General features: G+C 45.1%; 1 protein-coding gene and 1 pseudogene across 1 annotated transcript; one reads left to right on the top strand and one right to left on the bottom strand.

The window, feature by feature from the left end:
• Window positions 1–38,738: 38,738 nt before the first annotated feature.
• LOC109940487 (uncharacterized) lies at window positions 38,739–42,490 on the bottom strand (annotated as a pseudogene).
• Window positions 42,491–69,089: 26,599 nt separating this feature from the next.
• LOC100273723 (uncharacterized) lies at window positions 69,090–70,778 on the top strand. The gene is made up of 3 exons (NM_001148133.1): window positions 69,090–69,176; window positions 69,290–70,182; window positions 70,411–70,778. Exons 2-3 carry the CDS (start codon window positions 69,350–69,352, stop codon window positions 70,667–70,669), a joined length of 1,092 nt encoding a protein of 363 aa, NP_001141605.1. The 5' UTR covers window positions 69,090–69,176; window positions 69,290–69,349; the 3' UTR covers window positions 70,670–70,778.
• The last annotated feature ends 1,311 nt before the right edge of the window (window positions 70,779–72,089 follow it).

The following is a 72,089-nucleotide window of genomic DNA, read 5'->3' as shown; positions in this document are numbered from 1 at the left end:
TATATAAAGTAACATTTTAAGTTATAAAAGAACTTAAACTCTTATTACTTTAAAACTAAGTGATTCGTATATAATGTGGATTAATTTCTATGGAATCATTAATCATGCCATAAATCTAATTAAGAACAAATTGACTATAGGTTTAATTAATACATTATGATAAAGGATAATTAACCTATTAATTATCTTTAATTCTATTGTAGGAACAAATGATCTAATTCATTAGAAAGAAAATTATGTATAAACTATCATTTTAGTTATGACGGTGTGAGCACTTAATTAAGCCATTAGAAAACTCTATTTTTTTAGTGTGAATAAACCGTTTTTATGCATAAAACATATAACACTAATCTGAATCACACTTTATGAGAAAAGGTAACCATGTAATTATTTATCTAATATTTTTGGTTATGAAAAGATGGTCTACAATTCTTTTTAACTTCATGTTTTGAAATCCATATATAAATTGATTATAACAGTATAAATCAAACTAATTTACTAAATCATGTGAACCATTTAAAAACACTATTTTAAGTTGTTACCACATAATTATGAAACTAACAAAATTATTCTTATTTCATTTTGATTACAATTATTCAGTTAAATAAAAATACAAACATCGCAGGAATCTAAGCGATATTAACTATAGACATAGAGGGGTAGCTTACAAAAATAGGCTAGTCTTCTGTCATCACCATGTGGACAGAAAACCGATCGACGTGGTGTCTACGTGAGGAAGGAACACAGGGATCCGAATCGACCGCACGTCGTCGTGATGGCGAACTCCGACACGGAACGAGTTGGGCACAAAGGCTCTGGCAATGTCGTGATGCTGAACTCCGTTGAGGTGAAAGGCAGCTCGACGTCGACGATGAAGCGCGGACGACGGGCACAACAGGCGACGACAAACAGCAAGCGATGTCGCGGGAGCGGAGCAGTGCCGGTGCAGCGTAGTTGGCGAATGCGAGCAGAGAAGCAATCCCGCGGAGGCGCAGCAGCACGACGTGGGAGCGAGTGTGAGAACGAGTGAGCAAGGGCGACGGAAGGGCTCAGCATGGGCTGTGGCTGTGAATTTATAGGCGTGGCGAGGAGAGCCGGGGCGACGCCGGGAAGGGGAAGCAGACGCCATTAATGGAGACAAGGTGGAGAAAACGTCCGGGTAAGTGGAGAGGGGAGAGGAACAGTCGAGCGGTTAGTGGGGGAGGAAAGGAGGAGGATTAGTGCCGAATTAATCACGAATTGAATTACTAATTGAAACGTCGTGTGATGAAAAATAGTAACGGACATCAGAATCTCCATTAATGAACATGAAAGAAAACTGTCGAGCGGCGATGGCGCGACTGTTGGCGCGTGTGGCGGCTATGGTGTGGTGCAGGCCTGAGGAGGCGAGGCGGCAAGAGGCATGGAAGCCAGAACGAAGGGGACAGCGGCATGGCCAAGCAGATCGGCGGAGCGTCAATCTGCGAACAAGCAGCGAACAGAAGGATCCGCTAGAAGAAGATGAACCAGGCTTGGTGGGGCCCACCGTGAAGTGAACGAAAATGGAAAGAGCAGATGACGTGTGGGCCAACAACAAAGCGAGGAGGAGATTACGCCGACCGCCACTGCGCTAGTGTGAACGTGCTTCACGCGGCTAGACTACGAGCGTGACTACTTGAGGAAATTTTTTTAAATTATTTTCCCATGCGAATGTACACATAAATATATATATACTAAAAATATACTAAACCCAATACTATTATTAACTCAAATAAATACGTGATTTTCAGAAGAAAAAAAGTTAATTAGCATCTAATTATATTTTTATAAAATGTTTCCACACCAAGAAATTATTTCAAATAATGCGTGATCGTAAATATATTTCTCAAACCAGAATAAATTCAAAAACTTGTTTTTTCGAACAAAATATTATTATTGTATGGAATTAGGTTTTCACACTCACATAAAATCCAAAGATTGGATTCGAAAATCAAATCAAACAAAACACATGTTTTGACATGAATGCATTCAATCACTTGGTAAAATTCTACTTGTTCAAGAAATTATTCAATTTGTATATATCAAGGTTTCCTTATTTGAACATAATTATTATTTTTCCTTTCTACTGAAATTTAATAATTCAAATAGGGTTGTTTGCATTTGCAAGATTTAGGGTGTTACAAAACCTACCCCTCTTAACAGAATCTCGTCCTCGAGATTTAGGAAGGCTAGCACGAAAGCAAAAGGAGATACATGGTTATTTGTAGGTTCTTAGTTCACATTGAACTCTTCCAAACTTAAGGAACTTATCTTCTTATTTGCTCCGCAATGAATACTAATCAGGTGACCTTCATCATCATACTTATAAAATGGTTGGTCTTCTGAATTATTGCCTAGGTCATGCTTGGCAACTTTCTTCTCTAGTCGGTTTAGACGCTTCTTGGGGCATTCGTGAATAATATGTCCTTCATTTTTGCAGTAGTAGCAAGCACCTCTTGCTTTGAGTTCTTTGCGAGTCAACTTTGCTCGACCAACAGGGGGTGAGGGTTGACTGGGTGTTTGTATCTCATATAGCTGAGCCTGACTTGATTCTTCTGTTTGGGTATCCATGTGTTTCGTGGCTTTTGCTTGTGGTTGAGGTGGACTAATCATGTATCCAAACATTTTTCTACTCCTTTTGTTGTTCTTCATTCCATTCATCGAATATCTCCGTGACTCATTTTTCTCGTTCATAGTTGTTAAAGTAGGAATATTGTCATTGGCATTATTTACTTCCTTTCCATTGGGGTTCATCATCTAGTCGAATGGTAAAAGAGTTAGTGAGACAGACTACATAAGAGGCTTGTACGATATGAAGATAAAGGGCGAACACAACTTTTTGATTTCCAAGATTAGTCAAGGAACAAGGGTGGTTTCATATTTCTCCTAGCTTCATCATACTACAAGAGCGTACAAGTGTTATATTCCTTAACAAAGATCCTTTTGAACCTTATAGATTTCAGAGCTTGATATCCAAATCATCTTTCTGATCCAACAATATTTCTTTGAGCACAAATTGAGAGAAAGACTTGAGCGGGACTTTAGGGCAACTAGAATAGAGCACCATATTGTTTGCATATAGCAGATGACACCATACTTTATTCTCTTTGTAAAGGGCAAAACACAATAGGTGCGAGATATTCTCCAAATTTATTCATATATCACTTGGAACGATTACAAATCTTGAAAGGGGCAACAACTTGACATTTTTTTCGTGAGACACACTCCTTCTAGCTAAATGGTATATTGTTCTTCCTTGTCAGATGTACCAATATGAGCTGGAGGTCGATTGTCTTCAACTACTATTGTTTCTCCAGACGGGATTTCCAAACACATGGTTCTCTCAGTATGTTGGATTACTGCTTTAGTTCTTTGTAACCAATTCTTTCCAAGAATCACATCCTTTCCCATTAATTCTATCACTAGGAGATCAGCTGGAAAATCTATCCCGTTGATTTTAACACTTACTTTTGGACATATGTAGTTCACTAACATTTCCCTTTCGGGTGTACTGATGGTCTTTCTTGATCTTAAGGGACACTTAAAGATACCATACTTTGTTACAAACTGGGCACTGATAAAAGAATGTGTTGTACGAGGATTATACAATACGGTGGCGATGGTTGTGTGAATGACTAGTGTTCCAAAAATCACTGCATTATCATATGGAATGGTTCCTGTCAATGCATAACTTATCTTTCCTGTGGTCTCTTTCTGTTGTTTATTCTTTGTTGATGCATGAGTTTGAGGGTGTTGTCTTTTCTTTTGGACCTTATTGATCTCCACAACTTTCTTAGGACAACCATTAACAAGATGGCCGGTATCACCACAGCCAAAGCAAGCACGACTTGATAAGTTACATGGTGGAGTTGTCTTTACTGTGTTGGTACAAGTTTCTCTGCATTTTTGTTCATATTCCATGTCTGAAGACTGAGATAGCTTCATCTCGGAGGTGATCTGTAGTGAACTCTTCTCTGGACAATTACGGAAGTAATGACCTTCACGTCCACATTGATAGCAAGCTTTCCTTGAATTTATCTCTTGACTTTTTCCATGTTTCCCTTTTCGTTTCTTGGACCTGATGCGACCACGAGGTTGAAATTGTGTGCAAGTAATAGTCCATCCATCAATGTAACACTCATGTGTTTCTTCTTGGGGCTGGGCATCCTTGTGATGTTTCCTTTTTGGAATACTTTGCAATTCATCAACTGTCAGTGCATTAGGTATGAGAGAATCTGTTATTAGTTGTTCTTGGGGAGACATCTGTCTTTTTATGCCAGAAAATAAAATCTGGTTCTTCTGTTTTGTAGTTTCACTTTCGTTTGCATTGACTTGGCAACAAGGAATTCCATAGTACTCACAACAACAACATGTTCCAAGGTTACTTGTCTGGTGGTTTGGTTGTGCATCATTTTGGGTCTTGATTGTCTGTTCATCAGCTGTTTTATTTATAGTGTTGTTTTGACTTGCCAACACACTGCATTCTTTGCATTTAGTGACATCACTTGCAGTTGACATTCCATGGTTTGACATCTGTATGGGTATGGAAGAATGGAAGGGACGAAAGTGTTGAGCAAAGACAGATTATAGAGAGCAGAGAAAACCCATCTATCTAAGGTTTTTCCTAGCTAAGTGATGCCATTGTGGACAAAAGTCACACAATACACCAACAATCATATCAAAGAAGCAAATCAAACAAGGGCACAAAAGATAATGAACTCAAGCATACCAGCACAACACAATCCAATTCTACTCATTCAACCAAAACAAAAGGTGAGACAAGGTTTGGAATAAGAAAGATATTATAACATCAAGGAGTTGGGTAAGAATTATCAAGGAGTTAGACAAGACATATTTGTCGGTGGCCAAAAGCAAAATAAGATAACCATTAACTATTAAAGTGAGGATAAATGATACAACCAAGGCTATGAAGTGAGTTAGGGAGAAAGCTTTATCAAGGAGAAAAAATAATAGAGAGGCATTATCAAGTAGGAGTAGGGACACAAAGAATTCAGTATATCAAGGTAGATATTGCGCAAGAATGGCAATACAATGGCAAGAAAACAAAATTATAAGAAGTCAAGGGTTATATAGCAATATTAGGAAATAGAAAACCACTTATAATATAATATCGCCATTACCGATCTAGTCGAAAATCTTAATACTAAAGAACTATCCTATCAACCTAGCCAAGAAGTCAAATAATAGATCTAGGGGATCCATAACAAAACTTCTTGAGGAGTGGGGATAAGACAGAGAATAGGGTGTTGTCGATAGCTTCGAAAGGGTTTCTTCTGGCAAACTTCGCTTCAAGTTCCATAATCCTAGCTTGATCATCTTGCAATGCTTCTCATTAGAACCTTCTGATAGATGAAGAATCAGACAAGAAGGGTTGAAGATAAAAGAGACGAGTTTTGATATAAAGTAAGTTTTTATAAAGACATTTAAGTCAAGTTTTGAACGACTGACTGGGCTTTCCATTTCTAACTAATCTAACGACCTACGGTCACATTACTTTGATACCACTTCTGTCACACCCGTCTCCAAGGGGCAGAGCCGGGTGCATAGCATATGTGTGCCAGGATCTATTTCCACACATATGTTGACGTCACAAGTGTAATATATCAAAAGAACAATGCATAAGAGCGTAAATAACGATTATATTAACATATTACACTTCGAACAGACATAATGTCTTAACCTTTATTCATCAAAGTACAGCGAACATGGACATCCATCCACAGGAAGATGACCGGGGGTATCACTAGACTAGCATCCATGGAGTTCAGCATCATATCTTCATCTGTAACTTCTGATCAAAATTAAGCAAGGGTGAGCTCACTTATGGTCGGGGCTCAGCAAGTGGGGGAAAAACTAATGCAAGTCTAACAAGGTGAGGCTGAGGTTGAGCAGTAAGCATTTTAGTTGGTCAACATTTTATTAACAACACATGTCTTACTAATAAGTGTGATTCCCAAGTATTCCCATTAAACAAAGGTACAAGAGTATATATAAAAAACACTTAAGTGAAACCACTTAAGCAAAACCATTGGCAGATCATCAGATCTCGATTTATTTCCATCTTCAAGTTCAATTATCATGTGAGGAGTCCAGGCTGCTCATAACCGTGAGCACGGCTGATATATCAGTTTTACACTCTGCAGAGGCGGCGCATCTTTACCCATGAGTCGCGATTCCCTTCTAGCCCGGGTTAGCTAGACTCGTATTCACTTCCGAGGTGAATGGCCAGGGTCTCACTACGAGGCTTCTCCCTAGAGTCCTCATTACGCAGATGCTGGAAATGGTCAACTGCATAAGGTACACCTACCGTAACCAACTTATAGCCCAGACTACAGGGTAAAGCTTTGGGAACTATGCCCGTATCCAATCTGCCTGAGCCGGAACTATAAGAGCTTGCCAGATGCTCCCGTTCCTTTCGACCACGGCCAGCACCCAACATAAGACTTCCCTAGTTATTTAGCCAAGACCAGAGCCATGATAGTTCTCATGGTAGCACTATTTTCCCGGGTGGTCACTCCATGTTCCAATTAATATGTAATAATCTTGTTTAACCATCGGGTTAACAACAATAAAGTAAACTTAACATTTGGAACATTAATATTATAACAGGAGTGACTGCATAAAGTTAAGTTGTAGCAATAGCATAGCTACTTGATTAAATCATAATCCCAGGTTAAACAAGGAGTAAGGTTGGAAAGGTTATCTAAATAGGTAACCCGTCAAGTTATGCATATATATCCAAAAGAGTAAACTTTATTAAATGTATTGTTTGGGATCAAACAGAGTATGCACAGGGAGAAGTCCACTTGCCTTGCTTATTGAAAACTTGAGACTCTTCCACGGATAGGAATAGATCTTGATTCTTAACTACTAGATCAACCACTGAATATCACACAAACAAACAAGAACAAACACCACTCAATAACATACAACATTCTTCATACGTGAAGCTAAAAGAAAGCCTAACGAAAAGAGCGTTCGCTTTTCAAAAACGTCGCAAGTAATGGTTATAATAAGAGGGTATTCTTTTCAAAAATGTGTGATCTATACTTTATAAAATAAGACATGAGCTTAAAATATATTAATTAAAATATACAAATATTTGGTTCACCAAATTAATCTTTTATAAAGCGTCATACGTGAAATGTCTAAGATTAAGATGATAAAACACGTTATAACAATATTAAACCTTTTTAACTTTTTAGAAAAGATATAAGTTATAAATCTAATGTTAATGTGTTATGAAATACCTTATTAATTTTAGAAACCATTATGGAACACCTTATAAATCATTGTTAAATATATCACTTATGATAAATTAAGATACAAGTCTAAAAATGTTTTATGTGAAAATGTCATTATTATTATTAAACACCTATTTATGGAAAGCTATGGTATACGCCTTAAATGAGATTTTATGTAAACGACAATGAACACACAACTATCTTTTAATTTCATTTAAAAACACATAGCCTATATTATTATATTCGAAGTCAATATATAAAGTAACATTTTAAGTTATAAAAGAACTTAAACTCTTATTACTTTAAAACTAAGTGATTCGTATATAATGTGGATTAATTTCTATGGAATCATTAATCATGCCATAAATCTAATTAAGAACAAATTGACTATAGGTTTAATTAATACATTATGATAAAGGATAATTAACCTATTAATAAGACTATAGGTTTAATTAATACATTATGATAAAGGATAATTAACCTATTAATTATCTTTAATTCTATTGTAGGAACAAATGATCCAATTCATTAGAAAGGAAATTATGTATAAACTATCATTTTAGTTATGACGGTGTGAGCACTTAATTAAGCCATTAGAAAACTCTATTTTTTTAGTGTGAATAAACCGTTTTTATGCATAAAACATATAACACTAATCTGAATCACACTTTATGAGAAAAGGTAACCATGTAATTATTTATCTAATATTTTTGGTTATGAAAAGATGGTCTACAATTCTTTTTAACTTCATGTTTTGAAATCCATATATAAATTGATTATAACAGTATAAATCAAACTAATTTACTAAATCATGTGAACCATTTAAAAACACTATTTTAAGTTGTTACCACATAATTATGAAACTAACAAAATTATTCTTATTTCATTTTGATTACAATTATTCAGTTAAATAAAAATACAAACATCGCAGGAATCTAAGCGATATTAACTATAGACATAGAGGGGTAGCTTACAAAAATAGGCTAGTCTTCTGTCATCACCATGTGGACAGAAAACCGATCGACGTGGTGTCTACGTGAGGAAGGAACACAGGGATCCGAATCGACCGCACGTCGTCGTGATGGCGAACTCCGACACGGAACGAGTTGGGCACAAAGGCTCTGGCAATGTCGTGATGCTGAACTCCGTTGAGGTGAAAGGCAGCTCGACGTCGACGATGAAGCGCGGACGACGGGCACAACAGGCGACGACAAACAGCAAGCGATGTCGCGGGAGCGGAGCAGTGCCGGTGCAGCGTAGTTGGCGAATGCGAGCAGAGAAGCAATCCCGCGGAGGCGCAGCAGCACGACGTGGGAGCGAGTGTGAGAACGAGTGAGCAAGGGCGACGGAAGGGCTCAGCATGGGCTGTGGCTGTGAATTTATAGGCGTGGCGAGGAGAGCCGGGGCGACGCCGGGAAGGGGAAGCAGACGCCATTAATGGAGACAAGGTGGAGAAAACGTCCGGGTAAGTGGAGAGGGGAGAGGAACAGTCGAGCGGTTAGTGGGGGAGGAAAGGAGGAGGATTAGTGCCGAATTAATCACGAATTGAATTACTAATTGAAACGTCGTGTGATGAAAAATAGTAACGGACATCAGAATCTCCATTAATGAACATGAAAGAAAACTGTCGAGCGGCGATGGCGCGACTGTTGGCGCGTGTGGCGGCTATGGTGTGGTGCAGGCCTGAGGAGGCGAGGCGGCAAGAGGCATGGAAGCCAGAACGAAGGGGACAGCGGCATGGCCAAGCAGATCGGCGGAGCGTCAATCTGCGAACAAGCAGCGAACAGAAGGATCCGCTAGAAGAAGATGAACCAGGCTTGGTGGGGCCCACCGTGAAGTGAACGAAAATGGAAAGAGCAGATGACGTGTGGGCCAACAGCAAAGCGAGGAGGAGATTACGCCGACCGCCACTGCGCTAGTGTGAACGTGCTTCACGCGGCTAGACTACGAGCGTGACTACTTGAGGGAATTTTTTTAAATTATTTTTTCCATGCGAATGTACACATAAATATATATATACTAAAAATATACTAAACCTAATACTATTATTAACTCAAATAAATACGTGATTTTCAGAAGAAAAAAAAGTTAATTAGCATCTAATTATATTTTTATAAAATGTTTCCACACCAAGAAATTATTTCAAATAATGCGTGATCGTAAATATATTTCTCAAACCAGAATAAATTCAAAAACTTGTTTTTTTCGAACAAAATATTATTATTGTATGGAATTAGGTTTTCACACTCACATAAAATCCAAAGATTGAATTCGAAAATCAAATCAAACAAAACACATGTTTTGACATGAATGCATTCAATCACTTGGTAAAATTCTACTTGTTCAAGAAATTATTCAATTTGTATATATCAAGGTTTCCTTATTTGAACATAATTATTATTTTTCCTTTCTACTGAAATTTAATAATTCAAATAGGGTTGTTTGCATTTGCAAGATTTAGGGTGTTACAACCTCCTACGTCAAGAATAAGGATTCCCAAGATTCAATCATATTTGGTGATGGGAACCAAGGCAAGGTGAAAGGCTTAAGCAAGATTGCAATTTCAAATGAGCACTCTATCTCTAATGTATTTTTAGTTGAGTCTCTAGGATATAATTTACTATCTGTTAGTCAATTGTGCAATATGGGATATAACTGTCTATTCACTAATATAGATGTGTCTGTCTTTAGAAGATGTGATGGTTCACTAGCTTTTAAGGGTGTACTAGACGGCATACTTTATTTAGTTGATTTTGCAAAAGAGGAGGCCGGTCTAGATGCATGCTTAATCGCTAAGACTAGCATGAGCTGGCTGTGGCATCGCCGCTTAGCACATGTGGGGATGAAGAACCTTCACAAGCTTCTAAAGGGAGAACACGTGATAGGTTTGACTAACGTGCAATTCGAAAAAGATAGACCTTGTGCAGCTTGTCAAGCAGGTAAACAAGTGGGAGGAGCACATCACAGCAAGAATGTGATGACCACCTCAAGACCTCTGGAGCTGCTGCATATGGACCTCTTCGGACCCGTCGCTTATCTAAGCATAGGGGGAAGTAAGTATGGTTTAGTCATTGTGGATGATTTTTCCCGCTTCACTTGGGTATTCTTTTTACAGGATAAGTCTGAGACCCAAGGAACCCTCAAGCGCTTCCTAAGGAGAGCTCAAAACGAGTTTGAGCTCAAGGTGAAGAAGATAAGGAGCGACAATGGGTCCGAGTTCAAGAACCTTCAAGTGGAGGAGTTCCTTGAGGAGGGGATCAAGCACGAGTTCTCCGCTCCCTACACACCTCAGCAAAATGGTGTGGTAGAGAGGAAGAACAGGACGCTCATAGATATGGCGAGGACTATGCTTGGAGAATTCAAGACCCCCGAGCGTTTCTGGTCGGAAGCTGTGAACACGGCTTGCCACGTCATCAACAGGGTCTACCTTCACCGCCTCCTCAAGAAGACGTCGTATGAGCTTCTAACCGGTAACAAACCCAATGTATCTTACTTTCGTGTATTTGGGAGCAAATGCTACATTCTAGTGAAGAAGGGTAGAAATTCTAAGTTTGCTCCCAAAGCTGTAGAAGGGTTTTTATTAGGTTATGATTCAAATACAAAGGCGTATAGGGTCTTCAACAAATCATCGGGTTTAGTTGAAGTCTCTAGCGACGTTGTATTTGATGAGACTAATGGCTCTCCAAGAGAGCAAGTTGTTGATCTTGATGATGTAGATGAAGAAGATGTTCCGACGGCCGCTATACGAACCATGGCGATTGGTGATGTACGACCACAGGAACAAAAGGAGCAAGATCGGCCTTCTTCCTCAACTATGGTGCATCCCCCAACTCAAGACGATGAACAGGTTCATCAACAGGAGGCGTGTGATCAAGGGGGAGCACAAGATGATCATGTGATGGAGGAAGAAGCACAACCGGCACCTCCAACTCAAGTCCGAGCGATGATTCAAAGGGATCATCCCGTCGACCAGATTTTGGGTGATATTAGCAAGGGAGTAACTACTCGGTCTCGATTAGTTAATTTTTGTGAGCATTACTCCTTTGTCTCTTCTATTGAGCCTTTCAGGGTAGAGGAGGCATTGCTAGATCCGGACTGGGTGTTGGCCATGCAAGAGGAGCTCAACAACTTCAAGAGGAATGAAGTTTGAACGCTGGTGCCTCGTCCTAAGCAAAATGTTGTGGGAACCAAGTGGGTGTTCCGCAACAAACAAGACGAGCACGGAGTGGTGACAAGGAACAAGGCTCGACTTGTGGCAAAAGGTTATGCCCAAGTCGCAGGTTTGGACTTTGAGGAGACTTTTGCTCCTGTGGCTAGGCTAGAGTCCATTCGTATCTTGCTAGCATATGCCGCTCACCATTCTTTCAGGTTGTTCCAAATGGATGTGAAGAGCGCTTTCCTCAACGGGCCAATCAAGGAGGAGGTGTACGTAGAGCAACCCCCTGGCTTCGAGGATGAACGGTACCCCGACCATGTGTGTAAGCTCTCTAAGGCGCTCTATGGACTTAAGCAAGCCCCAAGAGCATGGTATGAATGCCTTAGAGATTTCTTAATTGCTAATTGAAAGGGAATTAGGCTTACACCTAGTTCCTAAATAATTTTGGTGGTTGAATTGCCCAACACAAATCTTTGGACTAACTAGTTTGCCCAAGTGTATAGATTATACAGGTGTAAAAGGTTCACACTCAGCCAATAAAAAGACCAAGTTTTGGATTCAATAAAGGAACAAAGGGGCAACCGAAGGCACCCCTGGTCTGGCGCACCGGACTGTCCGGTGTGCCACCGGACAGTGCACAGTACCTGTCCGGTGCACCAGGGGACTCAGACTCAAACTCTTCACCTTCGGGAATTCCAGGGGCGACTCGGCTAAAATTCACCGGACTGTCCGGTGTACACCGGACAGTGTCCGGTGCGCCAAAGGAGGTCGGCCTCAGGAACTCGCCAGCTTCGGGAAAAGCCAACGGCTCGTCCGCTATAATTCACCGGACTGTCCGGTGTGCACCGGACTGTCCGGTGCAACTCCGGGACAACGGTCGTCTCCGCGCCAACGGCTCTCTGCCGCGCATTCAATGCGCCGTCTGCGCGCGCAGAAGTCAGAATCGCCCATGCTGGCACACCGGACATCAAACAGTACCTGTCCGGTGTGCACCGGACACCCAGGCGGGCCCACATGTCAGGAGCTCCAACGGCTAGAATCCAACGGCAGTGATGACGTGGCAGGGGGCACCGGACTGTCCGGTGTGCACCGGACTGTCCGGTGCGCCATCGCGCAGAAGCCTCCAGCCAACGGTCAAATTTGGTGGTTGGGGCTATAAATACCCCAACCACCCCTCCATTCATTGCATCCAAGTTTTCCACTTCTCAACTACTACAAGAGCTCTAGACATTCAATTCTAGACACATTCAAAGAAATCAAATCCTCTCCAATTCCACACAAAACCCTAGTGACTAGAGAGAGTGATTTGCCGTGTTCATTTGAGCTCTTGCGCTTGGATTGCTTCTTTTCTTTCTCACTTGTTCTTGAGATCACAACTCCATTGTAATCAAGGCAAGAGGCACCAATTGTGTGGTGGCCCTTGCGGGGAAGTTTTGTTCCCGGCTTTGATTAGAGAAGAGAAGCTCACTCGGTCCGAGGGACCGTTTGAGAGAGGGAAGGGTTGAAAGAGACCCGGCCTTTGTGGCCTCCTCAACGGGGAGTAGGTTTGCAAGAACCGAACCTCGGTAAAACAAATCTCCGTGTCTCTCTTGCTTATTCGCTTGGGATTTGTTTTGCGCCCTCTCTCTCGGACTCGTTTATATTTCTAACGCTAACCCGGCTTGTAGTTGTGTTTATATTTGTAAATTTCAGTTTCGCCCTATTCACCCCCCCTCTAGGCGACTATCAATTGGTATCGGAGCCCGGTGCTTCATTAGAGCCTAACCGCTCGAAGTGATGTCGGGAGATCACGCCAAGAAGGAGATGGAGACCGGCGAAAAGCCCACTACAAGTCACGGGAGCACTTCATCGGAAGAGTCCCGCACCAAAAGGAGGGAGAAGAAGAAAAGCTCCTCCAACAAAGGGAAGGAGAAGAAATCTTCTTCTCATCACAAAGAGAAGAAGGAAAAATCTTCTTCCCACAAGCCGCATCGGAAAGGCGACAAGCACAAGAGGATGAGGAAGGTGGTCTACTACGAGACCGACACTTCATCAACTTCTACCTCCGACTCCGATGCGCCCTCCGTCACTTCTAAGCGCCAAGAGCGCAAGAAGTATAGTAAGATTCCCCTACGCTACCCTCGCATTTCCAAACATACACCTCTACTTTCCGTCCCATTAGGCAAACCACCAACTTTTGATGGTGAAGATTACGCTAGGTGGAGCGATTTAATGCGATTTCATCTAATCTCACTCCACAAAAGCATATGGGATGTTGTTGAGTTTGGTGCGCAGGTACCATCTATAGGGGATGAGAACTATGATGAGGATGAGGTGGCCCAAATCGAGCACTTCAACTCACAAGCCACAACAATCCTCCTCGCCTCACTAAGTAAAGAGGAATATAACAAAGTACAAGGGTTGAAGAACGCCAAGGAGGTTTGGGATGTACTCAAAACCGCGCACGAGGGAGATGAGCTCACCAAGATCACCAAGCGGGAAACGATCGAGGGGGAGCTCGGTCGGTTCCGGCTTAACAAAGGGGAGGAGCCACAACACATGTACAACCGGCTCAAGACTTTGGTAAACCAAGTGCGCAACCTCGGGAGCAAGAAGTGGGACGACCACGAAGTGGTAAATGTTATTTTAAGATCTCTCATTTTTCTAAATCCCACTCAAGTTCAATTGATTCGTGGAAATCCTAGATATACTAAAATGACCCCCGAGGAAGTTATCGGGCATTTTGTAAGTTTTGAGTGCATGATAGAAGGCTCGAGGAAAATCAACGAGCTTGGCGAGCCATCCGAAGCTCAACCCGTTGCATTCAAGGCAACGGAAGAAAAGAAGGAGGAGTCTACACCAAGCCGACAACCAATAGACGCCTCCAAGCTTGACAATGAGGAGATGGCGCTCGTCATCAAGAGCTTCCGCCAAATCCTCAAACAAAGGAGGGGGAAAGACTACAAGTCCCGCTCCAAGAAGGTTTGCTACAAGTGTGGTAAGCCCGGTCATTTTATTGCTAAATGTCCTATATCTAGTGACAGTGACCGAGGCGACGACAAGAAGGGAAGAAAAAAGGAGAAGAAAAGATACTACAAGAAGAAGGGCGGCGATGCCCATGTTTGTCGGGAATGGGATTCCGACGAAAGCTCAAGCGACTCCTCCGACGACGAGGACGCCGCCAACATCGCCGTCACCAAGGGACTCCTCTTCCCCAACGTCGGCCACAAGTGCCTCATGGCAAAGGACGGCAAAAAGAAGAAGGTTAAATCCAACTCCTCCACTAAATATGAATCTTCTAGTGATGATAATGCTAGTGATGAGGAGGATAATTTACGTTCCCTTTTTGCCAACCTTAACATAGCTCAAAAAGAAAAATTGAATGAATTGGTTAGTGCTATTCATGAAAAGGATGACCTTTTGGATTCCCAAGAGGATTGTCTAATTAAAGAAAACAAAAAACATGTTAAGGTTAAAAAGGCTTATGCTCTTGAGATAGAGAAATGTGAAAAATTGTCTAGTGAGCTAAGCACTTGCCGTGAGATGATTGACAACCTTAAACATGAAAATGCTAGTTTAAATGCTAAGGTTGATTCACATGTTTGTAATGTTTCAATTCCCAATCCTAGAGATAATAATGATGATTTGCTTGCCAGGATTGAAGAATTAAACATTTCTCTTGCTAGCCTTAGAATAGAGAATGAAAATTTGATTGCTAAGGCTAAAGATTTTGATGTTTGCAAAATTACAATTGCCGATCTTAGAGATAAGAATGATATACTTCGTGCTAAGATTGTTGAACTTAATTCTTGCAAACCATCTACATCTACCATTGAGCATGTCACTATTTGTACTAGATGTAGAAATGTTGATATTGATGCTATTCATGATCATATGGCTTTAATTAAACAACAAAATGATCATATAGCAAAATTAGATGCTAAAATTGCCGAGCATACCTTAGAAAATGAAAAATTTAAATTTGCTAGAAGTATGCTCTATAATGGGAGACGCCCTGGCATCAAGGATGGCATTGGCTTCCAAAGGGGAGACAATATCAAACTTAATGCCCCTCCAAAGAACTTATCTAACTTTGTTAAGGGCAAGGCTCCCATGCCTCAGGATAACGAAGGTTACATATTGTACCCTGCCGGCTATCCTGAGAGCAAAATTAGAAAGATTCATTCTAGGAAGTCTCACTCTGGCCCTAATCATGCTTATATGTATAAGGGTGAGACATCTAGTTCTAGGCAACCAACCCATGCCAAGTTGCCTAAAAAGAAAATTCCTAATGCATCAAATGATCATGCCATTTCATTTAAAACTTTTGATGCATCTTATGTGCTTACTAGCAAATCCGGCAAAGTAGTTGCCAAATATGTTGGGGGCAAGCACAAGGGGTCAAGGACTTGTGTTTGGGTACCCAAAGTTCTTGTGTCTAATGCCAAAGGACCCAAAACCATTTGGGTACCTAAAGTCAAGAACTAAAATTGTTTTGTAGGTTTATGCATCCGGGGGCTCAAGTTGGATACTCGACAGCGGGTGCACAAACCACATGACCGGGGAGAAAAGGATGTTCTCCTCATATGAGAAAAACCAAGATCCCCAACGAGCTATCACATTCGGGGATGGAAATCAAGGTTTGGTCAAAGGATTGGGTAAAATTGCTATATCTCCTGACCATTCTATTTCCAACGTTTTTCTTGTAGATTCTTTAGATTACAATTTGCTTTCTGTTTCTCAAATATGTCAAATGGGCTACAACTGTCTTTTTACTGATGTAGGTGTCACTGTCTTTAGAAGAAGTGATGATTCAATAGCATTTAAGGGTGTGTTAGAGGGTCAGCTGTACTTAGTAGATTTTGATAGAGCTGAGCTCGACACATGCTTAATTGCTAAGACTAACATGGGTTGGCTCTGGCACCGCCGATTAGCCCATGTTGGGATGAAGAATCTTCATAAGCTTCTAAAGGGAGAGCACATTTTAGGACTAACAAATGTTCATTTTGAGAAAGACAGGATTTGTAGCGCATGCCAGGCAGGGAAGCAAGTTGGAGTCCATCATCCACACAAGAACATCATGACGACCGACAGGCCGCTTGAGCTACTCCACATGGATCTATTCGGCCCGATTGCTTACATAAGCATCGGCGGGAGTAAGTATTGTCTTGTAATTGTGGATGATTATTCTCGCTTCACTTGGGTATTCTTTTTACAGGAAAAATCTCAAACCCAAGAGACTTTAAAAGGATTCTTGAGACGGGCTCAAAATGAGTTCGGCTTAAGGATCAAGAAAATAAGAAGCGACAATGGGACGGAGTTCAAGAACTCTCAAATTGAAAGCTTCCTTGAGGAGGAGGGCATCAAGCATGAGTTCTCTTCTCCCTACACGCCACAACAAAACGGTGTAGTGGAGAGGAAGAATCGAACTCTATTGGACATGGCAAGAACCATGCTTGATGAGTACAAGACACCGGACCGGTTTTGGGCCGAAGCGGTCAACACCGCCTGCTACGCCATCAACCGGTTATATCTTCACCAAATCCTCAAGAAGACATCATATGAACTCCTAACCGGTAAAAAGCCCAACATTTCATATTTTAGAGTTTTTGGTAGCAAATGCTTTATTCTTGTTAAAAGAGGAAGAAAATCTAAATTTGCTCCTAAAACTGTAGAAGGTTTTTTACTTGGTTATGACTCAAACACAAGGGCATATAGGGTCTTTAACAAGTCCACTGGACTAGTTGAAGTCTCATGTGACGTTGTGTTTGATGAAACTAACGGCTCTCAAGTAGAGCAAGTTGATCTTGATGAAGTAGGTGAAGAACAGGCTCCATGCATAGCGCTTAGGAACATGTCCATTGGGGATGTGTGTCCTAGGGAATCCGAAGAGCCTTCAAATGCACAAGATCAACCATCCTCCTCCATGCAAGCGTCCCCACCAACTCAAAATGAGGATGAGGCTCAAGTTGATGAAGGACAAAATCAGGAAGATGAGCCACCTCAAGATGATGGCAATGATCAAGGGGGAGATGAAAATAATCAAGAAAAGGAGGATGAGGAAGAACCAAGACCGCCACACCCAAGAGTCCACCAAGCAATCCAACGAGATCACCCCGTCGACACCATCCTCGGCGACATTCATAAGGGGGTAACTACTCGATCTCGGGTTGCTCATTTTTGTGAACATTACTCTTTTGTTTCCTCTATTGAGCCACACAGGGTAGAGGAAGCTCTCCAAGATTCGGATTGGGTGGTGGCGATGCAAGAGGAGCTCAACAATTTCACGAGGAATAAGGTCTGGTATTTAGTTCCACGTCCTAACCAAAATGTTGTAGGAACCAAATGGGTCTTCCGCAACAAGCAAGATGAGCATGGTGTGGTGACAAGGAACAAAGCTCGACTCGTAGCCAAAGGGTATTCACAAGTCGAAGGTTTGGATTTCGGTGAAACCTATGCACCCGTAGCTAGGCTTGAGTCAATTCGCATATTATTGGCCTATGCTACTTACCATGGCTTTAAGCTCTATCAAATGGACGTGAAAAGTGCCTTCCTCAATGGACCGATCAAGGAAGAGGTCTATGTTGAGCAACCTCCCGGCTTTGAAGACAGTGAGTACCCTAACCATGTCTATAGGCTCTCTAAGGCGCTTTATGGGCTCAAGCAAGCCCCAAGAGCATGGTATGAATGCCTAAGAGATTTCCTTATTGCTAATGGCTTCAAAGTTGGCAAGGCCGATCCTACACTCTTTACTAAAACTCTTGAGAATGACTTGTTTGTATGCCAAATTTATGTTGATGATATTATATTTGGGTCTACTAACGAGTCTACATGTGAAGAGTTTAGTAGGATCATGACACAGAAATTCGAGATGTCGATGATGGGGGAGTTGAAGTATTTTCTAGGATTCCAAGTCAAGCAACTCCAAGAGGGCACCTTCATTAGCCAAACGAAGTACACTCAAGACATTCTTGCTAAGTTTGGGATGAAGGATGCCAAACCCATCAAGACACCCATGGGAACTAATGGGCATCTCGACCTCGACACGGGAGGTAAGTCCGTGGATCAAAAGGTATACCGGTCAATGATTGGTTCATTGCTTTACTTATGTGCATCTCGACCGGATATTATGCTTTCCGTTTGCATGTGTGCAAGATTCCAATCCGACCCTAAGGAATCACACCTTACGGCCGTAAAACGAATCTTGAGATATTTGGCTTATACACCTGAGTTTGGGCTTTGGTACCCTCGGGGATCCACATTTGATTTACTTGGTTATTCGGATGCCGATTGGGCGGGGTGCAAAATCAATAGAAAGAGCACATCGGGGACTTGCCAGTTCTTGGGAAGATCCTTGGTGTCTTGGGCTTCAAAGAAGCAAAATTCGGTCGCTCTTTCCACCGCCGAAGCCGAGTACATTGCCGCAGGACATTGTTGCGCGCAATTGCTTTGGATGAGGCAAACCCTGCGGGACTACGGTTACAAATTAACCAAAGTCCCTTTGCTATGTGATAATGAGAGTGCAATTAAGATGGCCGACAATCCCGTCGAGCATAGCCGCACTAAGCACATAGCCATTCGGTATCATTTTCTTCGGGATCACCAACAAAAGGGAGATATCGAGATTTCTTACATTAACACTAAAGATCAATTAGCCGATATCTTTACCAAGCCTCTTGATGAACAATCTTTTACCAGACTTAGGCATGAGCTCAATATTCTTGATTCTAGAAATTTCTTTTGCTAGCTTGCACACATAGCTCTTTTGAATACCTTTGATTATATCTCTTTTATGTACTATGACTAATATGTTTTCAAGTCTATTTCAAACCAAGTCATAGGTATATTGAAAGGGAATTGGAGTCTTCGGCGAAGACAAAGGCTTCCACTCCGTAACTCATGCTTCGCCATCACTCCGAGCAACTCTCTATTCCTTGGGGAGAAATGAGCATCAAAGAAAAGGACTTCATCCTTGGGGGAGAGAGTAAAAGCTCAAAAGCAAAAGGACCGGACTTCGTCTTTGGTATAATCTTAACTCATTCATTTATGACCAAAGAGGAAGAACTTACTTTGAGGGCTCTAATGATTCCGTTTTTGGCGATTCATGCCAAAAAGGGGGAGAAATGAGCCCAAAGCAAAAGGACCGCACCACCACCAATTTCAAAACTTAGTGTTTTCAAAGAAGTATTTATCAATTGGTATCCTATTGTGTTCAAAGGGGGAGCAAGTAGTATTTCAAAATGATATTTTTGAAATATCAAAACCCTCTTGAACACTAAGAGGTGGATCTCTTTTAGGGGGAGTTTTTGTTCAGTCAAAGGAAAAGCATTTGATTCAGGGGGAGAAAATTTCAAATCTTGAAAATGCTTTGCAAACTCTTTTTCATTTACCTTTGACTATTTGCAAAAGATCTTTTGAAATGGATTTACAAAAGAATTTGCAAAAACAAAACATGTGGTGCAAACGTGGTCCAAAATGCTAAATAAGAAAGAAACATTCCATGCATATCTTGTAAGTAGTTTTATTGGCTCAATTCCAAGCAACCTTTACACTTACATTATACAAACTAGTTCAATTATGCACTTCTATATTTGCTTTGGTTTGTGTTGGCATCAATCACCAAAAAGGGGGAGATTGAAAGGGAATTAGGCTTACACCTAGTTCCTAAATAATTTTGGTGGTTGAATTGCCCAACACAAATCTTTGGACTAACTAGTTTGCCCAAGTGTATAGATTATACAGGTGTAAAAGGTTCACACTCAGCCAATAAAAAGACCAAGTTTTGGATTCAATAAAGGAACAAAGGGGCAACCGAAGGCACCCCTGGTCTGGCGCACCGGACTGTCCGGTGTGCCACCGGACAGTGCACAGTACCTGTCCGGTGCACCAGGGGACTCAGACTCAAACTCTTCACCTTCGGGAATTCCAGGGGCGACTCGGCTAAAATTCACCGGACTGTCCGGTGTACACCGGACAGTGTCCGGTGCGCCAAAGGAGGTCGGCCTCAGGAACTCGCCAGCTTCGGGAAAAGCCAACGGCTCGTCCGCTATAATTCACCGGACTGTCCGGTGTGCACCGGACTGTCCGGTGCAACTCCGGGACAACGGTCGTCTCCGCGCCAACGGCTCTCTGCCGCGCATTCAATGCGCCGTCTGCGCGCGCAGAAGTCAGAATCGCCCATGCTGGCACACCGGACATCAAACAGTACCTGTCCGGTGTGCACCGGACACCCAGGCGGGCCCACATGTCAGGAGCTCCAACGGCTAGAATCCAACGGCAGTGATGACGTGGCAGGGGGCACCGGACTGTCCGGTGTGCACCGGACTGTCCGGTGCGCCATCGCGCAGAAGCCTCCAGCCAACGGTCAAATTTGGTGGTTGGGGCTATAAATACCCCAACCACCCCTCCATTCATTGCATCCAAGTTTTCCACTTCTCAACTACTACAAGAGCTCTAGACATTCAATTCTAGACACATTCAAAGAAATCAAATCCTCTCCAATTCCACACAAAACCCTAGTGACTAGAGAGAGTGATTTGCCGTGTTCATTTGAGCTCTTGCGCTTGGATTGCTTCTTTTCTTTCTCACTTGTTCTTGAGATCACAACTCCATTGTAATCAAGGCAAGAGGCACCAATTGTGTGGTGGCCCTTGCGGGGAAGTTTTGTTCCCGGCTTTGATTAGAGAAGAGAAGCTCACTCGGTCCGAGGGACCGTTTGAGAGAGGGAAGGGTTGAAAGAGACCCGGCCTTTGTGGCCTCCTCAACGGGGAGTAGGTTTGCAAGAACCGAACCTCGGTAAAACAAATCTCCGTGTCTCTCTTGCTTATTCGCTTGGGATTTGTTTTGCGCCCTCTCTCTCGGACTCGTTTATATTTCTAACGCTAACCCGGCTTGTAGTTGTGTTTATATTTGTAAATTTCAGTTTCGCCCTATTCACCCCCCCTCTAGGCGACTATCACTAATGCTTTCAAGGTTGGGAAAGCCGATCCAACTCTTTTCACTAAGACTTGTGACGGTGATCTTTTTGTGTGCCAAATTTATGTCGATGACATAATATTTGGTTCTACTAATAAAAAGTCTTGTGAAGAGTTTAGCAGGGTGATGACGCAGAAATTCGAGATGTCGATGATGGGAGAGTTGAACTACTTCCTTGGGTTCCAAGTGAAGCAACTCAAGGACGACACCTTCATCTCTCAAACAAAGTACACGCAAGACTTGCTAAAGCGGTTTGGGATGAAAGACGCCAAGCCCGCAAAGACTCCGATGGGAACCGATGGACACACCGACCTCAACAAAGGAGGTAAGTCCGTTGATCAAAAAGCATACCGGTCAATGATAGGGTCTTTACTTTATTTATGTGCTAGTAGACCGGATATTATGCTTAGCGTATGCATGTGTGCTAGATCTCAATCTGATCCTAAGGAGTGTCACCTAGTGGCGGTGAAGCGAATCCTTAGATATTTAGTTGCTACGCCTTGCTTCGGGCTCTGGTATCCAAAGGGGTCTACCTTTGACTTAATTGGATATTCAGATTCCGACTATGCTGGATGTAAGGTCGATAGGAAGAGTACATCGGGGACGTGCCAATTCTTAGGAAGGTCCCTGGTGTCATGGAATTCTAAGAAACAAACTTCCGTTGCCCTATACACCGCTGAGGCCGAGTATGTTGCCGCAGGAAAGTGTTGCGCACAACTACTTTGGATGAGGCAAACCCTCAGGGACTTTGGCTACAATCTGAGCAAAGTCCAACTCCTATGTGATAATGAGAGTGCTATCCGTATGGCGGAAAATCCTGTTGAGCACAGCCGCACGAAGCACATAGACATCCGGCATCACTTTTTGAGAGACCACCAGCAAAAGGGAGATATCGAAGTGTTTCATGTTAGCACCGAGAACCAGCTAGCCGATATCTTTACCAAGCCTCTAGATGAGAAGACCTTTTGCAGGTTGCGTAGTGAGCTAAATGTCTTAGATTCGCGGAACCTAGATTGATTTATAGCATACATGTGTTTATGCCTTTGATCATGTTCCCTATGCATTTTGTTGCTAAATAATGGTGCTCAAGTTGTACAAACACTCCCTGGACCTCACAAGTCCGTTGCAAAGTGATGCACATGTTTAGGGGGAGATGTGTTACAACTTGACCATTTGAGACTAACCATGTGCTTGAGTTTGATGATTTAGTTTCGAAGAAGGATTGAAAGGAAAAAGGTGGACTTGGACCATGAAAGAATTCCACTGCACTCCGATGAGAGGGTAACTTATTCCAAGTTCATCTCATGTACTCTTATTGCCTTTGTATTCTTATTGAAGATTTTGGTGAGGCAATGGGGTTCAGGGGCCAAGATTAATCCCGTTTTGGTGCTTGATGCCAAAGGGGGAGAAAATAAAGGCCAAAGCGATAAATGGATCAGCTACCACTTGAGAGATTTTGAAAATAGTATAATAGAGCTTTTGGTTTGTCAAAACTCTTTTATTGTCTCTGGTTTGTCAAAACTCTTTTATTGTCTCTGGTTTGTCAAAACTCTTTTATTGTCTCTCTTGTCAGAAGTTGGCTTCTTATGGGGAGAAGTGTTGCTTATGGGAAAAAGGGGAGTTTTTTTTAAATCTTGAATCAATTTCTCTTGGAATGACTCTCTTTATGTCTTAACATGTGTGTTTGACTTAGAGATCGAAATTTGAGTTTGATTTGCAAAAATAAACCAAGTGGTGGCAAAGAGTGATCCATATATGTCAAATTTGAATCAAAACAATTTGAGTTCTTATTTGAATTGATTTTGTATTTGTTCTACTTGCTTTATGTTGTGTTGGCATAAATCACCAAAAAGGGGGAGATTGAAAGGGAAATGTGCCTTTGGGCCATTTCTAAGTATTTTGGTGATTTAGTGTCCAACACAAGTGCTTAAATGTAAAATGGTGGACAAAGTACAAACCAAGGATAAAGGTATGTTTCTCAGACTTAGTACATTGTTTTATGGACTTATGTATTGTGTCTAAGTGCTGGAAACAGGAAAAATCGAATTGGAAATGAGATGGCTTTGTTCAGCCAAAGTCTGCTGAGTCTGGGAGCACCGGACTGTCCGGTGGTGCACCGGACAGTGTCCGGTGCGCCAGGCTGGCTCGAGTGAACTGGCCGCTCTCGGGAATCCACCGGCGACGTACGACTATAATTCACCGGACTGTCCGGTGTGCACCGGACTGTCCGGTGAGCCAACGGTCGACCGGGCCAACGGTCGGCCGCGCGATCTGCGCGGGACACGTGGCCGAGCCAACGGCTAGAAGGGGCACCGGACTGTCCGGTGTGCACCGGGCATGTCCGGTGCGCCAACGGCTCTCTGGCAGCCAACGGTCGGCTGCGCCATTTATGGAAAGAAATCGGGCACCGGACATGTCCGGTGTGCACCGGACTGTCCGGTGCGCCAGTTGACAGAAGGCAAGATCAGCCTTCCTAGAATGCTCTCAACGGCTCCTAGCTGCCTTGGGGCTATAAAAGGGACCCCTAGGCGCATGGAGGAGACAAAAAAGCATCCTTTGAGCACATTTGATCACTCACACATCATTCTTGCGCACTTGTTCGACATTCTAGTGATTTGAGCTCCGTTCTAGTGTGCTAGTCTTTTTGAGCTCAAGTCTGGGTCCTGTGTGTGCGTATTTGCTGTGATCTTTGTGTCTTGTGTGAGTTGCTCATCCCTCCCTTACTCCGTGATTCTTTGTGAACATCAAAAGTGTAAGGGCGAGAGGCTCCAAGTTGTGGAGATTCCTCGCGAACGGGATAAGAAAAGAAAAGCAAAACACCGTGGTATTCAAGTTGATCATTGGATCACTTGAGAGGAGTTGAGTGCAACTCTCATCCGTTGGGACGCCACAACGTGGAGTAGGCAAGTTTTGTACTTGGCCGAACCACGGGATAAACCACTGCGTCATCTCTGTGTTGAACTCTTTGTGGTTATCGTATTGTGCAAGATCTTCTCTCTAGCCACTTGATGATTATTGTGCTAACACTTAACCAAGTTTTGTGGCTTAAGTTTTAAGTTTTACAGGATCACCTATTCACCCCCCCTCTAGGTGCTCTCAACAACAATGGCCTGCGACAATGTACTCGGCTTCGACGGTGGAAAGAGCTATGGAGTTTTGTTTCTTTGAAGCCAAGACACCAAGGATCTTCCTAGAAACTGACAAGTCCCTGATGTGCTCTTTCTATCAATTTTACACCCTACCCAATCGACATCGGAATAACCTATTAAATCAAAAGTGGATCCCTTGGGGTACCAAAGCCCAAACTTAGGAGTGTAAACTAAGTATCTCATGATTCTCTTCACGGCCCTAAGATGAACTTCCTTAGGGTCGGCATAAAATCTTGCACACATGCATACAGAAAGCATAATATTCGGTCGAGATGCACATAAGTAGAGAGCCTATCATCGACCGATATACCTTTTGATCTACAGATTTACCTCCTGTGTCGAGGTCGAGATGCCCATTTGTTCCCATGGGTGTCTTGACCCAAACTTCTTAAGTATGTCTTGAATGTACTTTGTTTGACAGATGAAGGTGCCCTCTTAGAGTTGCTTGATTTGAAATCCTAGAAAATACTTCAACTCCCCCATCATTGACATCTCAAATTTTTGTATCCTGATCCTACTAAACTCTTCACAAGTTGACTTGTTAGTAGACCCAAATATAATATCATCAACATAAATTTGGCATACAAACAAATCTTTTGCAACAATTTTTGTAAAGAGTAGGATCGGCTTTTCCGACTTTGAAGCCATTAGTGGTAAGAAAATCCCGCAGGCATTCATACCATGCTCTTGGGGCTTGCTTGAGCCCATAAAGCGCCTTTGAGAGTTTGAAAACATGGTTAGGATACTCACTATCTTCAAAGCCGGGAGGTTGCTCAACATAGACCTCTTCCTTGATAGATCCATTTAGGAAGGCACTTTTCACGTCCATTTGATAGAGCTTAAAGCCATGGTAAGTAGCATAGGCAAGTAATATACGAAATTACTCAAGCCTAGCTACAAGTGCATAAGTTTCATCAAAGTCCAAACCTTCGACTTGTGAATATCCCTTTGCCACAAGTCGGGCTTTGTTCCTTGTCACCACACCATGCTCATCTTGCTTGTTGCGGAATACCCATTTGGTACCTACAACATTTTGGTTAGGACGTGTAACTAAATGCCATACCTCATTCCTCGTGAAGTTGTTGAGTTCCTCTTGCATTGCCAGCACCCAATCCGGATCTCTTAGTGCATTCGCTACCCTATATGGCTCAATAGAGGACACAAAAGAGTAATGCTCACAGAAATGTGCAACTCGAGATCTAGTGGTTACCCCCTTATGAATGTCACCAAGAATGGAGTTGACGGAGTGATCTCGTTGAATTGCTTGGTGGACTCTTGGGTGTGGCGGTCTTTGACCCTTTATTTCTTGATCATCTTCCTTGCCTTCATTATTTTCATCTCCCTCTTGATCATTGCCTTCCTCTTGAGGTGGCTCATCCTCTTGATCTTCATCTTCATCATTTTGAGCCTGATCCTCATCTTGGGTGGGTGGAGAAGCTTGCATGGAAGATGACGGTTGATCTTGTGCTTGTGGAGGGTCTTCAGATTCCTTAGGGCACACATCCCCAATGGACATGTTCCTTAGCGCGACGCATGGAGCCTCTTCATCATCTAGCTCATCAAGATCAACTTGCTCCACTTGAGAGCCATTAGTCTCATCAAACACAATGTCACAAGAAACTTCAACCAATCCAATGGATTTGTTGAAGACTCTATATGCCCTTGTGTTTGAGTCATATCCTAGTAAAAAGCCTTCTACAGCCTTAGGAGCAAATTTTGATTTACTACCTCTTTTAATAAGAATAAAACATTTACTCCCAAAGACTCTAAAATATGAAACATTGGGCTTTTTACTGATAAGGAGTTCATATGATGTCTTCTTGAGGATTCGGTGAAGATATAACCGGTTGATGGAGTAGCAGGTGGTGTTAATCGCCTCGGCCCAAAACCGGTCCGGTGTCTTGTACTCATCAAGCATGGTTCTTGCCATGTCCAGTAGAGTTCTATTCTTCCTCTCCACTACAGCATTTTGTTGAGGTGTGTACTCATGCTTGATGCCCTCTTCCTCAAGAAAGCCTTCAATTTGTGAATTCTTGAACTCCGTCCCATTATCGCTTCTTATGTTTTTGATCCTTAATCCGAACTCGTTTTGAGCTCGTATTAAGAATCCTTTTAAGGTCTCTTGGGTTTTTGATTTTTCCTACAAAAAGAACACCCAAGTGAAGCGAGAATAATCATCCACAATAACTAGACAGTACTTACTCCCACCGATGCTTATGTAAGCGATCGGGCCGAATAGATCCATGTGGAGTAGCTCGAGCGGCCTGTCAGTTGTCATGATGTTCTTGTGTGGATGGTGGGAGCCAACTTGCTTTCCTGCTTGGCATGCGCTACAAACCCTGTCTTTTTCAAAATGAACATTTGTTAGTCCTAAAATGCGTTCTCCCTTTACAAGTTTGTGGAGATTCTTCATCCCAACATGGGCAAGCCGTTGATGCCAGAGCCAGCCCATATTAGTCTTAGCAATTAAACAAGTGTCTAGTTCAGCTTGATTAAAATCAACTAAGTATAGCTGACCCTCTAGCACTCCCTTAAAAGCTATTGAATCATCACTTCTTCTAAAGACAGTAACACCTATATCAGTAAAAAGACAGTTGTAGCCCATTTTACATAATTGAGAAACAGAAAGCAAATTGTAATCTAAAGAATCTATAAGAAAAACATTGGAAATAGAATGGTCAGGTGATATAGCAATTTTACCCAAACCTTTGACCAAACCTTAATTTCCATCCCCGAATGTGATAGCTCGTTGGGGATCATCGTTTTTCTCATAGGAGGAGAACATTCTCTTCTCCCTAGTCATGTGGTTTGTGCACCCGCTATCGATTATCCAACTTGAACCTCCGGATGCATAAACCTACAAAACAAGTTTAGGCCTTGTTCTTAGGTACCCAAACAGTCTTGGGTCCTTTGACGTTAGAAACAAGCACCTTGGGTACCCAAACACAAGTCTTTGGACTCTTGTGTTTGCCCCCAACATATTTGGCAACTATTTTGCCCGATTTGTTAGTTAAAACATATGATGCATCAAAATTCTTAAATGAAATGTTATGCTCATTTGATGCAGTAGGAGTTTTCTTTTGAGGCAATTTTACATGAGTTGATTGCCTAGAGCTAGAAGCCTCATTTTTATACATAAAAGCATGATGGTAAACAGTGTGAGGTTTTCTAGCATGAATTCTCCTAATTTTGTGCTCAAGATAGTTAGCAGGATATAAAATGTAACCTTCACTATCCTGAACCATGAGAGTTTTGCCCTTAACAAAGTTAGGTAATTTCTTAGAGGCATTAAGCTTGACATTGCTTCCCTGTTGGAAACCAATGCCATCCTTAATGTCAGGGCGTCTCCCATTATAAAGCATGCTACGAGCAAATTTAAATTTTTCATTCTCGAGCTCATGCTCGACAATTTTAGCATTTAATTGAGCTATGTGATCATTTTGTTTTTTAATCATGGCAAGGTGATCATCTATAGCATCAACATTAATGTCTCTACATCTAGTACAAATAGATACATGCTCAACAATAGATGTTGAAGGTTTGCAAGTTTCTAATTCTTCTATCTTAGCATTTAATCTAACATTCTCATCTCTAAGACAGGAAATAGAGTCATTGCAAACATTTAAATCTTTAACCTTAGAAACTAGGCTAGCATTTTCATCTCTAAGGCTAGAAATTGAATCATAACAAATGCTAAGCTCCTTAGATAAGTTTTCACATTTTTCTACTTCCTGAGCATAAGCATTTTTCAATTTAACATGTGTTTTTTTCTTTAATAAGGAAGTCCTCTTGGCTATCCAAGAGTTCATCCTTCTCATGAATAGATTCTATTAATTCATTTAATTTTTTCTTTTGTTCCATGCTGAGGTTGGCAAAAAGAGTAAGTAAATCATCTTCATTTTCACTAGAGCTACCCTCATCACTAGATGTTGTATACTTAGGGGTGGCTCTAGAGTGTACCTTCTTTTTCTTGTTGTCCTTAGCCATGAAACATTTGTGGCCGACGTTGGGGAAGAGGAGGCCCTTGTTGACGGCGATGTTGGCGGCGTCCTCGTCAGAGGAGGAGTCGGTGGAGCTCTCATCGGAGTCCCATTCCCGACACACATGGGCATCGCCGCCCTTTCTTTTGTAGTACCTTTTATTCTCCTTCTTCTTCCCTTTCTTGTCGTCGTCCCTGTCACTTTCACTTGACATTGGACATTTTGCAATAAGATGACCGGGCTTACCACATTTGTAGCGCACCCTTTTGAAGCGGGGTTTGTAGTCCTTCCCCTCCTTTGCTTGAGGATTTGGCGGAAGCTCTTGATGATGAGCGCCATTTCCTCGTTGTCGAGCTTGGAGGCGTGGATGGGAAGCCTACTTGGTGTAGACTCCTCTTTCTTCTCTTCCATTGCTTTGAATGCAACGGGTTGCACCTCGGGTGTAGAGGTGGTGCCTTGCTCCAAGTTGACAATGTGTTTGGAGTCTTTGGTCATAAGTTCAAAGCTCACAAACTTGCCAATAACCTCCTCGGGAGACATTAGTTTATATCTAGGATCCCCACGTCTTAATTGAACTTGAGTAGGATTGCGAAATACGAGGGATCTAAGAATAACCTTGACCTTTTCATGGCCATCCCACTTGGTGCTCCCGAGGTTGCGCACTTGGTTCACCATTGTCTTTAGCCGGTTGTACGTTGCTTGCAGCTCTTCTCATTTGTTGAGGACGAATCGACCGAGCTCCCCCTCGATCGTCTCCCGCTTGGTGATTTTGGTCACCTCATCTCCTTCGTGCGCCATTTTGAGGACGTCCCAAATTTCTTTGGCGCTCTTTAACACTTGCACCTTGTTATATTCCTCTCGACACAAGGAGGCGAGGAGTATAGACGTTGCTTGGGAGTTAAAGTGCCGGATTTGGGTGACTTTGTCCGAATCATAGTCTTTGTCCCCCACCTGTGGTACCTACGCTCCAAATTCAACTATGTCCCATATGCTTTTGTGGAGTGAGGTTATATGATGCCTCATTTTATCACTCCACATACAATAATCTTCACCATCAAAATATGGTGGTTTGCCCAATGGAACGGAAAGTAATGGAGCGTGTTTTGAAATGCGAGGATAGCATAGGGGCATCTTACTATACTTCTTGCACTCATGGCGCTTAGAAGAGGTGGATGACTCGGAGCTCGATGTGGAGGGTGACGAAGAGTCGGTCTCGTAGTAGACGACCTTCTTCATCTTCTTCTTCTTGTCACCTCTCCGATGCGACTTGGTGGAGGAAGAGGATTCCTTCTTATGCTTGTTGCCGGACTCCCATGAAATGGTTCTCCCCGAGCTTGCGGGCTTGTCACCGGTCATGATCTCCCTCTTAGCGTGATCTCCCGACATCACTTCGAGTTGTTAGACTCTAATGAAGCACCAGGCTCTGATACCAATTGGAAGTCGCCTAGAGGGGGGGTGAATAGGCGTAATCTGAAATTTACAACTTTAAACACACACTACAAGCCCGGATTAGCGATAGAACAAATAGTAAGTCTGAGAGAGAGGGGGGAAACAAATCAAATGAGAATCAAGCGAATGAACACGGTGATTTGTTTTACCGAGGTTCGGTTCCAAAGAACCTAGTCCCTGTTGAGGAGGTCATAAAGACCGGGTCTATTCCAACCCTTCCCTCTCTCAAACGGTCACTTAGACCGAGTGAGCCTTCCCTTAATCAATTGGGTCAATAAGACCCCACAAGGATCACCACACTCTTAGGTGTCTCTTGCTTTGATTACAAGTCACTTGAGAACAAGAATGAGAAAGAAGAAAGGCAATCCAAGAGGCAAGAGCTCAAAAGAACACGAAATCACTCTCTCACAAGTCACTAAGTATTTAAGGTGAATTTGGGACTTGGAGAGGCTTTGATCTTTTGAATTGTGTCTAGGAGTGAATGCTAGAGCTCTTGTATTGAATGTGATGTTCAGAAATCTTGGATGCTTGGAGTTGTGGTGATTGGGGGTATTTATAGCCCTCAACCACCAAAGTAGCCATTGGGGAGGCTGCTGGCGATGGGCGTACCGAACAGTCCGATGCGCCACCAGACACTCACTGTTCAGTGTCTGGTGTACTGCCATGTCACCCAACCATTAGGATTCGGAGCGAAGTCGACCATTGGAGCTTTATCTCCTTGCGGCACCGGACAGTCCGATGCCACAGCGGACAGTCTGGTGCCCTCTTACTTCGTGGCTCTGACTTCTGGTGCTGTACTGTTCACGCGACAGGCACTTTTGCAGTCGACCGTTGCGCACAGATAGTCGTTGCCCGCTGGCTCACCGGACAGTCCGGTGGCACACCGGACAGTCCGGTGAATTATAGCGGAGCACGCCTACGAAAACCCGAGAGTGGCTGCTTGGACCCTGTACGGTCCTGGTGCACCGGACACTGTCCGGTGGCACACCGGACAGTCCAGTGCGCTAGATCACATCACACTTGGTTCCTTTTGCTCCTTTTGAATTGGATCCCTAACTTGAATATTTATTGGTTTGTGTTGAACCTTTATGCACCTGTAATACATGAATACTTGGCAAACTAGTTAGTCCATGTGTTTGTGTTGACGATCAACCACCAAAATTAATCGTAGGAAAAGGTTAACCCTATTTCCCTTTCAGTCTTTCTCTTTAGTCACTCTCTCTCTCTCTCTCATCCTTTTGAGTAGAATTAGGTTAATTTAGTGAGGGATTTATTATTTATTTTGTCAAAACTTATGTGAGTCATGAATTGTTGCATCATGTTGAGCCTAAAATATTCTTTGAATTGATGCACATGTTTGATTTGGTTTGAATTTGAATTGAAAACCCTAGAGAAAATAAAAAGAAAAGCAACTAGAAATTCGGAGAAAAAGGAAAATCCACTTTCAGCCCAGTCGGCCCAGTCCAGCCCTGTGGGGCCGCGCGTGCGCCCGTACCGCCTGACAGGTGGGCCCCACCAGTCAGCGGCAGTTCTCGCGCCCGCGCGCTCTCCCCTTCCCTCCCTCTGCCATCTGGGCCCCGCATGTCGACGCCTTTCCTCGCGCACCCACGTGCCTGCACGCTCTCTACTCAGTGGGCCCTGCCTATCGGCACCTCTTCCTGTTGTCGCGACTGCACGCCTGTGCCGCTATCTTGTGGGCCCCGCTTGTCATCTCTCCCCCTCCTCTAACCTCTGGTTCGTGCGCTCTCCATGGCCGCGCCCACGTCCACGCAAATCTCGGCCACTACCCACGCGCCTGACCCCTACTCAAACCCCCCTCCCATCCACTCTGCCATTTCCCCCACTCGCAGACACCCCCAGATGCCTTCACTCGTGCGGTGCCTCTTCCCCGAGCTCGGAGGACCGCCGATGTTCACCGCGCCCGCACGTCCGTTCTGCCGCCGTCGTTGAGGCCCCGCCGTGCCTTTTGCCTTGGTGAGTTCCGCCTCGGTGTCTGCAACTCGAGACGCGCCTCCATTTGCCCTCTCCCCCTCTGGTTCCCTCTACACGTGCTCACTGGAGCTTTCCCCGCATAGCCGGAGCACCGCCGTCATCGACCTAGGCCCTAGCAATGTCCCTGTCGTCGTTCAAGGGTCCTAGAGTCTCCACTCGAGGTAAGCAACCTAGCCCCGCCCCTATTTTTCCCTGGTCTGCCCTTGGTGGTGCGCGATTGCTCGTCGGAGTAGGATTGCGTCGTCGCCGAGCCGCCTTGCCATGAACCGCCCCCTCCAGCGCCCTTGTGCTGATGTTGTGCCCCTAGCCATGTTTGCCGCACTCCCCTGAATCTCCCTAAACCCTTCCTGGCGTACCAGCGGGCCCCAGTGCGCTTGCGCCATCGTCTCCGGCGGGCCTCCGTCGTGGACGCGAGCGGCGCCACCGCTAGCGGTCGAAGGATCTGGCCATTAGATCCCAGGCATCTGTCTGAGATCGGACGGCCCGGATCTAATCAGACCTATTCTAATCCTAATAGCCCGATTCAGATCCGACCGCTCGGATTCGCCCCCCTCACCTGTGTCCCTGCCGCTGGGTCCGATCTGTCAGCCCTACCTCAGGTCGATGATGCCCTAAGCCCACCTGTCAGCGCTCGCCGCGCGTCCGTGGGCGCACTCGCTTGACCTGATCTAATCTCGGTCATTGAATTAGATCGGACGCCTTAGCAGATCCAATACCCCTTCGCGCGTTCTTTTTGCAAAAGAAACCCTCGGTCTCTCGAGAATCAACCCACCGTCCCTAGTTTTCATGCGCAGGCCCCTGTATTCTTGTAAACAGACCCTTGACCTTTTAACTAATCATAGATTTAGGCCTAATTTTGTATTTTAAACTTCAAAACTTGTTTATCTTATATCTTTTGCATATGAACTCCAAATTGAGTGATTGAAATTGCAAAATGCTCATAGGACTATTCTCTGTTCAAATAAATTATGATCATTCACTGTCTACATATCCTAATTTTATGCCTAGACCATAGGTTAGTTTATGTAATAATTTATTTATTTAATAAGGTAAATAAAAAGAAAACCCTAGTGGTAAATAGATGTTTAATATTTTGAGATTAATAATGTGTGATGTCTGTATTTATCCCTAGTTTAACCTTTATGTCTCATTAAAATAAGTGGAATTAGATTATATAATCATGGGATAGACAACACTTAGGGAATAACAAACTACTAAATGTGATTAGTTAACCCTATAACCTAAACTCCTTTTTAAGTTTATACTTTTCCTTTTGAGATGTGTTCAATTGTTTGTACATGAGTGGTGTGTTGTTCATTTGTCATTATACAAATGTATTGAATGCATGATCGCTTTATTTAGACGACGAGCAGCCCGTGGTGCCTGAGTGTGTTGCCGAAGATCTTCCTGAGCAACAACCTAGTGAAGGAAAGTGTCCTCTGACCTATTATGTCATACTTACTTTATAATTCATCGTCCTGCATTACTTTATGGAAACCTAAGGATTGACTAGTCTATATTTACCTTATCCTTGTTTACCTTTTGGGTTATCATGGTTAGCTTTATGCTATTGCTTTAACTTAATCAACAAACATGATGTGAATATTTATGATACGATGACGTTTTCCCGATGATGATCTTGTGATATTTTAGGGGACTTAGGCTGTTTTCCTGAGTACCTCTCCGTAAGGGCCTGTTCGTTGAGTGACCACCCGAGATAACAATGCAACCATGATGGTGGAATGGGATGCCCTTAGCTGAATAATTAGATGAACCTGGGGTGTAGTTGGATCTACCTGAGGGCCGTCAATGGGGGCCGGGGCGTAGTGCTCACTCTACCAAGGGGGACCGCAGAGGTTCATTTGATTTGGTTTTTGTTAGTCACCCACCTTGGGGAGGTGTACAGCGTTTGTACGACTGGCGAAACCTAACGAGCAACTATGCACCAGGGGAGTCTTTGTAAATGCTACATAGTGAGACCCTGCCAGGTCACCTTGGTAGTGATTAATGGGGAGTCATGATCTCCGGGCAGAATGGGAATCACGACTCATGGGTAAAGTGTGCAACCTCTGCAAAGTGTTAGAAACTAGTATATCAGTCGAGATCACGGTTAAGAGCGGCCTTGGGATCATCTTTTATTATAAAAACTTTGGATACTTTTATGATGATGTTTCATGATGATGGTAATAATTATGATCTCTGGTATTTCCTCTTGGAGGGAGTACATTTGGTAATAACTGGGTTCATTACTAAAATTTGGCTCTACCATTAGTAATAAATACTTGACCAACTAAAAGCAACTACTTAACCTTAACTCTACATACAGCTAGTCCACTTTAGCCAAAGGGGACATTTGCTGAGTATGTTGATGTGTACTCACCCTTGCTTTAAAAACCACCCCACCCTAGGTTGTCCCCACTGTACTCAGTGCTCAGGAGGAGATACGGGCAACATGGAGGACTTTGAGAAGTTCTAGGACTATGACGAGTTTTAGCTATGTTAGTGGCAAACCCCTAGTCAACTGCCTGTGAAGGTCTTATCTGCTACGTTTTCGTATTCCGCACTTTGATAATGTTAATGACTATGTTATAGACTCTATGGATGTCTTGGACATCTTGATGTAATTAAGTACTCTTTCCGCTATTTACTTTGAGCAGTGTGTGATGATGTCCAATTATGTAATCGCTATGTATGTGAGTTTCTGATCCTGGCACGTACATGGTTCGCATTCAGTTTGCCTTCCAAAATCCGGTGTAACAGGGTGTCTCCCATTATAAAGCATACTATGAGCAAATTTGAATTTTTCATTCTCAAGCTCATGCTTAGCAATTTTAGCTTTCAATTTAGCTATGTGATCATTTTGTTCTTTAATCATAGCAAGGTGATCATTTATAGCATCAATATTAACATCTCTGCATATAGTGCAAATAGTAACATGCTCAATGGTAAATGTAGAAACATTTTGAAGCATTCAATTCTTCAATCCTAGCAATTAAACTAACATTTTCAGTTCTAAGACAAGAAATTGAATCATCGCGGTCAAGTTTTCGCATTTTTCAATTTCAAGAGCATAAGCATCTTTTAGCTTAACAATTTTTTATTTTCCTTAACGAGCAAGTCCTCTTGTCATTCCAAGATCTCATCCTTCTCGTTAATGGTTTTTATAAATTAATTAATTTTCTTCTTTTGTTCCATGGTAAGGTTTGCAAAAAGAGAAGACAAGTTATCATCATTTTCACTAGATGTAACCCTCATCATCGGGGTATCTCTAGAATGTACCTTCTTCTTTTTGCTATCCTTGGCCATGAGATATTTGTGGCCGACGTTAGGTAAGAGAAGAGCTTTGTTGACCGCGATGTTGGCGGTGTCCTCGTCGGAGGAGGAGTCGGTGAAGCTCTCGTTGGAGTCCCATTGTCATCTTATGTGCGCCTCGCCACCCTTCTTCTTGTTGTAGTATCTCTTCTTCTCCATCTTCTTCTTCCCTTTATTGTCATTGTCCCTGTCACTATCACTTCTGTATGGACATTTAGCAATGTAATGACCGGACTTACCACACCTATAGCAGACCCTCTTGGAGCGGGGTTTGTAGTCCTTCCCCTTTCATTGCTTGAGGATTTGCCGGAAGCTCTTAATAATAAGAGCCATTTCGTCGTTGTCAAGCTTGGAGGCGTCAATTGGGAGCCTATTTGTTGGTGTAGGCTCTTCCTTCTTTTCTTTCGTTGCCTTGAATGCAACGGGTTGCACCTCAGGTGTGAAGGTGGCACCTTGCTCCAAGTTGACAATGTATTTGGAGTCTTTGATCATAAGTTCAAATCTCACAAACTTGTCGATTACCTCCTCGGGAGACATCTGTTTATATCTAGGATCTCTATGAATTAATTGCACTTGAGTGGGGTTACGGAAGACAAGAGATCTTAGAATAACCTTGACCATTTCACGATCATCCCACTTGGTGCTCCTGAGGTTGAGGACTTGGTTCACCATCATCTTGAGCCGGTTGTACATTGCTTGTGGCTCTTCTCCTTTGTTGAGGATGAATCGACCGAGTTCTCCCTCGATCATTTCACGCATGGTGATCTTGGTCACTTCATCCCCTTCATGTGCTGTCTTGAGGACGTCCCAAATTTCTTTGGCGGTCTTCAACCCTTGCACCTTGTTGTACTCCTCTCTACACATGGAAGCGAGGAGTATGGAAGTAGTTTGGGAGTTGAACTGTCTCACTTGGGCGGCCTCATCGGAGTTGTAGTCCTCGTCGGCCACTTGTGGTACCTGCGCTCCAAACTCAACAATATCTCATATGCTTTCGTGGAGTGAGGTTAGATGATGCCTCATTTTATCACTCCACATACAATAATCTTCACCATCAAAATATGGTGGTTTGCCCAGGGAACGGAAAGTATAGGAGCGCGTTTAGAAATACGAGGATAGCGAAGGGGGATCTTACTATACTTCTTACGCTCTTGGTGCTTCGAAGATGTCGACTTGGCGATGGAGGTTGTGGGTGAGGAAGAATCGGTCTCGTAGTAGACCACCTTCTTCATTTTCTTTTTCTTCTTGTCACCCTTCTTATGTCACTTGATGGAGCCAACAGATTCCTCCTTATGCTCTTTGTGCTCATCGTTGGCCTCCTTTGACGGAGTCCTTTCTTCGTTCTTCTTTCCCGAAGATCCGGGCTTTTCCCCGTGACCATCTCCCTTTTGGCGTGTTCTCCCGACATCACTTTGAGTTGTTAGACTCTAATGAAGTATCGAGCTCCGATACCAACTGAAAGTCGTCTAGAGGGGCTGAATAGGCAAAACCTGAAAATTATAAACTTTGAACCCGCACTTCACCTGGGGTTAGGGTTTGAGACAAATTATAATCAATGAGGTGTGCGTAAGATAGCTCTTCTTGCTATGAGTTGCTAAATAGTGTGAATAACTTTGGGAGCTAACTTAAAACAATGTGAGCAAGAGAAATTTTAGTGAGAGGGGAGAGGGAAGAAACAAATCAAATGGTGATGATCAACACAAATGAACACGGTGATTTGTTTCCCAAGGTTCGGTTCCAATGAACCTTCTCCCCGTTGAGGAGGCCATAGAGGATAGGTCTATTTCAACCCTTTCCCACTCTCAATTGGTCACCTAGATCAGTTGTGAAAGTCGCCTAGAGGGGGGGGTGAATAGGGCGAAACTGAAATTATCAAAGATAATCACAACTACAAGCCGGGTTAGCGTTAGAAATATAATCGAGTCCGCGAGGGTGCAAAACAAATCGCAAGCAAATAAGAAGTGTGACACGCGGATTTGTTTTACCGAGGTTCGGTTCTCGCAAACCTACTCCCCGTTGAGGTGGTCACAAAGACCGGGTCTCTTTCAACCCTTTCCCTCTCTCAAACGGTCCCTCGGACCGAGTGAGCTTTCTCTTCTCAATCACTTGGAACACAAAGTTCCTACAAGGACCACCACAAGATTGGTGTCTCTTGCCTCAATTACAAATGAGTTTGATCGCAAGAAAGAATCAAGAAAGAAGAAAGCAATCCAAGCGCAAGAGCTCGAAAGAACACAAGCAAATCTCTCTCACTAGTCACTAAAGCTTTGTGTGGAATTTGGGAGAGGATTTGATCTCTTGAGTGTGTCTAGAATTGAATGCCTAGCTCTTGTAAGTGGTTGGAAGTGTAAAAACTTGGATGCTATGAATGTGGGTGGTTGGGGGTATTTATAGCCCCAACCACCAAACTAGCCGTTTGGTGGGGCTGTCTGTCGTATGGTGCACCGGACAGTCCGGTGCACACCGGACATGTCCGGTGCGCCAGCCACGTCACCAAAGCCGTTGGGTTCCGACCGTTGGAGCTCTGTCTTCTGGGCCCGCCTGGATGTCCGGTGGCGCACCGGACATGTACTGTAGAGTGTCCGGTGCGCCAGCATGGGTGTTCCTGACTTCTGCGCGCGCTGGCGCGCATTAAATGCGCCTGCAGGTGACCGTTGGCGCGAAGTAGTCGTTGCCCCGCTGGCTCACCGAACAGTCCGGTGTACACCGGACATGTCCGGTGAATTATAACGGACTAGCCGTTGCGAATTCCCGAAGCTGGCGAGTTCCTGAGGCGCCGTTCCTTGGAGCACCGGACACTGTCCGGTGTACACCGGACAGTCCGGTGAATTATAGCGAAGCGCCTCTGGATTTTCCCGAAGGTGAAGAGTTCAGCGTGAAGTCCCCTGGTGCACCGAACAGTGTCCGGTGGCATACCGGACAGTCCGGTGCGCCAGACCAGGGCACACTTCGGTTATCCCTTTGCTCCTTTGTTGAATCTATTTCTTGGTCTTTTTATTGGCTAAGTGTGAACCTTTAGCACCTGTATAACTTGTACACTAGAGCAAACTAGTTAGTCCAATTTATTTGTGTTGGGCAATTCAACCACCAAAATCATTTAGGAAATAGGTGTAAGCCTAATTCCCTTTCAAGTTGAGTGCTTCTTCTTAATCTCACGGGTCATAAAGACCCCACAAAGATCACCACACAATTAGGTGTCTCTTGCTAGCTTTACAAATCACTTAGAAAAATTAGAGGAGATAAAGAAAGCAACCAAGCAACAAGAGCAACAAATAGAACACAAATCTCACTCTCTCTCAAGCCACTAAACACTATTGATCACTTGTATTAATTGTGGGACTTAGAGAGGATTGGAAGCTTTGAATGTGACTTTGGAATGTATTCTTTGCTCTTGTATTGAGTGTTGAGGGTGGAAAGCTTGGATGACTTGAATGGTGGTGGTTGGGGGTATTTATAGCCCCAACCACTATTCTAGCCATTGGTTGTGCTCTCTGTCGACAGACATACCGGACAGTCCGGTGCGTGCCACGTCAGCCGACTGTTGGGGTTAGGAGCAATTGACCGTTGAAGTCGTTTGTCCTTGTGGCGCACCGGACAGTCCGGTGGCACACCGGATAGTTCGGTGGCACACCGGACAGTCCGGTGCGACTTGACATCGCCGACTGTCTCTAACCTTCTGAGGCTTCAGACTGCGGTGGCAGTCGACCGTTGTCGAAGTTGACCGTTGCTCGTGGGCTCACTGGACAGTCCGGTGATTTTTAGTCGAGGAGCGTTTCGTTTTCCCGAGAGCGGCCAGTTCGCTGGGCGCACCAGCCTGGGCACCGGACACTATCCGGTGCACACCAGGTAGTCTGGTGCGCCACAGGCTGGTGCAAATCTGTTTTGCTCCATACTTATAGAATTGCCCCAAGGGTCATTTTCCTTATATGTGTATGTTAACTTTATGCACCTGAGAAAAGATCAACTAGACAAACTAGTTATTCCATAAGGTTTGTGATGGTCGTCAAACACTAAAATCGATTATCAGGAATGGTTGAGGCCATTTCTCCTTCAGTTTTCGTTAATTTTAGGGCCTTTTACAATGGTCTTTCCACTGTCATGAACTGCCGGGTTGAATCTAGGGTTCTACTGGGTCTCTTTAGCAAAAATAGGCGGTCGAAGGGGTATGAGTGATCCACAGCCGCCCAGATCAGATCCTATGACCTAGATTACCCACAACATAATGCTGAAGCGGTACACACTGGCTGCCCTCGGATCAAGGATCAACAGTCGAGATTCGATGCACCAAAATCATCTTGCGTCCACTCGATTTAAGATCGACGCCTACCATTACTCCTGGGTGAAGGGTTTCGCGGTATTCAATCTGGATCGCTCGATCGCGATCCAACCGCCCCGATTTAACCATCGAGGGGAGATACCCGAACAAATCTCGGCCCTCTGCTTAGATCTGACGGTTGCTACATCATCTTCAACCTCCCGACGGGAACCAGAGCATAGGAGCAGGCTCGTCATGGCCATGCCACGCCAAGGATACCCCGCCCACGCCCAGTGCCTTAGTATCGGGTGTGAATCACGGAGAGCGGAAGACATCCAGAGCGCCAGGTGCTTTTTTTTACCTAGGATCATGGCGCTGCAGATGTCGGCCCCGCCACACAGTGGCACCGCGGCGCCACGGGTCACAGGTGAAGTATGCCCTGGTCGTTGCCACCGCACGAGGTGTCCACAGGAACCCCGCACTCGACCCACGGAGATCACAGGTCTCGACACCGAGACCCCGCTACCGGTGCGACGTGAATCGAGGTCGACGACAATCACACAGTGGTGCAAGAGCTTCGCGGTAGGAGCATCTAGACCTAGATGAACCAAAGGGTATGTCGCGGCAGACATATATAGGAGCAAGCAGAGTCCGAGGCGGATCTAGGGAAATCCTACCGGCTTTGATCCGAGTTTTGTGGATTGAACAGAGCGGCGGAGTTTGTTGTTGAGTGGGGTTGATGAATCTGGACAATGGGGCCCCCATGACCGAGGCACAAACGAGCACCCGAGCGCATCGGAGTCCACGGAGGGGCTGCCGTCATGGTCCATTTGTCAGTGATTGGGTGCAGCGCAGGCTGAGAGGGAGTGGGCTGACGAGAGGTAGGGCTAATTGGGCCAACGGCCAGATTCGACCTAGAGAGGCTGACGGGTCTTTTGTTTTTTTATATTTTGAACCCTTTCAATTTCAGTTTTGAATTCCAAAATCAAATTTGATTCAATTCTCAAGGTTCAATTTATATGCAACATCCAAAGACCCAGCATGAAATGCATGATTCCACTTTATTTATCTTATTTTATCCATTAAACAAAGGGTTTATTAATATGAAACTTATATACACAAAAGACACTATTCTAAGAAAACAATTCCTAATATATCATCTTAAATCTTTTGGCGAATAATATTTAAACATAAATTTTAAATAGTTTTATTTGTACAAGAATTTCTAATTATTTCCTACGAAGAGATGGTTCCTAGGCAATATAATGAATAGTTTTACTATTTAAACATTTGAGAATCTTTCTTGGTTTTCTCTTTTAACCCTAGTTCAAAGCCTTAACTCAAATATTTTGGACAAACTTTTATGAATCCCAAAATTAGTATTTTGGGGTGTTACAACCTAAGAATGGTAGTGGTTGCATGTTATTTGGTCTTTGACTCGTATACCCTCTACTCGTGATCTTAATAGCATAACCCTGTTGTTCTCCGCCATTCAGAGAATAGTGTGGTTATGCTGTCGTATTCATGAGCAGAAGGTACACGTGTCCGACCAAATAACACACAACGACTGGCATTCTTGGGTGGGTCGTTTAGTACATATCCTCTTCCTAATAGGGTTTGTAGTTATGAATTGGTTAATAACACTGCACACTGCACATGTTTGTCATGCATGATTATGATCTACGTTTTTCCATTAGCTTTGAAAATGGGTGACGATCGAAGAAGGGCTATGTACGATGGTTTCAACAATGACACCCTGGGGCACTCTGATGGATGGGTTAAGGTTGCTGACGAATTTGTGGCGCACGCATTTGCTGGCGAGCCTCGTGCGGCGAAATGCTCATGTACTAGGTGTCGAAACCTGATCCGACTAGTCAAGTTTGACCTCTCCATTCATATCTGCAAATATGGATTTAAGCCAGACTATTTGGTGTGGCACGAGCATGGGAGAGGTGGATGCACCTCCGAAGTTGAACACGGACGTGGACCTAGACCAAATGGAGGACATGCTAGATGACATCAGACATGAGTATCCATCATTGGAGACCGACTGACCCCCGATGGAGGAAGTGCATCAGTTTTACAAGTTGCTAGAAGTCGCGGATGCAAAAGTGCACGAGGGCACCAAAGTGCCTGTACTTCAGGTCGTAACATGACTTATGGCAATGAAGTCCAAGTACAACTTCTCAAATAACTACTACAACAATATCACGAAGTTGATTATTGATCTCCTCCGCCGAACCATAAGATGCCAAAGAACTTGTATCAGTCTAAAAAGATTGTCTTGGGTCTTGGCATGAACTATGAGAAGATTGATGCGTGCGAAAATAATCGCATGTTGTTCTGGAGGGATCACAAGAATGACACCCATTGCATGCACTGCAAGAACTCAAGGTATGCAGTGGTGGTGGACAAGGAAGGCACTGAGGTCACTACAAAAGTCTCGGTCAAGCAACTCCGTTTCATGCCTATTACTCCACGACTGTAAACCCTAGAATCTAGCCTCTAAAACTCTAGTCACTTGAGAAATAATAAAGGGGTCATTTTAATTATGTATCTCATTAAAGAGGCATATTTCTTTTAAATAAATACCAAACAAACACATCATGTTAGAACTCCTTTGTTTGTGCACCAAACTCAAATTGAGGTTTAAAACAAATTTTAGCTTCAAATTCAAATATGAGGTCTGAAAAATATTGGAGCAAAAGAGTGGAATAGTACTAATAATAATAATAAATAATATTATCGCAAGCAGTAGATGTATTATTCCTACTAGACTTTTGTTTGGTATTTGAAATTTGTGGTTCAAAACAAGAATTTAAAATTAATTTGAATTTAAAATAGATATTTGAAATATGAAAATTTAAAGGAAATCAGAAAAAAAAATAAAGAGAAGAAGCTTACCTAGGCCAGTTCTCCCATTGCGGCCCACATATTCTTTCATCTACCTCGGCCCGGTCCATCTCTCGCGCATGTTGAAGTCACTAGACAGACAGGTCTACCTGCCAGTGGGTACCTCGTGTCCGCACGGCTCTTTCACACACTGATAATGGTGGCCCGTCTGTCAGTCATCTTCCCCAACAAATCCCACGGCGCGGCAAACTCAGAACGGTCGGCGCCCTGGACTCCATGTGGTTCTCGGCAAGTTGTTGCTATCCATCCTCTATGACCGGGTGTATAAATAACGGGCCCTCGCCCCCCTTGGTCACCAGACCGTAGCAACCGGGAAACGTCGGGCGCTGATCCGCATCGCTGTCACTAGGGAAGAATCCAACCGCCCACCGTCGTCTTTGTTCGTCGTCGTTGGTAATAACCCCACCACTCAATTCGGCGTGCCCTACTGGTCGATTAGCATCTATCGGATTGTGTGATGGCAATCTAGGAAATGATTTAGCCCCTCCGCCGGTGGGTTCGCCTTCGGGTAAACTGGGGCCTGGGCCGGGTTTCTGTCGTGAGGTGGGGGATGACTCCCCAGAGGTTGGATCGGGATCATGTGGTTGTGATTCGTTCACGGGATAGCGCTTGGGGGATCTAATCGTGACCATCGGTTTTCAGATGTGCGGCCCGGATTAGAAGTAAGTGGCTGGTTCAGGGAAATTGGATCTGGAGCATTGATATCAAATCAGACGTTTGAGATTATAATTCAGTCGTGTAAAACCCTGGTCGTTGGATCTAGATCCGAGGGCCCATGTAGCGTACCGGTTCGATGGATAGCCCTTTTAGTCGGGATCGTCGATTTAAGATCACGTGGTCAGAAAAGCTCCATACCTCTTCAACCGCGCCAAAATGCAAAAAAGCCCCTGCCCTTTTCTGCAATCAACCCACAGTCCACCCAATTCAATAAAAGTAGCAGTTAAGCCCTCGCGTTTCACAAATGGGCCCCTAGAAATTTACAAATTTATCCATGGAGCTAGTAAAATTAGTATTAAGTGAATCTAAATCTTATTTAATGCATATTTTCCACGTTTTAACTCCGAATTGACCCGTTCAAGTTGCATTAGTTCCATAACAATGTTGACTGCATAATAACAATATTATTTGATCATGTCCCATAAATTTTATAAATACATATTGTTTAACGTGTGTTTTGGTAGACTAATCTATAATCAAACTAGGATATGATCCCTGCCCAAGTTATAACTTAGATTAAAAGGTGATCATGTATTCCTTCATAATACTTTCTCACAATGTTTATACTAGTTGACATAGAATATATGTGTGGGGGATAGATATCCCCCGGGTCCACCAGAAGGATAAAAGACCTCACGAAAGGCCCAAGGGCCCCATAATTCGTAAGGTCATCCCCTTGTGGGCCTGGGAGAGACGACCAGTGAAGCGGATCGACATAAGGCCGGATCGGTGCAAGCCCAGACGACCCAATGACTTCGAGCAAGTAATCACAACAGTGACCCGACCTTCCCACGCTGGAGCCCCGTACAACGGAACCGAGCGAGGATGGGTCGGCGGAACTATAGGAGGATAGACTCAATCGGTTCACTATTGCTTAGGTGCACATTGTTATCATACCTGCATGTATTGCCCCACGGTCAAATATATAAGGCCTAGGGGGCACCCCTTCAGAACACAAGCTCAGTACTTAGCCATCCACCCAATTCTCTGTGCTCTCGGCGCTAGAGAACCCTCTTGTAACCCACCACATAAAGCACTCTCGCCAGGACGTAGGGTGTTACGCATTTCAAAGCGGCCCGAACCTGTAAACCATTGTCCACTGTTTCTCGTGCATCTGGCACGAACCATTGAGCTACAGTCGATAACACCGTCCTACTCCTAAAAGGACCTCGAGGGGCTACCCCGAGTGCGCGGTTGGACCCAAAACACCGACAGCTGACGCGCCAGGTAGGGGGTGTGTCGTCGATCCAAGCTAGCTCAATGGCCGTCACCTTCCTGCACAAGATCGTCTTCCACCCTGGGTCCACATTCTGCTTCGGAACCATCTCATCTATAGCGGATGAGGAGGGAACTCTGCATCGCATTGCGGATCCGGTGGAGAGAAGATCTTCCTCAAAAATCTCCAGGAAAATCGGGGCAGGGCAGGAAAAGGCGCAATCTCCAATGCTCCAAAAAAAGATTGCCTCTGGCAAGCTAGAGGCCCAGGGTCCGTCAACCCAGAGAACTCCACTGTCTACCTCTCCGACGAAAGAATGGACACAAATCGCAAGGAAGAAAGAAACAAATAAAACTGGGAGGAAGCAAGTTGTTCTTTCTGTGCCTCTGCCCTCAAAGGAGAACAGAAAGAAGATCGTCACGACAGCTGCACCATTCTACCCTGACGTCCTCTTCATCGAGAGAGTGGAGTCGCCCCCCATCTCCGACGATGAACCCACTGCACCCGGAGAGGAACCTCCTCAGCGAGAATCCTGCCGACGAAGGTGTAAGGAAAATGGACCCCGGGCCATTTGGCTAATTGAGTTTTGGTGTTTGATGAACAACACAATCCGTGAACTAATGTATTTCCCAAGTGTTTGTGTGTTGTAGTTCACAGGATGCAAAGTGGATTGCACTGAGGCTCTGAGGATGCAACACCTCAAAGAAGACATTATAAGACTCATAGAAGACATTACAAAGTAATATTGAAGACACTTTATATATGCTAAGAGTCCAACACATCAAGAAGTAGAAGTGAGATACAAAGCTACAAAACAAAAGTGAAGTTGATAAAGTTGAGAGGAAGGGCTGACTGAATTGGAAGTGTTTCACAACATCAAATCTGTTCAAACTGGCATGGCTTCAACTCTTAGATGTAGACATTTTTATAGGCTTTCCAAAAAGTCCAAGATCATCAAAATCGGAGTTCGGAGCTAAAAGTTATGCCCACAATACGAAGTCGGAATTGCTGAAAAACTGCAGTAGCATATGGGATGTCCGGTGCACACTGGCCTGTCCGGTGTGCCAAATTTGCTCAAACTGATATGGCTTCAACTCTGGGATGTATAGAATTTCATAAGCTTTCCAAAAAGTACAAGATCATCGAAATCGGAGTTCGGAGCTAAAAGTTATGGCCAAAATACGACAAGCGGACATGGGCTGTCCGGTGCACACCGGACCGTCCGGTGCGCCATGTCCGGTGCGCCATCTTCGGAAGCTCCAACGGCTACTTTTAACGGCTAGTACACGTGGCATGTCCGGTGCACCACCGGACAGTCCGGTGCACCTGTCCGGTGCGCCACAGAAAGCTGCAGAACTGCTTTCCAACGGCTATATTTGAGTTGGGGCCTATATATACTTCACCCAACCGGCCATTTGAAGGTGTGGGAGCCCAAGAAACATACCAAGGCATATTGTAGACATTTCCAAGTGCTCAAACACCCAAGTGCTTAATAGAATCACTCGATGATTAGCGTAGGTGCTTTGTGAAGTGCTTAGATTAGTTAGACCGCATTAGCGCTTGCTCTAGGTGAATCCTAGTTAGTTGAGTGAGTTTTGTAAAACCACACAACCCCTCGGCTCTTGCGTGAGTCGTTGTAATTGTACCGAGTGGGGCGAGAGTCTTGCGAGACCGTGACAACCGCGTTTGTGTCACGGCCGCCACCGTGTACCGGAGGGAACGAGGCCCGCGGCGTTTCGGCCGGAAGCTCGATAGTGGAGACGGCGGGGAGCATCCGAGAGGAGCCGGAAGCGGAGCACCACTTGTGCGTGGAGAAGGCCCGCGGCTCTCTACGGAGTTACTCGACCGAGGTGCTTGGCCCTCGCGTGGGCTTCCCTTTGCGTAGGGGCACCAACGAGGATTAGTCGGGACCTTGCGTGGTTCCGGATACCTCGGTAAAAATACCGGCGTCATCCACGAGAGTTTGCTTCTCTACCTAGCTCTTTACTTTCCGCATTTATATTAAGCATTTAAGTTTCAATCTTGTAGTCATACTTGTTTAGTGTAGATTGAAACTTAACCTTTGCGGTAGAGATAGCAACACTTAGACAAAACCTAGTTTGCACACTCTAGTTTCATTACTTGCAAAGGTTTTGCTCTAGGGATTTAATTGTGGCCTAATTTAGTAAAAGTTTTGGAAGTCCTAATTCACCCCTCCTCTTAGGCGTCACTCGTTTCCTACAAGTGGTATCAGAGCCCTGTTTGGCTCATTTGAAATGCTTTAGCTTCACCGCTAAAAAGAGCCGACACTTTTTAGAGGAAGGGATGGATACCCATAGGCCACCACACTTCGACGACACTAACTTCCCATATTATAGTGCTAGAATGGCTTGTTACCTAGAGGCCGTTGATCTAGGTGTTTGGAGAGTCACTCGTGACGGGATGAAACCCCTCAAGAATCCCGAGAAACCCACCACGAGTGAGGAAAAAGAAATTCATTTAAATGCTAGAGCCAAAAATTGCTTGTATGAATCTCTTAGCATGGATATTTTTAATCAAGTATTTACCTTGAAAACTGCTAATGAGATTTGGCTAAAATTGCATGAGCTCCATGACGGCACATCCAATGTCCGTGAGCAAAAACATTGCCTAGTCTTAAATGAGTATAATTCTTTTGCTATGAAAGATGATGAGCTTGTTAGAGACATGTATTCTCGTTTGAATCTAATAATCAATGAGCTCAATTCTATTGGCATTAATAAGCTAGGTGATGCGGACATTGTGAGGAAGATTATCTCCCTGCTACCACAACAAAGATATGGGAGCATCATCACCATCCTTCACAACATGGAGGACTTGAGCAACATAACCTCGACCATTGTGATTGGGAAAATCGCGGCCTTTGAGATGTCGTGAAAAATGAGTCGGGGAGAGGAGCCAACTTCCTCAAGACCATATGCTTTTGCATGTGATGAAAGGAAGGGCAAAAAGAAGGCTCCCACTCCAAGTTCCTCAAGTGAAGAAGAGGAAGAAGAATAAAGTGATGATGATGAAGATAATCAACCATGCACATCATCCTCCGAAGACGAAGAGACAATCTGACGCGTCGGAAAGGTAATGGGGATGATCCGCAAGATTAATCTAATGGGTGTGCCCCTGCAGGTCGAGGATCTTCTCTTTAACATTGACAGGAAAAAGCAAAGGAAGAGAGGATGCTTCGCATGTGGGGAGAAGGGCCACTTCAGGGACAACTGTCCAAATATGGCCAAACCCAAAAAGGAGAGGAGCAAAGGCAAGGCGCTAACAAGTGTTAGAACTTGGGATGATTCTTCAAGTGAAGATGAACCTCCAAGGACGCGCAGCCACCGATCCTCGTCACGATCATCACGATCATCACACAAATGCCTTATGGCAAGAGGTAACAAAAGCATTCCATCCTCTAGTGATGAAAGTAGTAGTGATGATGAAGGTGAGGGAAAGCCCTCTCTAGATGAACTTGCGGAAGCCGTAGAATTTTTCCAGGATGTTTGCACTAAGCAAAAAGCTCAACTTAAAACTTTGAAAAATAAGTTGGTTAGCTCTCAAAATGATTACAAAGGTTTGCTAGAAAAATTTGAAACTTTTGCAAACTTAAATAGTGAGCTATCAACTAAAATTGAGCTATTAGAATCTAGTGCAATGTTTTTCTATTTTGCAACATTCTTCTCAGGAGCAACCGATGAAGAAGGGCGACTTGAAGAATCAGGAGCAGCGTTCACATCAGCCCTTATGTCGTCAGGGATAACCACACCAGGTCTCCTCATCAGAATTCGCCCCGCACGAATAGCTTTATCCATAGCTTTATCACGCTGGGCCCTCAGAGTAGTGGAAGTCTCTTCAGCAACCTTGACAGCCAACTGAGCGGTCTCTAGCTCCTGGGCGACAGATTTCTTGGAAGCACGCAGATCCTTGATGACAGCATCTTTGGTCGATATCAACTGCCTGAGGCGAATCACGTCATCCAAGGATTCCTGCAGCTTATAACGATGATTGTCTAACTCCTCCCTAGTGAAGCGATGACTCCTCTCCAAGATGGTCAATGAGTTGCTGGAGTCACGGTATAGCCTGTCAAGATTGTCATGAGAAGTAACAAGGGCACATTTTTCTTCCTGCAAACAAGAATCAGCTTCTTCAAACGTCAAGCAAGCAATAAGAACACGTCAAAACAAAGCCCGGATTCACAGGTCACCTTTTCAGAGTCGAGCTGAGCGTGGAGAGTAGAGTTCAGCATGTTAGCATCATTCAGAGAAGCAGAAACCTAGGCCAGCTCAGTCTGACTTTGGGAATACTTTTCCTCAAGATCAGAGCATTGCCGGACCAATTCAGCTTGACTTTGAGAATGTTTTTCTTCAAGATCAGAATACTACCGAGCCATATCTGGCGAGAAACAGTCAAGCAAAGGTGTTAAAGTAAGAAGTAGTTTAATAAGGTAGCCAAAAGGAAGCAAAAGAGCACTGACCAGCATTCGCCGCCTCTAAGTCAGAAACACGCCGCTGAAGCAGCACCGGATTCCAACGCGCCAGAGACAAAGCTCCTTCTGGGACAAAAGCACCCTGCAACTTCAGCCGACTAGACATCTCATCGACCAACGCCTGGCATTAAAAGCAGACAAGCATGAGAATAATTATCTGCCTGGGTAAAAGTCAGACTAGAAAAAACCAAAATACCTGGAGGTTGGAGAAGAATGAGGGGACCCCCAAATCGTGAGATATCAACTGATGGCTCGGTGAAGGATCACCACCTAGAGCAACTTGCAACGAATCAGCAGGAATCAATCCAGTGTCATCAGCAGAACCCAAAACTCTATCGTCGGGAACGCTGGCCTCTAAAGCGACTCCTTGACCAAAGGCTTGGGCTATCACCATGCAACCAGAGTGTGGAGGAGAAGATCCTACGTGAACATCCATGGAAATGCAAGAGGGAGAACCCGCTCGGACACCCTCGGGGGCTGGGTCATAGCTTGCGCTACCCATCCGAGCCGGATCATCTCCGGCAACACCCTCGGGGGCTGGGTCGCAGCTTGCGCTACCCATCTGAGTCGAATCATCCCCGGCAACACCCTCGGGGGCTGGGTAAGCGCCAGCACCATCCTTGAGGGTCGAGTTCTCTGCAGCAGCCACCTCTAAGGCTGAAGGTCCCTCAGTCAATTCCATGGGAGCAGGGCAATCCAAACCAGCTTCCTGACCCTCAAGACCGCGCTCCAAGGTCGATGAGGCGCGGGAAGCTGCCCGGGATGACCCCAACCCGGCGTCGAGCACATCAACACAAACATCCATCGCGCCACCATCTGCTGGTTCTGATAACAGATCTTCTGGAACCATGTCTTCAAGAGTTTGATCAAAGTTCGCCAGAGATAATTCTTGCAGACCAACGAGGGCAAACAAGGCAGGAGAAGGAACACCACTACTTTCCCCACTAGCTATGTAACGTCGGTTGTTCTTCCGAATCAGAGGGATTTCGTCCTCTTCTTCATCATTCTCATCAACAACACAGACAGCACACCCATTGGGGTCAACGTCGGACGGGTCACACCCATTGGGATCAGCTTCAGTAAATTCAGGCACGGGCACTTCCTCAGCAACAGGAGCAGAAGGACCGGCACCCTGATCTAAGCTAGACACCCGACGAAGACGTCTCTTCTTCTTTTTCTCCCCCTCAGCAGGAAAAGAGGCTTGATCGGCTCGGCGAGAACGTTTTGGACGAACATTGACAGACTTCTGAGCGTCCAAAGCTTTGTCAGCCTTAGGGATGGGTACCACCACCAATGTTTCAGCAGGAGCGGCATTAGAAGAATCCTCAGCTAACATATCAAGCATGACACTTATCTCTGCATCACTGGGATCCAAAGGCACCTCAAAGTGAACCTGCCATTCATCATCAGGAATTTCTTCAAGCGAAGCAACCAAAGCACTAACTTCTTCGGCAGAGGGTCGCACTCTAAGGCCCAAACCGCCATCACCAGCAGGAGGATTTGACACAAAATGGGTAAAGGCCTTGGAAGGAGGCAGGTTCTAGGCCGAGTATGCAACAGGGGCGCCAACATTTGGTACCTTGCCTTTGAGTATCATTTCGAGCCGGCTCACCAAGTCCACAGCAGGAATTCTTCTGTTGGTTACCCGGGTTGAGTCAGCTAGGCCTCGGTACAGATAGGCCGGGTATGCCCTATCCTTCAGTGGCTGAATATTCTTGAAGACAAAGTCAGCAACCACAGCCTCTGCAGTCAGACCCCTCTCTTTCAACAATCCAACTTTAGCTAGCAGAGCCCCTGCTTCAGCCACCTTCTGGTCTATGGGGGACTCGGTCCAGCTAGGAGTGCGAACATTCCAGACGCCATCCCTTGATGTTGTCCTTGAGGGGGATGTCGAGGTAATCAGTCTTCCTTCCGCGGCGCATCTCCAAGCTCGCACCCCCCACCAGCTGATGTTGTCCTCCGGCCATCCCAGGGCGACAGTGATACAAATATTTCCACAGTCCAAAGTGTGGCAAGACGCCGAGGAAAGCTTCGCATAAATGAACGAAAATAGAAATTTGCAGAATGGAATTGGGATTCAGGCGGGTCAAATTCAGGCGATAGAAATCAAGGAGACCGCGGAAAAAGGGGGAAATAGGAAGAGCAAGACCGCGGAGAAGAAAAGGAACATAAACAACGGATTCGTGGGTGTCCTCTGTTGGAACAGTGACCCCATGGCAAATCCGCCAAGAACAGAGCTCCTTCGGAGGAAGAACCCCGATGGATACAAGATGAAGGAGGTCGGACTCGGATACAACAGACATATGGTTACCTACGAAAGGCAACTGGCTGTTGGGATCGATGGGGGGGAATGCAGCGACGAACGAACTCGAGGCTTTCCGCTTGGGCGCCATCTCAACCTCGTTGGCGAGCGGAGCGGAAGCAGAATCGCAAAAGGGCAGAGAGGGTCTGGATGCAGGGAAGCAAGAACTAGGGCACGGAATGTGGAGACGCGCAACAATGCAGTACATGTGGGGTTTTTCCCGGGCCAGATACCGTTTCCAAAAAGTGCCCAGTCATCACCCAGCGGTTATTTCTAAAACGCTGGCGTGCCATGTCATCACTCAACTGCTATTTCTAAAAGTTGGCGTGCCATGTCATCACTGGGCCGTTATTTCCGAAACGGCCGACGCGGCTCAAATTGACTCAGTTGTTGTTTCTAAAAACGCTGACATCATCTGACTTCACTCGGCTATTACCTTCAAAGTGGCCGACACGGCCCATTCTAACTCGGCTATTACCTCTAAAACGCTGATGTCGCCATCAGTCACTCGGTTGTTACCTCTAAAACGCCGACGTCGCCATCAGTCACTTGGTCGTTACCTCTAAAACGTCGACATTTTCGTCAGTCACTCGGTTGTTACCTCTAAATCGCCGACGTTGCCATCAGTCACTCGGTTGTTACCTCTACAATGCTGATATCACCAGTAACCACTCGGTCGTTAATTCTAAAAACGCCGATGTGGCCCCGCCATCATTCGGACTCTACTTCAGAAGCGCCAATGTTGTCAATAATAACTCGGTTGTCACCTCTAAAAGCGACAATGTGACCCCGAGTGACTCGGCCACTACTTCTGAGGCACCGACGTCACAGGTAAAGCGAACGGAAGAATGATTCGAGAACTCCAAGTTACTACCCAAGCATAGCAGACAGAGAACATCATGGACAATAAATATTGCAACAATCGTCAACTGACCAGGAGGCAAAGTAATTAACCCAGGAGGAGACGAAATAATTCTTCATAAAAGGAAGCTACAGAACTTACAAATCAACTCGTTATGAGTTGATGCTTTCCCTACTACTACTACATTACATTCCACTACTCTATACTACTAACTACTACTACATTATTTTGTTAATGCTATTTCTACTACTAATCTACACTAACATCTAAAAACCAGTGGCGTCTAGCCACTGGCCTTGTTGCTGCCCTTGCTGTTGCCCTTGCTGCCGCCGCCATTGCCGCCCTTGCTGCCACCGTCACCACCCCTGCCGCTATCGCCGCCGCCATCACCGTCGCCTCCGTCGTCGTCGTCATCACCACCATCGTCGCCGCTGCCCTCCTCGGACGAGTCCGAGGAGTCCTCCTCGTCCGAGGAGTACTCCGACTCATCCGAGCCCTCGAGCCCGGGGCGCTCGATGGCCCGGATGTAGGTCCAGACCTCCGCGGCAATCCCCTGGGAATCGTCCGAATCATCAGACGACATTGGGGGAGAGACGGGAGCCGGAGATCCCTCGGACTCGGAGGAGAACTCCTCCTCCGAGTACTCCGAGTTGCTGAAGTCCTCCGAGGGAGGAGTCGGCTCACGTTTGCGCTTGTCACCAGAGCGAGGCGAAGAACCGCAACCTTTCTTACTCTTGCCCATGGTGGCAGTGGAGGGAAGAAGAGGAGAGTAAACAGCAGTAAGAGATGTGAAAAAGTCGGAGAAGCAAAGGCACTATTTATAGAAGAAGAAGGCAACCGCTCACCTCCTACCACGGCCACTGAACAGTCGCAAAAATTCAATATGCAATTCAAACCGTCTGAAGACACGTCAGGCGGCTGACACCGTTTCACGCAACACAACACCCATTGGGACTCCAGTCAACTGCGCGGACGATATGATTACACCCGTGGTCACATCAAGTTACTACTCAGAAGCAGTTTGCTAAACACTCAGCGTACCAAGCCGTCCCTTGCCTACACCCATTGGGGGGGACGCCCAGGAATTATCAGTATATTTTTCAAAACTGTCACATCCGTGCAGTGCGTGCAATGAATATCTCAAGACAAAATTGAGATATCAGCAAGGATCAAAGGAAAGCCAAATATAGCCGGTGAGGTACAAGTCTGATCGACAGAAGCGACATGAAGACTAGCCAAGGGACGTCTATCGAACGTCCAATCAGTTGCAGATCAAATAAATTGCAAGACCTAGCAAGATATGGGTAGATCGCGTACTCGACCTCAAAGACAGAAATGTGTGCTGACCTCTAAAAGCGCAATATCAATTGTACAATGCTGACCTCCAAAGCATCCGGCATAAAGGAAGGATGATTCTCGAAAAAAGGCTTGAAACGAAGACCTTCGAGTGGATTATCCTCAAAAATCCACTCGAAGCTCGGGGGCTACACCCATTCAATCGTCATCCCCGAAGAAGCTACATGCTGACCTCTAAAGCATAAGGCGAGATCAAGATAAGGCTGACTTCTGAAAAGGCACAAATAAAAGATAAAAATGATTTCTGACAATACTCGAAGTGAAGACCTTCGAGTGGATTATCTGCAACAATCCACTCGAAGCTCGGGGGCTACACCCATTGGGTGCACCTTCGGTGCACCCAACGAATCTCGAAGCCCTGCAGTGCAAAATGCTGACCTTCGAAGCACAAACCCAAGACAGAACACCAAATTTTGAGGAATAATAGCAGGAGAAGACAATAAAAAGAAGACGTGTTAATCGGATCGCTCGGAATTCTGGAGCAGTGGCCCGGCAGAATTATTTCCAAAAGCATTCCCTGGTAAAATCAAATACCGCAAGCTGGACCTAGGATCATTGGGCCATTTATTTCAAAATCGACCCAAGGATCGGGGGCTTGTGGGGGACAGATATCCCCCGGGTCCACCAGAAGGATAAAAGACCTTACGAAAGACCCAAGGGCCCCATAATTCGTAAGGTCATTCCCTTGTGAGCCTGAGAGAGACGACCAGTGAAGCAGATCGACATAAGGCCGGATCGGTGCAAGCCCAGACGGCCCAATGACTTCGAGCAAGTAATCATAACAGTGACCCGACCTTCCCGCGCTGGAGCCCCGTACAACGGAACCGAGCGAGGATGGGTCGGCGGAACTATAGGAAGATAGACTCAATCGGTTCACTATTTCTTAGGTGCACATTGTTATCATACCTGCATGTATTGCCCCACGGTCGAATATATAAGGCCTAGGGAGCACCCCTTCAGAACACATGCTCAGTACTTAGCCATCCACCCAATTCTCTGTGCTCTCAGCGCTAGAGAACCCTCTTGTAACCCACCACATAAAAGCACTCTCGCCAGGACGTAGGGTGTTACGCATTTCAAAGCGGCCCAAACCTGTAAACCATTGTCCATTGTTTCTCGTGCATCTGGCATAAACCATTGAGCTACAGTCGATAACACCGTCCTACTCCTAAAAGCACCTCGAGGGGCTACCCCGGGTGCGCGGTCGGACCCAAAACACCGACAATATGTTTTCACTATTTAATCACCTAAAACTTCGGAAAACCATACCCTTTTAACCACAACTCCGAATTTAGTGGTTCTCAAACCTACGCTCTCGTAGCATCGCGTAGAATATTTTTACGCTATTTGTTCTCATGTTTGGTGTGCTGTTACTTTTATGTACTTCTTGTCTATTTGTATGTATTGCTACGAATAGCGGTGAGGTCACGAGACTCCGAAGACCAATTTGGTGAAGTACCTGGGATCTCAACTCACAGGCAAGTTGTGCCATTGATCACTTTTCTTTACCTAATAATGTTCCTATTAATCACTGTGACATGCTCAGGTTAATTTGATGGGACCCGATAGGTTTTCCTAGCATTGTTTATCCCACACCTTGCAGACAAAAGGAACTATTATGTAGTTTTGCTATTGCTTTACCTAGTTTTGGGAAATTAATGTTACATTATGATCATGTTCCAGTTATGTTGTTGTTTTAATTATTATTTATGACAAGATCATTGTGTTAATTGGAACATGGAGCGACCACCCAAAAAACAGTGCTGCCACAAGGGTGGTATGGTACGCCCTTGGCTGACTAATTAGAAAAGCTAGTGGAAGACTACCTTACCTGAAAGGCGCAAGGGCGGTAGAGGAGCTGCGTATAGGGAGGTTCTCGGGTCAATCATGCTGCGATGGATTTTCGAACGAGGGATTCCTATATTGCCTTTCTCAGAAACCGTAGCGGGTTTTTGGAAGCTAGTGGAAATTTGTAAAGGCCTCGTAGTGGTACACTGCCTCGTCTCCTCGGTAGAGATGAATGGGAAGTCGTGATCCCTTGGCAAATGGGTAACACGACTTGTGGGTAAAGATGTGCAACCTCTACAGAGTGTAAAATAGGTATATCCGCCATGCTCACGGTCATGAGCAACTCAGACCCTCACATGAGTAATTTATGGAACTAAACTTAATTTGTCATATGCATTGCATTGTGGGTGTTGTTATTAATTTTGATCTCTTTTATTTGGGTTGGTATCTACTTATATTTAGTAACTGCTAATAAAACTTTGACCAACTTTAAAAGCAATGCTCAGCTTTCACCATCTCCATTGGTAAGCCTTACACTTCACATGAGCTCCCACCTTTGGTGAGTTCATGCACATTATTCCCCACAACTTGTTGAGCGATGAACATATGTGAGCTCACCCTTGCTGAACTCACATCCCCCTAGGTCAAGGACATGTACCACTGGATGAGGCGCATGAAGGATGTTGTGATGAGCTCATGAGTGGTCTAGACCATCGTCTCCTAGTCAATTATGGTTGTTGGATCGATGTCTTCATATGATGTCTTTATTTATTTATTTTGTACGAAACTCCTATTATATAGTAAAGATGTGACATTCGTTTCTATACTATGAGTCATCATATGTGTGAGACTTGATCCTAGCACACTTGGTGATTATTTCACACCCAAGTTTTGGACCCCTAAAACCCGGGTGTGACAACGGCTTAAACGGTTGTTTCTAAATAGAGACAGTGAAGCAAATGAGATCCTCCAATATTCGGTACATGCCTATTACAGATGGAGGAAGGTTCTAGACAGAATAAGATCGAGGAGCATTGGTATTTACAATGGCACCCCTCAGCATCATCTCGACTCGACTCAAGACATCCTCCTCCAAAATTTGCTTGTTTGTCAGTCGGGAAGGATCTATGACCCCGTTATACACATACGCGGGGTGAACTCTATCTTTCAGAGGCTGAATGTTCTTGAACACAATATCGATCAACATGACTTCAGTAGTCAGACCTCTGTCTTTTAAGCTAGCAATCTAAGTTAAATAAACCCTCGCCTCAACAACTTCAGAGTCGGTTGGGGCCTCTATCCAACTAGGTACGCGCACATCCGGTTGCCTTCTAGAGCAAGCAGGCAAGGAATTGTTGTGATTCTCCATAGTGAACCATTTAAAAGTGCCATCCTTTGATGTTGTCCTTTAGAGGGATATCTAGATATTCAACCTTCCTACCCTAATGAAGTTCAAGGCTAGCCCACCAACTACATGATGTTGTCCACCCGCCATCCCCGGCTTGCAATGGTAGAGATAGACACAATCCAAAGTGTGGGCTAATCCAAGATAGGCTTCACATAGATGCACATAGATGGCAATTTGAATAATGGAATTGGGGGTTCAAGTGGGTCAGATTGAGGGAGTAGAAATCAAGAAGGCCACGAAAAACGGGGAAACAGGCAGACCCAGGCCCCAAATCAAGAAAGGGATGAAAACCATAGACTCATGAGTAGCCTCTATGGGCACTGTAATCCCTTGCCAAATGCGCCATAAACTCAACTCCTTCAAAGGGAGAACACCAATCTGGACCAGGTGGAGCAAATCAGATTCAGAAACAATGGAGGCATAGTTACCACAGAAGGGGAGTTGGTTGTTGGGATTGGTAGGGGGATGACGTCCGCCGCACCCCTGCTTCTTCTAGGCGCCATGAGACCTCCCGTAAGTGTGGAATCGAGCGTGGAGTCACTGAGGCACAATAATTTCAAAGAGGAGAGTTGCGGTGAAATAATAATTCTAAGGTTTTTCTGCTAGAAACCGTCGGACCGTGGGCGTGTATATACGTATGTGCTCCATACCTACCACAAGCACAAGCACGAGGGAAATGTTTTTAGATCGAATCAAAGAAACGCTGAGTCGGATGAGCTAAGTCAGAAGGAAAGCATGCTGCCGCACAGATTCAGTCGAGAGAGATCAGTCATCAAAGTTAAAACGCAAGGACACAGAACGTACTCAGTGAAAGAGATCAAACTTCAAAAATAGGATAACATAGAGAACAAGAGGGAGCAAGACGACAACTTTATTATAGGAGGGGGTCATTACAAGAGCAGAACCAGTTCATTATGAACAAGTCCTAGCAAAATACACCTACCCGTACTACTATTCCTGCCCACTACCACCATACTGCTACCTAAGTCAGCGGTGCCTCGCCACCAGAATTGTCGCCCTTGTCTCCACTGCCATCGTTGCTGCCCCTACTGTTGTTGCCGTTGCTGCCACCTTTGCCATCGCTGCTGTTGCCGCCCCCGTCGCCACCGCCTCCATTGTTGCCCTTGATGCCGCCACGTCGCCACCACCATCGCCACCAACCTTGCCACTGTCCTCGTCATCGTCGTCATCGGTGCTCTCCTTAGAGCTCTCGTCCGAGTCATCAAAGCCCTCTAGTCTGGCCCACTAAATGGACTGGATGTAGGCCCTTGGCGTGAGAGAGACCCATGGAGTCCTCCAAATCCTCGAACGAGGACAACCAAGGAGTGGGCAGCAAGGACCTCTCGTCCTCAAACGAAAGTTGTTCCTTCGAGAACTCGGAGTCTCCAAAATCCTCCGACGCTGGTGTCAGAGGACGCCTTCGTTTGGTGCCCTCACCGCGCTTGCCCTTACCGTTCTTCCCCCAGCCATTGGAGCCCTTCAAGTGTAGAGAGGAAGAGTGAGAAATAAGAGTGAAGATGAGTGAAGAAGAGCGTCACAGGCAAATGGTCTATTTAAAGAAGCCAGGGGGTGCCTCGTCGGCTCCCATCTGTACAACGAAAGGTCGCAAGCCTTCAAGAGCCGTGTAGATTTCCAAGAAACTGCACGCCCATGCCACCCCTTGGCATAACACAACATTGGAAAGCAGTAAACCAACTTCTCGAGCGCATTATTACACCCTGTCGCTTCAGGTAACTATTTTGAGGAAAAGACAGCGTACACACCCATTGGGTGCACAGATCGTATTTTCTGAAAAAAACCTGATCCATGAGATACCCACAAATACTGTAAAATGACAAACTCAAGATCAGTCAAACCAGAGTCAACTAGACCTCTATTAGTTGAGTTCAGTCGACCGTTATGACAAACCCTGACAGAACGCACACCGACTGGATTTCAGTCAACCAGGTCTCACTCGACCAGATTTTAGTCAAACAAATCACATTCAAGACGACAAATTAAAACCCTTCATAAGCAAGATCATGAGGACCTTTGAGTTGATCGACACTCAAATCTGCTCAAAGCTGGGGACTACACCCATTAGGTGCACTATCCAAACGTGGGACAAAGCTATACTCGAAAGCATGGAATAGTCAAATAACACTATCCATTCTTGGAGTCTCGAGCCAATTACCCTAAAAGTTGGCTTGAGCCTTGGGGCCTTGTAGGAGATAGATATCCCATGGGTCCTTATAAGCATAGAAATGTTCCATGGGCTGCCTAATGGGCCCCCGATTGTTCGCCTAGCAAGGCGTACAGTTGGGTCGCGTCCAGACTGAACGAGTTCGACCAAGAAGGGTAACAACGAAAACAACCAAGTTGTGCACGACTGACGTGGAAGGATTGTTGATGCCTCACGCGCACAGTTCACATGTTCCTGAAGAGCTAGATACTCGAAAGATAACTCGGAAGAAAGACGACCGGACTCCGAGTGAATAGGAGCACCTGCAACATCGAAGATAGACTCGGATAGAATTTGATAGGCTTCACATCTTGTAAAGGGATATCCCTCCGGCCGCCTATATAAGGCTAAGAGGGTACCCCTAAAAAATAGATCCATATCTCTCATCATCCCTCTGATAACAACCATGTCGCCATTAGATTGATAGGAGATATCATCCATCAGCACCCATAACTCATCTATAACATGTTCACCACCAGCAAAACTCAATACTCAGCACCAACAGGACATAGGGTACTACGTATTCCGGTGACCCAAACTTGTATAACTCTCTTGTGTTCCAATGTGCATCCGCACGTACCATCGAGTCGCGATCAACAATGTCGTCCTGCCTAAAAACATCATGTGGGATCCCCATGGTGCGCAGTCGGGTCACAAACACCGATAGCCCCGGGCGAGGAAGATTTGTGATCAGGTCACTGAAATCAGTGATGGTGCACATTACTTCCTCAACCCTGAGCAAAACATGGCTGCAGAGGCCATGTTGCTCCGATCGATCCTGAAAGCATCTAGGCCCCTGGTTGGTTTTAGTGATTCATGACAACCTAAGATTATATGTGACTAACGTGTATTTTGCAGAGCAAATGGTAAGTTAGGTTGCATTACAGAAGGTTGCGTTGCAACGGTGAAAACAATCCCTCAGATGAGAAATTGAAGTGATGACTGAAAAAGGCGAATCAAAAGATGAAGGTCTTCATATTCCGAATTTCGAAGGAGTTGTGGACACTTGGTATAGAATTAGGTCTTCTATTTTTATTTTAGCCATACTATAAAGAGGGGTTGTGGATGATTAGTTTGACCAAGAGAATTCTAGTGTAGTGTTGGTACACATTCACACTCACAACTATCACTAGGTGCCAATCTATAACACACTCACGAGTTAGAACGAAATCGGATTTGAAAAACCAAAGGAAAAGAAGTTGGTTTTGCTGTCTTAGGGGCACCGGACTATTCGGTGTGCACTGGACTGTTCGGTGTGACCCCTGACAATGGGGCCAGGCTGTCCCGGGGGCAGCCCCTCTGCCCTCGAGAAACTCGAGAACAATGACTTTGAGAAGTCTAATTTTAGCGCACGCATCGGACTGTCTGGTGCACACCGGACAATCACTGTTCAGTGTCTGGTGCAATGTTAGAGCAACGACTAGTTGTCAGAACTAGCCGTTTTAGCGCACCGTTGGCGCATTGGTGGCGCACCGGACTGTCCGGTGCGCTAATGAGTAGCAACCTACAATAACGACTAGTTTTGGTGGTTGGGGCTATTTATCTCCCCTCCACAAGCCACATTAGGACTTGTTCGGTTAATCCCATTAGCCAAGGATTGGATGAGATTGGAAAAAATTAAGAAGAAGTTTGACTTGCTTGGGATTTAAACCATCCAATCCCACTCAATCTGCATGGATTGAGAGCTAACCGAACAAGCCCTTAAGTGTCTTGCTGCCCACATTCACTTGTATTCATTGCTAGTGCATTGAAAGCCCCACAAAGCCTAGTGAGGTGATTAGAAAATCATAATCCTGTGTTAGGACCTCATTAGTGCGCATGAGAGCCACCTAGAGCACACACCACATGCATTAGTGAAAGTTCCCTATGCCCGGAACAGGATATGGATGTCACCTAGAGGGGGTGAATAGGCGAATAATATTTATCATTGTAAAACATAAAACCTTACTCTACTCGAAGACTAGATCACAGCGAAATGAAGATTGCTTCGAGTAGGTGGCGGCGAAAATGAAGTTCCTGTCTCAAAGAGTCCTACACTTCACAAGTAACTTATACCATAGATAAGAGTATATGAAGTGCACACAGTAATACGGCAAGAGACAAAGAACAGAAACAGAGACAAGACAAGAGTCACAGCACAGAGCACGCAGGACATAAAGATTTATACTGAGGTTCGTCCAAACCTGAAATGCTTGCCTAGTCCTCGTTGGAGTTAGCCACACCTTGGCTTGGAGTATCTTACTCTATCCTCCGATGTGCTCAAATCTATCAATGTGACAAATAGAGCCTTCCAATATGTTGATGGTTGTTACAACATTGACACGACTGCTTACAACCTTCTTGACAGCACTCTGGCAGAGTAACAGTGCTTAAGATCTTGATCTTGCTCTCAGCAGCACTTCCCCTCTCTCTAAAGGCTTATAAGTGTGCCTCTACACAAACTAGAGAGAAATACACAAGAGAGGGAGAGCAATATGATTTGCAATGAGTCTACAAAGTGTTGCTGCACTTGGGAGTGTTCCACACATGTAGATGGACGCCTAGGGGGTCCTTTTATAGCCCCAAGGGAGCCCTAGCCGTTGGTTCTTCAAATGGGAAGCAATCAGCCTTCCCTGTTTGCGTGTGCATCGGACTGTTCGGTGCACACCGGACAGTGAGCAGTAGCTGATTTCCTTCCTTTCTTGGCGAAGCCGACCATTGCCACCCATCGGCCACTTGGCACACCGGACAGTCCGATGGCGTACCGGACAGTTCGATGCGACTTGATGACCGTTGGTTTGGCTAACGTGGCCGACGCGGATTACATGGCTGACCGTTGGGCAGGCGTGCCGCTAGCGCACTGGATAGTCCAGTGCACACTGGACAGTCTAGGGATTTATAGCCGCAGCGCCCCAACTGCTTCCCGAGAGTGGCCTGTTCATCGAGGGCTAGCTTGGGCACTAGACACAGTCCGATGCACACCGGATAGTCCGGTGCTCCCAGACTGGTGCAACTTCTTTACTCCAATTTGTCTTCTTTTGCAATGATCCCTAGCACTTAGACATACATAGTTAGCCACTAAAACAATTGACTAAGTCTTGGGATCATATCTCTTTACTCCAGGATTTTGTGATCTACTTTAGACAGAGTTTCAGAACCATCAAGAGAGTTAATCATGGTAGATATATCAAATGAAAAGCTACCTATTGAATGATTCAAGAGATATAACCTATAAAGCACACAGTCATGATTGAGCAAGCATGATTATTATCTTGGAAATTATGGATCACCAATTGAAAGATATTCAACACAAGCAACCTCAAAAGCATAACTACTCCAAGACTAAGTATATCTTGACAATCCAACTTAATACCAATTGTAAATAATGCACTTAAGATACACTGGTATCATCCTTTTGAGAGCAAGATGAAGATTCTCATCAAAGTCCTTTGCTTGATTCACCAATATTGATTAAGGACTTCTACAACTTATTTAACTCGAGATGAACATGGGATTAGTATTGCACAATAATTCAACCTTGGGTCAGTAAATAAACAATAATATTGACAGCTTAAGCATAGAGTTCAAAGTAATCGTCTTAAGCTCTCCCAAGGTCTCCAGTCCATCTCGACGCACCTGCATGGTCTAGGTGGCACAATTTGGTACCCATCTCGGGATGGGTCCATAGAGATCATTTAGTAGTGCCTTGGGTACCCAAATAGCATTTGTGCTGGATCTAGGTGATCTCATTATTGATCTAGCACAAGTGTATGATTTGGGTCTCCTAAGCGAATAAGATTGAGATAAATTTACTTGCTTAGGAACCTTACCCTTCTTACATACCTTACGTAGATGACCGGTCACCACACATGTAGCAGAAGCGTCGCCCAACCTGACATGACGCTTGATGTTCGTCTTTTGTCTTAGTGAGGGTCATCTTGGAGGATGCACATCTTTGATTCATCATGAGCGAACATGAAGTGATCATATGGTTCTTACCATTGCAACCAAAACATCTCCTCGTCCCTTCTTCATCCTTGTCTTTGTGTGGACAAGACGCAATGAAGTGGCCTAATTCCTTACACTTGAAGCATCTCCTTTTTCCTCTTCCCTTTTTGCTCTTGGATGACATAGAGAGATGATCAATGCGAACAACATGACTAATTGAATCTTTACCCTTTTCTTTGTTCATGTTGATTGCTTCACCTATTGCCTTAGGAACTTCTTTCTCGTGGAGTTTCACCCTTACTGCGGTTTCTCCTTCCTCAAGCTTCTTCACTACGTGTTCGTGGATATCTCAAGGAAGTCGAGCATAGCGTCTTCTCCTCAATTGTCTTCTTTTCTTGTTCCCAAGCAATTTTCTTTTTGACCCTACAACTTGTTGCTCAATCAAAGATTGGCCTTTCTTGGGGCAGTAGAGGTCAGCACATGATAATACTTTAACTAATTTTTCACATGTGCAAGAATGAGGTTCACATGAGTTCAGAATTGTAGTTACTACCTTATGAGCAATGTCAAGCATGATACGATCATCAACTAATTCATTATGAGAGTAAGACAACATATCATACTTTTCACTTAGAGCAAGTTTTTCTAAGTTTATCATTTCTACTTGACTCTTAAGCATGGAGTTTTCAGTTTTAAGTCGAGCGACATCAGATAATACATCATTATTATTTATTTGATCAAATAAAATAGATTCATACCGTTGGACCAAATTATCATGAGAGCACCTTAGCTCCTCATGTTCTTTGGTCCTTATCTCAAGGATGTTGTTGGTTTTAATGAGAGTCTCCTCTATCCTGAGAAGCATCTCGCCTTGTTCCTTGTTCCTCCTCAATAGCTTAACCAAGAGCATTTTGTCTCCTTTGTTGAGATGTGTGTAGAACCGGCGAATCTCCTCTTCTTCCACATCGTCGGACTCATTTTCCCTGTCATTATTAGTGAAAGCAATACATGAAAATGTACCTTGTGGTGATGAAGACTCATCCTCACTATCATCCTAATATTCCTCCTCATCATCGCTTTTGTCTCCATTATCATTGTCGGCAATAAGACATTTATAACTAGTGGAAGGCAAACTTGTCGGTGAGGTGGATTCATCATTTAGTAGTCATTGTTTTTCTTCTCCCTTCGAAAGGATAGTACCACAAGCAACATAGGGAGTAGAAGTAGTACATTTGGACTCAGGATATTTTACTTTAATTCTAGTCCATAAATCATGAGCACCGACAAGTACATCGCTATTACTACCCATGACAGAAAAATAAACATCTTTGCTAAGAGAATTGACTAGGATGTCATAGGCTTGATAATTTTAACGCAATCATCTTAGATCATGCTCAGATGGATTTTTCATATCAACATTAACGGGCAAAACACTAGCATCGAATATTTGCTCTACTTCATGACCTAAACTCCTAAAAGTATTGTATAAATGAATAGGCCAGGATGCATAGTTAGAGCCATCAAAATTAAGAAGTTCTACAGTTACCTCTTGTGACGACATTGTCATCTCCGGACGACTAAGCCCACACTGGAGAGGCCTAGCTCTGATACCAATTGAAAGTTCCTTATGCTCGAGAACATGATCCGAATGTCGCCTAGAGTGGGTGAATAGGAGAATAATATTTATCACTGTAAAACTTAAAACATTACTCTACTCGAAGACTGGATCACAGCGGAATGAAGATTGCTTCAAGTAGGTGGCAGTGGAAATGAAGTTCTTGTCTCAAAGAGTCCTGCACTTCACAAGTAACTTATACCACGGATAAGAGTATATGAAGTGCACACAGTAATAAGGCAAGATACAAAGAACAGAAACAGAGACAAGACAATAGTCACATCACAGAGCACATAGGACACAAGGATTTATACCAAGGTTCGGCCAAGCCTGAAATACTTGCCTAGTCCTCGTTAGAGTTAGCCACACCTTGGCTTGGAGTATCTTACTCCGTCCTCCGATGTTCTCAAATCTGTCAATGTGACAGATAGAGCCTTCCAATATGTTGATGGTTGTTACAACGTTGCCGTGGTTGCTTACAACCTTCTTGACAGCACTCCGGTAGAGTAACAATGCTCAAGATCTTGATCTTGCTCTCAGCAGCACTTCCCCTCTCTCTAAAGACTTATAAGTGCGCCTCTAAACAAACTAGACAGAAATACACAAGAGAGGGAGAGCAATATGATTTGCAATGAGTCTACAAAGTGTTGCTGCACTTGGGAGTGTTCCACACATGTAGATGGATGCCTAGGGGTCCTTTCTATAGCCCCAAGGGAGCCCCTAGCCGTTGGTTCTTCAAATGGGAAGCAATCAGCCTTTCATGTCTACGTGTGCACCGGACTGTCCGGTGCACACCATACAGTGAGCAGTAGCTAATGTTCTTCCTTTCCTAGCGAAGCCGACCGTTGCCACCCTTCAGCCACTTGGCGCACCGGACAGTCCAGTGCAACTTGATGACCATTGGCTTGGTTGACGTGGCAGGCGCTGATTGCGCAATCGACCGTTGGGTAGGCGTGCAGCTGGCGCACCGAACAGTCCGGTGCACACCAGATAGTCCGGGGATTTATAGCCTCAAAGCCCCTAACCGCTTCTTGAGAGCGGCCTGTTCACCGAGGGCCAGCCGGGGCACTGGACAATGTCAGGTGCACACCTGATAGTCCGGTGCTCCTAGAATGGTGCAACTTCTTTACTCCAATTTGTCTTCTTTTGCGATGATCCCTAGCACTTAGACACACATAGTTAGCCACTAAAACAATTGACTAAGTCTTGGGATCATACCTCTTTACTCCAGGATTTCTGATCTACTTTAGACAGAGCTTCAGAACCATCAAGTCAACTTGACTTGATCTAGATTAATACACAAAAGCTCCAACACCTTGCAAAGTTCACATAGAACATATCCAAACACAGGAACAACCCAAACTAAAGATCAAATGAAACTTAGCTCTTTTGGACTGCTTCTAGTTCTGGTTTTGAAACTGCTCCTCCTTCTAGTGACCTTGTTCACTTCTCGAGCTTGATCTTGAGCCTTATGACTTACACCACATAACTGTAGATGTTACCTCATTGATTGTGAGTCATGTCCTTATATAGTGCTTCTTGATGCACCATAACCCTTCTTAACTCGATCAACCTTGACTTTGCAAGTCTTCTTCTTCACCCTTGGCTTTGGGTTCCTTGGTATCCTTGACCTTCTCCTATGCACTCGGTACCTCGAAGCTCTTCTTGCCTCCATCCTTGACTTGATCTGTTCTCTCTGAGTTACGCACACCAAGTCTCACTTAAGCAATGTCCATCTTACTTGTGATGTCCATTATCTATAGATATTCTAGTCTTTGGACCATCACACTTGTTCACTTGTGTTGAACCCTGTGAGCTTTGCATTAAGCACCTAATCAACACTTAGCACACTTGTTAGTCCTTTAATTGGGTTGTCATCCAAACCACCAAAACCCACAAGAGAGCTTTCAATTAGGCTTCTCTTGGTCAAGTGAAAGTCTATAGCTTGTTACTCTTGGTGATCGGCATCACCTAGACGGCTTGGTGGAGATTGGAGTGTGGTGATCACCCCGAAGGACTTGTTGGTGACCCGTCTCAAGTTTGTACGCGATCGTGAGGGATCCACCACGCTGGAGTGGCAAAGGATCATCACATAGAGAGCACTTGGTTCTTGTGAGGACCTAGGGGGAGCAATACCCTTGCACGGGTGCTCCAACGAGGACTAGGGAAGAGTGTCGACTCTTCGATACCTAGGCAAAAAATTGGAGGAGTCTTCTTACCCTTACTTTACATTCCACATTTACTTTGAGCATTTTACTTTGTGCAATTGCTTAGCTAGAATTTATAGTAACGACTTAGGGTTGTTGTTTTTCTAGTAGTATTTACTTATTGCTAGTAGTTGGGTGAAGTTAGGCTCATGCTTAGGGTTTAACTTTTGTTGGAATTTTAGAGAAGCCCAATTCACCCCCCCCCCTCTTAGGCATCGTAATCTTTTCAGATCCCCGAGCCGGACGAGCCCGAGGCAAAGGCGATGTACCAGAACCTCCACAACTTGGTGGAGAGGGCTGCAACACAACAAGCCAAGGTCGATTGGCGGCAACACACCAGCACGGAGAGTCATGGAACACACGACCTCGTCTTGGAGCAAGGGGCGCAGGCCTCCCAGTCTACTTCGACGTGTGTCCACATAAAGCACCGCATCGAAGGCATTCGTGACGCCTGGCACATCCTCGACAACAGGCATCGGGAACAGAAAGAAGTCGAGCAACCGCGTGAAAGAAGACGTGCGCAGCCCCAGCCCACCTAGGTTGGGACCACGCGCCTTTGGCCGCGAGATCAAAAAGTCCAGTCCCCCTGCCCCCGAAGGTATGCGCGCCAGCCAACATTTCTAAGTATGACGATTCCATGAACCCCGTCGTGTGGCTAGAAGACTACCACCTCGCGTGCCATGGCGGGGATCAAGGATGACCACTTAGTCATCCATTTCCTCCCCCTCCACCTCGCGGAAGGGGCGAGTGCCTGGCTTTTTCAACTACCGACCAGCACCATACATGACTAGGCCGATCAAAGGACCTTCGTCGGGAACTTCTAGGGCACCTACAAGCTCCATGGAAGCTCCTGGACCTTAAGAGGTGCACCCAAAAGAGCAGTGAGAGCCTTCGGGACTACATCCGAAGGTTCTCAAAGAAAATGAGCGAACTCCTAGATGTCACCGCCGTTGACGTGGTGAGTGCATTCACCTACGACACCACCAACGAGTCGTCCACGAGCTTGGACAGGGGTGACAAAAGATGGCCACCGACCTCTTCGACATAGCGGTCGCTGACGAGGAAGACGTGGTGGGGGCAATTTTCCGCAAGAGAAAAAACTCGCGTGATGCCGACGAGCCCAGCGGCGAAACGAGGGATCAACGAGAGCACCCTGGTAGACGTCAGATAAACCACTGCCCCACACGAACCGAGGAAGGAGAAGACACTGTCGCGGACCGGTCGCTAGGGGTGGGCGTTCGGGTTACCCGAAATTTTCGGGTCGGGTAATTCGGGTTTTTAAAATTTCGGGTTTTGAGAATTGATACCCGAAATTACAATGGGTTTTGCAATACCCGAAAATTCGGGTACCCGGAATTTCGGGTTCGGGTTCGGGTATTCCCGAACTACCCGAACTATTATGTTGGCTTCATAAAAACACATATACCCTATTAAATTAGTATAAAAACATAGTTTGAATAATGATATACATGGACATATAAAACATAAGCTATCTACAATCACAAGTTATGCACACTTACACATAATTATAGATGTACAAATTAATAATTAATCATGACATGAGTATATGACACATGAAAGTTCGGGTAATTCGGGTACCCGAATTTTCCGAAATAAATTCGGGTTTTGTAAGTTGCTACCCGAAATTCTCGAACAAAATTCGGGTATTTCGAGTTCAGGTTCGGGTATTCCGGATTCGGGTTTCGGGTTACGGGTTTTTTGCTCAGCCTTACCGGCCGCCCACACAACTGGCGAAGAACGACAACGACCACTTATAGAGTGGAAATACCTATAGAGTGGAAATTTTTGACACGAGGCGGTGGCTGTATGGACAGGACCGGAGGAGGATGCGCGGTACGTAGGCCGATTGTGCCAGCCTATTAGGGCATGTACAGTGGGTGTTTTAAGTTGTGTCTTACAACGTGTCTAGAGGGGTGAATGTAAAAAAACTTAAGACACGTATCTTGACGAAGACACAGTGTCTTAGCTCTATGTTCGAGACAGAAGACTAGCTGATTGGTCATTTTAATTTATTGAATGCTCTGATTGGTACAATGAATATCGTAAGACACATGTTTTAGATATGACCACTGTATTATGTTGTGTTTTAGTTGTATCTTGTACTTGGAGTACCGTGCAGCAGTATCTGGGTTGTACGTGCCCTTATGTAGGGGAAGGGAGTAGAAATACGATCAATGCGAACGCACGTTGATGACGGTGAAAACGGTAGAAACCGGTGGAAGTAGAGATTACAGCAAACATGGAGGGACGGCTTTCGTCCACCCACCGGTCCTTGGCGCGCGCGCGGCGAGCCTACGATCCAAAAGCCGCGACCGCTTGGTGTTTTGGCTGACGCTTGGGAACCTGCCGCAGCTGCATTTCTTGCTTTGGGAGCCATGTACGGCGAACTCATACTTTTGACGTCGGTTCTTTTTCGAAAAAACTTTTGACGGTCAGTTTTCCCCACTCCCGCTATATTTAAAACCCCCCACCACTCCCCCAATATTTATGACTTGACAACAATTCCCACATCGATTCATTGTCACTTGCCAGAAGTCGGGCGGCCATCGATCCCACTCCCACCGCTTACAGCCGGCCCAGTCCTCGTCGGCGCCGGACGGGGCGAAGGTAACCCCCAAGCTTCCAGATTCTCTGTCAACTTCAGTTATGCGTTTTTCTTTTAAGATGAACCTGAAACATTTTAGCTTTAGATCACCGGAGTCATTTTTTTTTTTCATTAGGCGATTGGAGTTAAAACAGGCCGAGTGGGAGAATTTCCTGGATCTTATCTGTTCTCCATCATGGAACATGACGGCACGAACCTGGCTGTCGCTGAGGCTGTGCGCTCGGTGCAGCTGCTCAAGATTGACGGCTACAGCGCCACCAAAGCCATGGGGCCATCGGAGTTCATCAAATCCAGATGGAACATCGATGGCCACGAGTGGGAGGTCCATTTCTATCCTGATTACTTGTACTACTTCGAGGAAGAGGGCCCCTACTTCCTCGAGTTAACCTCCGAGTGGGTAGCTCTGAAGCTCATCCTTGTCAGCGAACCCCTGAAGGACAAGCTGAGGGTGAACCTGAGCTGCCGGCCTGTATGCCAATTTGTCATTGAAGAGAAGAGTGTGTCCCATGTATTTGCCAGTGGTTCCAGATGCTCGCCCGAACTTCTCCTTATCCTAAAACATAAGCTGCCGTCATCAGGTTATCTCGTGAACGATTCACTGACCGTGGAGTGCACGGTCACCGTGCTACGCAACTTGGGCGCCGCAGAAACGACTAAGGGGCAGCACCTGCCAGTGCCACCACCCTCGGACCTGCACCAGCACTTCGGCGAGCTCCTGGAGAGCAAGGATGGAGCGGACGTCACGTTTCGTGTCTCCGCCTCCGGAGAGTCCTTCGCCGCCCACAAGGTCATACTCGCCGCAAGGTCCTCGGTTTTCAAGGCCGAGTTCTTCGGAGGCGTGCAGGAACAGGAAAGAAGCTCCGCTTATGTGATCAGAGACATGGAGGCTGCTGTGTTCAGGTCCATGCTTCGCTTCATCTATACTGACATGGCGCCAGAGCTCGACGGTGCCCAGGAGCCTGACGCGGCGGCGGCCATGGCTAAGCACCTACTGGTAGCTGCTGACAGGTAAGGTTTCTTTCGATATTTTCCACTTTCAGAATAGGTTATATCACGTAATACTTTGTTGCATATGGGCATGTTTGGAAGTAGAGTATTTCTGTAGTTGTTACGCAATATTATGGTTTTTTTAATACCGTAGTATCTTATGTTATAAGTTGTTTGGGATCAATTCTGAAATCACTGTATTCTATATACTAGATTGTAATTAGCTACTGAGAATTTGAATTTGGACAGGTATGGGCTGAACCGGCTGAAGCTGATGTGTGAATGCAAGCTCTCTGGTGGCATCGACATAGGCACAGCGGCTGCGACGTTGGCTCTCGCCGAGCAGCACAACTGCTCACTACTCAAAGCCAAGTGTCTTGAGTTCGTCACTAAGTCGCCTGAGACTCTTGATGCTGTCTTGGCAACTGATGGCTACGCGCATCTGGTGGCAAGGTGCCCCTTGGTGCTGACTGAACTAGTGAGGGCTGCGTGTGGAAGGAAGATCTGAGCTCGCGATGATGGTTTTCGTTGACAGTCTTAGTATTACTACTATCTTCCTCATGCATGTAACGAGTTGCTTCGTTTCTCGTATTATGGTTATGGTTTCCCTTGGATGCATGATGAACTAGTGCTTGCAGTTGATTTTCCCCTTATTAGTTTGAGCTGCTTAATTCTTAGTAGCCCTTTTTTTTTTCTTGTGCTTGTCATGCACGTATGCACACACACATGAGACGGGCAGCTAGCATTTTCTGTGGTTCTATCTCCTCTCGGTTTTGTGCCTGTCATTTGGGGCTTAAATGTATCAGTTGTCTTTTCTCGTGCTTGGCATGCATAGTATATATATGCCCACATGAGCAAACTGCTGCTGCTTCAGTTCCAAGTAGTACAAAAGATTCAAATTAAAATTCCATCGTATTTAACCCTAGATTTTAATTGAATATATTAGATCCGCATAGTTATACCAACATGACTGATTACACATGATACGTGCCCTTTAGTTTTATATCAATAAAATATGAAATGTCTATGTAGGTTTCGAGGTATTTTTTCAAATGGATTAATGATTATGAGTATTGCTCTAATAGTTTTACTTTTCCAAACCGTTGAGCACCGTTTTGAGCTGGCGGACGGTCCGGCCCTGAGGCCGGACGGTCCGCGGTCCGGACAGTCCGCGCCTGTGGGCCGGACGGTCTGCGCATGCGTAGAGCAGTTTAGGGTTCCGAGTTTTGTGCTACGGTTGTTAGCTATATTCACGGAATTAGCTCGGAATCATTTGTGTAAAGGGTCCAGCCCCCCTCCTCTATAAATAGAGAGGTCTACGGCCGATTTGTAATCATCAATCGAATCAATACAACTTCTATTTCGCATTTTATCCTAGAAGTAGTTCTAGTCTAGTTTAGGTTTAGCCTCTCGATCCCCAAATTATCCGCCTCTCCTCGACTCTACGTCGATTAGAGGAGTCTAGGTCGGCCGGCCCGAGCCTAGACAACCCCTAGGATCTCTCCTCCCCGACGGGGTCCCTCCCGGGAGCGAGATCCAGGCGCCGCCGGCGATCTTCCGCCGCCCCTGCGCACACGCGGACCGTCCGGCCCTAGGGCGCGGACCGTCCGGCCGTCAGGCAGGGAACCCGAGCTCCTGCGCCAGGTCGCGGACCGTCTGGCCCTGTGCCGCGGACCATCCGCGCCTGACCAGAGAGCACCGCCGCCTCACGCCAGGTCGCGGACCGTCCGGCCCCAGGCCGCGGACCGTCCGCGTTTGACCAGAGAGCACCGTCGCCGGTTCTTCTTGAGTATTTGGCGCTCTGAAAAGGCATCAACATACTTTTTGGTGACTCCGCTGGGGACAACACATATAGACCTATCAAATCGGCTCTCAATGGCTGATTCAAAGGATAGCTCTGAGGTTTCCACCAGCAATATCATCACACC

The sequence above is a fragment of the Zea mays genome, chromosome 6 (genome assembly GCF_902167145.1).
Source record: "Zea mays cultivar B73 chromosome 6, Zm-B73-REFERENCE-NAM-5.0, whole genome shotgun sequence".
NCBI lineage: Eukaryota > Viridiplantae > Streptophyta > Magnoliopsida > Poales > Poaceae > Zea > Zea mays.
The sequence above is the reverse complement of the archived record's forward strand: the minus strand, read 5'-3'. Positions and strand labels throughout refer to the sequence as shown.

Coding starts and splice junctions, on each gene's coding strand:
- LOC100273723 (NM_001148133.1), top strand. CDS start 69,350: ATGGAACATGACGGCACGAACCTGGCTGTCGCTGAGGCTGTGCGCTCG. Junction 70,183..70,410: donor CTACTGGTAGCTGCTGACAG/GTAAGGTTTCTT, acceptor GAATTTGGACAG/GTATGGGCTGAACCGGCTGA.